The 71,183-nt window shown below is 45.3% G+C and overlaps 3 protein-coding genes across 7 annotated transcripts in view; 2 read left to right on the top strand and 1 right to left on the bottom strand.

Annotated features, from left to right (window-relative positions):
- Window positions 1–20,203: 20,203 nt before the first annotated feature.
- On the bottom strand, window positions 20,204–31,007 carry trhr2 (thyrotropin releasing hormone receptor 2). The gene is made up of 5 exons (XM_062461165.1): window positions 30,808–31,007; window positions 28,111–28,257; window positions 27,543–27,953; window positions 26,675–27,089; window positions 20,204–22,695 (listed from the first exon to the last, which is right to left on the bottom strand). The coding sequence occupies exons 3-5, from the start codon at window positions 27,926–27,928 to the stop codon at window positions 21,697–21,699; spliced, it is 1,800 nt and encodes a 599-aa protein (XP_062317149.1). The 5' UTR covers window positions 27,929–27,953; window positions 28,111–28,257; window positions 30,808–31,007; the 3' UTR covers window positions 20,204–21,696.
- A 386-nt stretch (window positions 31,008–31,393) lies between these two features.
- Window positions 31,394–60,135, top strand: zc3h18 (zinc finger CCCH-type containing 18). Of its 5 annotated transcripts, XM_062461154.1 has the most exons (21): window positions 31,394–31,565; window positions 32,337–33,295; window positions 33,943–34,027; window positions 34,386–34,537; window positions 34,641–34,736; window positions 36,099–36,250; window positions 36,801–36,830; window positions 36,955–37,075; window positions 37,167–37,450; window positions 49,552–49,734; window positions 50,414–50,533; window positions 51,132–51,218; window positions 51,670–51,927; window positions 53,515–53,637; window positions 53,831–53,839; window positions 53,922–54,136; window positions 54,309–54,553; window positions 57,308–57,401; window positions 57,760–57,835; window positions 57,872–57,952; window positions 58,807–60,135. In XM_062461154.1, the coding sequence occupies exons 2-21, from the start codon at window positions 32,351–32,353 to the stop codon at window positions 59,051–59,053; spliced, it is 3,603 nt and encodes a 1,200-aa protein (XP_062317138.1). In that variant the 5' UTR covers window positions 31,394–31,565; window positions 32,337–32,350; the 3' UTR covers window positions 59,054–60,135. The 5 variants fall into 5 exon arrangements, with proteins under 5 accessions (XP_062317138.1, XP_062317137.1, XP_062317139.1 ...); XM_062461153.1 differs by having other exon boundaries at window positions 49,555–49,734; window positions 57,760–57,952; XM_062461155.1 differs by having other exon boundaries at window positions 51,709–51,927; window positions 57,760–57,952.
- A 5,989-nt stretch (window positions 60,136–66,124) lies between these two features.
- tango6 (transport and golgi organization 6 homolog (Drosophila)) overlaps window positions 66,125–71,183 on the top strand; it is an 11,260-nt gene continuing 6,201 nt past the window's right edge. Inside the window, exons 1-12 of the mRNA XM_062461159.1 lie at window positions 66,125–66,297; window positions 66,650–67,305; window positions 67,476–67,592; window positions 67,703–67,877; window positions 68,062–68,168; window positions 68,299–68,461; window positions 68,650–68,717; window positions 68,806–68,918; window positions 69,204–69,392; window positions 69,577–69,703; window positions 69,837–70,034; window positions 70,561–70,698. Coding sequence (XP_062317143.1) covers window positions 66,246–66,297; window positions 66,650–67,305; window positions 67,476–67,592; window positions 67,703–67,877; window positions 68,062–68,168; window positions 68,299–68,461; window positions 68,650–68,717; window positions 68,806–68,918; window positions 69,204–69,392; window positions 69,577–69,703; window positions 69,837–70,034; window positions 70,561–70,698 — 2,103 coding nt within the window. The 5' untranslated portion in view covers window positions 66,125–66,245. The remainder of the gene's footprint in view (window positions 66,298–66,649; window positions 67,306–67,475; window positions 67,593–67,702; window positions 67,878–68,061; window positions 68,169–68,298; window positions 68,462–68,649; window positions 68,718–68,805; window positions 68,919–69,203; window positions 69,393–69,576; window positions 69,704–69,836; window positions 70,035–70,560; window positions 70,699–71,183) is intronic.

The following is a 71,183-nucleotide window of genomic DNA, read 5'->3' as shown; positions in this document are numbered from 1 at the left end:
ACACATGGAAAGATCATGCCTCTACAGTTTGTGTGATATCAAGAAGAATGCATTATTTTAGCATACAAGAGGATTTGTAATGGATGCATAGTCATTTTGTTAATACTTCATATGTGGGACAAGTATTATGAGAAAAGGAATTTAAACACGATAAGCTTCACAGTTAAGGTTAGAGAAACCATTTGGGTATTGATAGATGGATTTTGTAGAGTTCAATTTTTGGAGAAGTGATACTGTTTAATGATTGTTGATGGGAAGAAGTTTTAGACTTCTCAGGGGCTCAGTGATCAAGCTTTTGTTAATTTAGATTATTCTTCGATGGGATTTTTCTTTGAGGTTATGTAATGATAATGGGTCACACTTGTTTATGGAAGTTATTTTGGTGTTGATAGGATTCAACATTGTGTTAATCACTTCAGTTGAATGAGAGAACAGAACTTTGAAGACTAAGTCAGACGACAAGAAGTCAGTTACCTTTAACTGACCTCTGTGAGAATGTGCTTGTTTATCACTGTGCAACCTTTTTGGAGTCTATTTTGTGTGAGATTCACAGGCAGGTGAAGGAGGCTATTCCTATGACTGGACCGCTGCATGATTTGATACCAGATGACTGGATCGTGGTGAAGGACCTGAAACGCCTGGTAAAACCCAAGGTGGACGGGGCCATACCAGATTCTCCTGACGACTAATCCGGCGGTTAAGAACGGAGAGGAGAGCAACGTGGATACACGCTAACCATTGCAAGCGTGCACCTTGTCTGGAGACGGAAGCATTGGATACGCGTTCTGCGTAGTACCAAGGAAATTTCCGAGCTGTGCGCAAAGTGCAGTGTCGTTGAAAGTTGCCCTGAGCAATTTGATCGTCGTTTGCAATCGATTCGACTAGACTAAACCGCCTGACAGAAGTTTGCCTACAATCAACTGAAGATGGCCACTACGGATGCACGACCATGGCATCAGTTCCGACAACCTGGACTTTGTGGTATACGGGGTGCAGTGGGTTTTGTCTTGGGAATGGCATTTCTTATTGCTCTTAATGTATTTTCGCTTTTGTATTTTAATAAAAGTATGCATAATTCTGATGATACTATGACAATAGATCCAATGACTTCAACTGTTTCACCTGCAATGTTCCAGATGTTGAAAAGTGATGAGAGAGAGGTTGTAGATGAAATGGAATCGGAGATGGAGTTTAATTCTTGGTATAAGTTAGCAACATATTCAGTAAAACAAGTTTTAGGCGAAGAACACCCACCATGTGTGTATTGCCAGCCACTTAAGGATGTTTCACTGATTATGCCAGCACCATTTAATTCAACTAGTTGTTATGATTTTAATTACCATCGAATTATTTCAGGTGACATTGATAAAACGAGATGTGTGGACAGTAGTCATCTGGTTTTGTTCAGGAATTGTCCAGTCTGTCCCACTAACTGCTATCATTACCAGAGTTCTAGTGCTTGGTATTTAAATTCCAATCTAGGATGTGCAGCAGTACGTCCTATGCTTACTGGACCAATTGAGAACGAGGGAACGGAAGATGTTCTGATTGATTTTGTTATAGTTCCAGGGCAAAAGTTTGAGTGTTTCGAGAAAAGTTCCGATATTGTTAAAACAGTATTCGTGGGTAACTTTAGTGAAGGGAAAGTAAAGATTGGAACTTGTGGACATACTTGGGTGGTAAATACATACTGTGAGGCGATGCAGTTTAGAGATGTTAATGGGACTTTACACCCTTGTTACAAGTATAGAAGCTCTGTTCGTGTGGATAGTGAGGGAAAACATCATACTCCACCACCTTCTGGCCCATTGGTATATCCAGGACGCGATATAGCTGATATATTTTGGTATTGTGGGGGTAGAATTAGATCACGTTTACCAGAAGGATGGGTGGGAGTGTGTGCTAAGGTGATGTTAGTTAGTAAGACGTTGATTAAGCCTTTAGGAAATGTGACGGTTGATTCAGGCAGACAGAGACGAGCTGCTCCTGTTGGATCTTTTGATAGTGGAATTTACATAGATGATATTGGAGTACCAAGAGGGGTGCCTACTGAGTTTAAAGCTAGAAATCAGGTAGCTGCAGGACTAGAATCATTCTTTTGCGTACATTGTACGGTTAACAAAAATGTGGATTGGATTAATTATATATATTATAATCAGCAATGTTTTATTAATTACACTGTTGATGCGATTTCTGGATTATCAGAACAATTGGCTAAGACTTCAGAGATGGCATGGCAAAACAGGATTGCTCTAGACATGTTGTTGGCTGAAAAAGGGGGTGTTTGTGTACTTTTCAATAATACATGTTGTACGTACATTCCCAATAATACAGCGAGTGATGGGTCAGTCACTAAAGCATTATCAAGCATGCGTACTTTGAGATTAGAATTGTCTGAACATTCTGGATTTGATGATTCAAAAGGAGTTTGGTCATGGATTGACGGTTCTTGGGAAATGTTTGGTAAATGGAAGGCAGTTCTTCTGTCTGTTTTGTGTGGAATAGGTGTCATTTTGTTGATACTATTGTTTTTGGCTTGTTGTCTGTTTCCCTGTGTAAGGAAGATTGTGGAAAAGACAATGGCTAAATCATTTGCTGTTCAAATGATGAACTATAGTCCCTTAGAGGATTCTGACTGGGTTCCACCATTTAAGGATGAAGAGGCTACTGTGAGTGATGTGTAATTCTCTTGTTATTTTTGGGGTTATGTTTTGATTAAAGGGGGTTACTTTATTTTCTTGCCTCCATATCTGTATGGATGTTTTATATTTTTGTATGCTTATGCTTTTGTATGCCTTTGTTGTTTAAAAAGAAAAAGTAAGGAATGTGATGGCATTTTTTGATATAGTTACTAAGAATGTATTTTTAATAGACTGAGGTTGTGTTTAAACAAATGGATGTTGCAGTTGGTCTTAAGGTATTTATGGTGTTGGGTTATGATGCCTGATTGAGAAGCTAGGGGCACGGAGGTTGGGGGATGTTTGAGTTCTGTGGCCTAAAGGGAGATGGATCAGTTGATCTAGCAGCCCTGACCTTTTGGCCGAGGAGATTGTGTCCTGTGTCCTGTTTGTGTTTCATTGAGGGTATCTTTACTGTCCTCATTTAGAGAAAGAGCCGTGACATCAAAAGACTTTGGTCACTTGACCTGGGGGGTTATATTGTCTTAACTGTCACTGAGCAGTGCTGACCAATCACAGAGTTCAGAAAAACCATTTGATCTAAAGTTTATATAAGGCAGGGTTTTAGGGTTGTTCTGGATCACTCTGGCGAACGACCTGTGGCTAGCACCTCCTTCGTTATGACTGATCACAAAGTACTTTGTTAAATCATGATCTGTATAAGCAAAATAAATTGTAATAAACCCACATCTCTTGACTACTCAGATCTACACAGTGCCGCTTGAATTTCTACCATTACACCTCCCACATGTATAACACAGGTTATAAAAGGCAGACTGCAAGGTGGCTGCTGTGACACCAGTCTCCTGATGGCTTCCGTTTCCATGACGAAGAGAAACATGGCCACTCACAGGAACCTGTGATGGCGTCCTCCTCCTCTTTCCTGTGTGTCTGTAGACCACCTACACTCACCTACACTCACACACACATTTAGTCATTTAGCAGACACTCTTATCCAGAGCGACTTACAGTAAGTACAGGGACATTCCCCCCGAGGCAAATAGGGTGAAGTGCCACACAACGTCATTTTGCAGAGCCGGGGATCGAACCAGCAACCTTCTGATTACTAGCCCGCTTCCCTAACCGCTCAGCCACCTGACACACCACTCAAATACACACACACACACACACACGCACACACCATACATCATCCAGCTTTGACTCAACCGCTGAAAACAATGTAATGAATTAATCATGTCAGAGACGGCAGCGCCTCTGTTCCCACATATCCCATAATTAGCATGTTAGTCTCCCGGCAACATGCGCATGTGGACCGGCAAGCTGTGAGTAACTCATACAGTTAGATAATGTCCCCACCGATACAATCATCTGGAGGCCGAAGGCCCACACTGTTCTGCCAGCAGAGTGTGTGTGTGTGTGTGTGTGTGTGTGTGTGTGTGTGTGTGTGTGTGTGTGTGTGTGTGTGTGAGAGTGTGTGTGTGTGTTTAAATGTGTGCGTTTGTTGTGCGTGTCTGTGATCACATTGTTGAGTTGGTGTCCGTGCCATGTGACAAGGGTTTTCATGTGTGTGACGGTGGGCGGCTTTGAAATGAATTCTCGGTGTTGGAGCCACTTAGGATCTGTTTTAGAATGCACCGAATACACCCGATATTGGTTTTGTCAACAAAGGTCAAGAGAGGTGAATGTGTTAGTAGTCTGCCCTTGTGATTCTTTTTTACATGGACCACATGTACATGAAGACTGCCACTGTCTGTGTTTAGGACCCAGGGAAAGGTGCAGGTTCCGGGTGCTTCTATTTGTCTGTGTGTGTCTGTGTCTCCGCCTCACAGGCAGCATGGCATTGTGGAAGAGATGATTTTATCTGTACCCATGAGTGTCTGTAACATTTTTTAAATTTCGGAACATTTGAATTCTGCACACATATAATGTCCCTTTTGAATTCAAAGAAAGCATCTGAAATGTGCGTGTGTGTGTGTGCTTGTGTCTGCCACCATATCTCCGCTCCCCCGCAGCAGACACTGATGTATGCACACTTACCCAGAGCCAACGCTGTAACACTAACCCATCCTGTCTCCCTGAAATGTTAATGAGAGGAAGAGAGGAGAGAGACAGGTGTTTCCTGTCCAGCCCAGCCTCTAGTGTTTGTGTGCGTTAGGGGTTAGGGTCTAGGGTCTAGGATCTAGGGTTAGGGTCTAGGGTCTAGGGTTAGGGTCTAGGGTCTAGGGTCTAGGGTTAGGGTCTAGGGTTAGGGTCTAGGGTCTAGGGTCTAGGGTCTAGGGTCTAGGGTCTAGGGTTAGGGTTAGGGTCTAGGGTTAAGGTCTAGGGTCTAGGGTCTAGGGTCTAGGGTTAGGGTCTAGGGTTAGGGTCTAGGGTTGGGGTTAGGAACTAGGGTTAGGGTTGGGTCTAGGGTTAAGGTTAGGGTTGTGTGCGGGGGTCTTCCGCATTATTAATACTGTTTATATTCCTGTTCACAATTTGTATAATTACCTTTGCTCCTAACTCTAACCCTCAAATCTATGCATTTGATTCTTGATAATGAATTAGCCTTGCTGTCAACACTTTGCCAAAGCAAATGTGTCATTACATTGACCATGCTGATAAAGCACCCTCAATTAAATAGAGACGAGAATGTGATTGGGGCAGGCTGAAGTGCTCTTAAACAGCTATTAACCTTGAATCAGCGTGAACTCCTCCTCATTGCCCAGCGCTAGCCTTGATAGACCACTGTGAAGCAACATAGACTAGCTCACCCCACACAGCCAGGGTAATTACATCCTGCTATGCTTCTACACTCTCTCACATCCAGCCTTGTGCCTTTCTACCTTCTTCAGATTCCCCCTTCTCTCTCTCTCTCTCTCTCTCTCTCTCTCTCTCTCTCTCTCTCTCTCTCTCTCTCTCTCTCTCTCTCTCTCTCTCTCTCTCTCTCAATCCTCTGTTCCTCGACATATCACAGTAGCCACAGAACACACAGACCACCCAATCGAAAGCCTTTTCTTTGAATCACTTAGCAATGCAGAATGATTGACAGCCAAACAGGCGTCGCTGTCAGGGCTTTTCTAGACACCGAGGGCTAGTGTCTAGGAGATGGCTGAAGCCCTCCTGGTAAGGTGGTTACATGCTTCTAAAGACTGAAACATCTGCTGAGAGCAGATATCACAGGGCTGGAACATCAGAGTGCTGAGGAACATTCTGTGAAATGAAGCTGTTCTGTGGGTGAGGGCTTCTTTATGGACATGAAACTCTGCATCAAACTCTGCATTGTGGGAAACACCAGTACTAAATAATGTTGTCTACTGTGTCTAAGTGTTTGTCTGCATTTGTCTATGCACATTTGTATTATGTGTGTAAGCATTTATTGTTTTACGGTCTGAACTTGGCTTCGCTCATATGTGTGAGCCTGCTTCTATATGTAAATATATTCACCATTTGTGCAAATATAATATTTGTATTTCCTCTTGTGCATGTATTGCCCCCCCATTGGGTGTGTGTACATGTGTGTGTGTGTGTGTGTGTTTGTGTGTATATGTGGGTCTGTGTGTGTGTGTGGTCATTGTGCGGTTGCACCCATACATATAATGTCCTCCATTTACAGTTGATTTGTATGAATAGGTGTTTGTGTGTTTGTGTATGTGCAAACAGGTCTCTGTGTGTACCCATCTGAATGCTTGTGTTAGTAAAGTGGCTGTCTGAGAGGGGAGGACAACATGAGCAGCCCTCCATCTCATCCAGAACCTCTGTTCTCAGGGGCCCTTAGGGGCCCTCTGGGGCCGTCAGGGACCCTCTGGAGCTTTTGATCCACCCACAGCTGGCCCTCGCAGCTACATGACTGCCACGGCAGAAAACAATCTCTTCAAAGCAATGAACACGGTTGGGAACAATGGATGATGATGTAAATGTGGAGATGCAATAACTAAACAAGTGTGTGACTGAATGAGTCAGGGTTGTGTCAGGGTTAAAAGCATGATCTATGGTTCAAGAGCGGAGCCGGACCAATGAGAGTCCTGTCCTGCCCTTTAGACCCCTGCCAAGCTCATGGTACTGTACACTATGACATGGTGAGCCCTTTTAGGAGCAAAGTGGCATGTTTTCAACAGAACTCTTTCTGCAGCAGTCTTCTGCAATTCTGTTCAAATGAACAGTGTAGAAGTGTATCGTGACTGTGAGGCTTGAAAATCGAGCCTGTGCATGTTCTTACAAGCCCAGCTGCATCTGAGTGAGAAGCTGGACTCAAACATCCGTCTGGAAGAGCTGAAGTTGGATTATGTATTTGGTTTTAGGTACAGTCTGTTTCAACTGTAATTCTCTGGTAAACAGACACATACTGTATATACACACCCACACACTCTCTCTCTCACACACACACACACACACACACACACACACACACACACACACACACACACACACACACACACACACACACACACAGGTAAACAGGGTCCTACAGGCTGCTGGTGTGATTGAAACTGCACCAGGCTGGAACACTCTCTCCCCAGGGGTCCTGCAGAGAGAGGAAATGTCAAAGCAAGCTGTGACATTTGCATCTGTGTCAATGTACCCCTAAAACACACACAAACGTACACACAGACAAAATGAATTACCGCCACATTTTGCTGTAGGGGTATTTCATAATAGCTTATTAAATGTGTGATTCTCAGTAGCCCCCCCCCCTCTCAAAACCCCCTGTGAGGACCCTTCTAAATGAGTCTCATGAGCCCCCCCACCACCACCATGCAACTCCCCTCCTCCTCTCCCTGGCCCCCCTCAGAGGCCTGACCGGCCGAGATGATCCCCTCCAGCACAGTCCTGATTCTGCCTCCTCCGTTGTAGCAAAGCTTCCAGCCCTGATTTCTACAGTGCTGCTTATGAATTATCAACGACTTAGACAGCTATTTATAGAGGTCCACTGGTGACTTCACTTCCTGTCTCCATGTCTTCCTGCTCTACATCCTGTGGAATGTTTAATATTGCAAGGAAGGAAGGGATAATGGAATTAAGGAATGAAGGAAGGAAGGAAGGAAGGAAGGAAGGAATGAAGGAAGGAAGGTAGGTAGGTAGGTAGGTAGTGTGATGGCATTTTTTGATATAGTTACTAAGAATGTATTTTTAATAGACTGAGGTTGTGTTTAAACAAATGGATGTTGCAGTTGGTCTTAAGGTATTTATGGTGTTGGGTTATGATGCCTGATTGAGAAGCTAGGGGCACGGAGGTTGGGGGATGTTTGAGTTCTGTGGCCTAAAGGGAGATGGGTCAGTTGATCTAGCAGCCCTGACCTTTTGGCCGAGGAGATTGTGTCCTGTGTCCTGTTTGTGTTTCATTAAGGGTATCTTTACTGTCCTCATTTAGAGAAAGAGTCGTGACATCAAAAGACTTTGGTCACTTGACCTGGGGGGTTATATTGTCTTAACTGTCACTGAGCAGTGCTGACCAATCACAGAGTTCAGAAAAACCATTTGATCTAAAGTTTATATAAGGCAGGGTTTTAGGGTTGTTCTGGGTCACTCTGGCGAACGACCTGTGGCTAGCACCTCCTTCGTTATGACTGATCACAAAGTACTTTGTTAAATCATGATCTGTATAAGCAAAATACATTTATTGTAACCGCCATCTCTTGACTATTCAAATCTACACAGTGCCGCTTGAATTTCTACCATTACACTTGGTGGCCAGTAGGGGGATCCTCATTGGTCTACGGCGTTCAGCAGGCGGCTCCCCTTGGCGAATTGATCTTCCGGCAAAAAGCCGCCTTTCCTTCCGCCATGCGTGAGACAGCAGGGCCAGGGGGGGCGCCCGTTGGACGTTTTGTGGCTGACGCGGGGTCTTCAAAAGAACCGGTGAGATATTCTTTTGGTTACTGTGTGATATTGAGTTGTCTAAATGTGTGTTTTTTAGGCTATTGTCAATAATTCGGTTAAGTAAGTAATTGGGCAGAGGTAAAACTGTCCTGTACGTGTAAAGTCGTACGAATTAATAAGGTAAGGTTGTTGAACCTACCTTTTACGTGAAAGTCGTAAAAAAAATGTCTGCAGAAGTGTGTCGACGGACACACACAGAGGTAGTGTTGTTGACGAACAAACACATAGAGGGAGATAAATTCACATGTTATATCGTGTTATGTGTCTTTTTGAGACCCTAAGGATTAGAATATGTTGGGTTAGTGATAGTTTGAGAAATTGTATTGGCATTGGTGCAGTTCTTATTTATTAACGACCTAAACGTGATTCTAAGTCCCGAGAGAAAAGTATACTTGTGAGGAAATCAGCTGTGTGAGTGAGTGTTTAGAAAGGGTTTGAGTCCCTGAAGGTGGAGAACAAAAGTTAGGGAGTATAGGCCTGTGAAATTTCAAAGTAGAGGTTTTGAGTTTTTTACACACGTGTTCATTTTTGTTTTATATGTTTTTTGAGGTTAAAAGAAGTATGAGTAACTAATGGTGTCTATTATTCAAGCTATATACAAATTACAAAAATCAAAATTTTAATTACTTTTCGAAATTTTAATTATTTTTTCGGTTTGAATATTTGTAATTTATGATTGTGCAGTTATTTTCATTGAAAGTTGGGAAGTCGGAATTTAATTGTTTTTAGAAACGAAAAGGAATAATTGTGTCTTTATTTTCCGTCGTTGGTTATCGTTTATGGATTGTAATTCTGAAAATGAATGGTCTGGAGGCAGAATTGACCTGTCCAAACATCGATTACATGAAGCAAAAGTATGGTAACGATAGTTTATTGCAAATGCAAATATGGATTGATAAATGTGGATTTTCTAGTGTGGAGTCGTTTTGTTTTAAGGACCTTATTGTATTGCGAAATGGGTTCGTGGAGAGAAATAGATACACGATTTTTTTTGAAGTGGAGAAAAGAATAGATTTTAGCCTGATTGGAGAGCTTTTTTTCTGATTGGATGGAGATAGGTAGAGGGATAAAGAAATATTAGGACAGAATAGTGTGGGGAATTTTTCATCTATTTCCCCACAGATTCACGATTGAGATTTTCTGGCTGTTCCGCAAACAAATTTCGCCTCATCCGCAGCCAGGGGTGTTGCGGCAGGATGCGCGGGCGCATGAGGGTTTGCGGGAATGCGAGAACAGAATACGAAGAGGTCAGACATTTGCCATTTCTTCTGACAGCCGGTTATATCTAGGAAAAGTCAAGAAAGTAGGATCCTGGAATGTTTTTTATAGATTTGCTTTGGATTCCCGCAAAGATTGAAGCTTGTGCCTTGACTTGCAATTTCCATTGTGTTTCCAAGAAGGAAAGGTTAAAGTCCTCTCTGGAACAAAGGGTTTGAGTCCCTGTTGTGTTTGGAATAAGCGTGTTGTGGGCTATGGTCAAAGCTGATGCAGAGCGTGTTGACATGCTGTTGAAAAAACATGTAGGCCAACACGAATTGCTAGGTATGGTCAATCCAAAATGCGTGCTTTAACTGTGGGAATTTGAGAAAAATGTACGTGAATGTCCGGAGATGTGTCATAAAGTTTTTTTTTTGGAAATTGTGAGCGAACTCTCAAATCAGAGGGGTTCGTGACCAGAAGTTGAGTTCCGAACTGGTGACGTACAATGTTTATCGGTTGACACTGTTGGTAGAGGAGAGACGATTGTTTTACAACTCTGTGTTAACCGTTATATGTTTGATGTTAGACTTTACATCGGTCTGATTACCGCCAGAAGGCATTTGTTTTTGAAGACGGAGACATTCTGTTTTGAAAATGCTAATGTTAATTCTTTGACTGAATTCTCCACTTGAAAAGAGGCGCATGCGCTTGAGCCTAGCGGAAGTTGATTCTTTCAGTGAAGTTCATTCTGCGTGCAGTGCCCACACATGAGTGCAAAAAAAAAAAAAAACACTAATTTTATTGAGAATTTGACGTTGAATTGAGAAGTATATTGGTTGGGAAAACAGATGTGTGTTTCTGTTTCTTTGTCGAACTTAAGAAATTATTGTGAGTTGCCATACTCTTGATTTGGAAATTATGTACAGACCGATTTTCTATATTATGAGCTTGATTCGTTATTGAATAACGCGCTGGAAATTTAGTGTTTGGGTAGGATAATTGGTAAAAGGCCAGTTTTGGCAATAAAAGCGGTATTCATTTGAAGAATTACAATCCCGGGGTTATTGAAACTTTTATAGAAAGGTATGTGTTCAAACGGAAATGTTATGTTGTTTAAGGAATATTTTTGTTTATGTCTGGAAATGTTCGATGGTTTTATTTTTAATTTTGTGGAAGTTCACAGATGTTACTGTTGTTTAAAGAAATATGTAAAGGGTTATGAAGAAGTGATTAGAAAGATTGAGCCAGTCCGAGGGACTTAAGTGTATACAAGGGGAACTAGTTAGAGAGACTGAATTGCGATTGTTGTCAAGAGCAAAGGTACTACATATGTGTGTTTATTGCTGCTGAGATGATTTGTTGAAATGTGTTGGGTTTGGTGGTATTCATATTTACCTATTTAAATGGACTTGAAGTTGAAGCTTTGTCCAACCAGAATGCTAATACATGGGTAAACTGTCATTCTCTGGCGAGTGATATTAGGTGCATATGTAGATTTCGGAGCCAAATTTTTATGTTGAAAATAAAATAGTACTAATGGTTGATAGAATTGTAAAGGTTGTAATTGTAAAGAAAATCTAGGCTGTGACTGTTGGTTAATGGCTAATGGTGAAAACGTGGAGGAAGTGCATTTTTTTCTGTCCTGAGACAAAGGAGAGTCCAGGAAGTTGAATTTGCAACTATGGCAACGACATTGGCTAACAAACTAGCACACCGACAGGCGGGTACAGGCTAGTAAAGGAATTGCAGCTTGATATTTGAGATCCAGGATGAGTAACCGCATGACGCATGCGCAGATGGAAATTGAGAAATTGACCAAGACGAAAATTTAGAGAAATAGATAAATTTGAAGCGAATTTACATATTAATTTGGTTATTTTTGAAATATGTTGGGTGATGAGTATTTTGAGACATTTGCTAACATGGTTTTTGTTTGTTTGAGGACATTTTAAATGAGTTTCAGAAATTCCGAGGAAAGGTGGGGGCTACAAAAAAAAAAAAAGTCCCGTTACGATGAGTTTTACAAAGGTGATCCCAGAGGGTGTAATTCTGCATACTTATGTGAGTATTAATGGTGAAAGATGTGTCCGTTTAGATGAATTCGAAGTTTGGTGGTTTACGAATGTATGATTTAACATTTGTTCTAAATCCTAGCCAAACAGGGAGGTAGAATCCTTTCAGACCAGGACTTGTATTTACGAGCGGAAAATCTGTGGTGTGTGATGGTATCCATAAAAATGCAGAAATTAGACCCTGGTTCATAAATTAGTTCTAATTGGATTGGAAAAGTTATACTTTAGCTAAATTAAGTGAATAGATGGTAAACGCCAACCATCTGTGTTGTTTAAAAGAGAAAAAAGGTTGAGAGTTTTTTGCTTTGTTCCAGAGGGCGCTGTTTGTTTGATTCGAGTTTTGAAATGCGCGATGGTTTATTTGAGTTGATACACTAACAAAGAGTAATTGAGATAGCTGGTAAATATAGGAATATTCAAAGATGTATACATTACATGCTTTGATAAAACTTTTGAGGAGTTAAAGAATAAGGTTTTGTTTTACGGGTTTATGTTAAATTGTGAATTTAAAGGTTTAAAAGAAAAAGGGAGAGTTTATATTTTCTTTTTGTCTTAAGGGCATGGTACAATGTTTTGGGATAAACAGTTAGGCTGTGATGAGGTTGTATCATTATGGTATTGGTTCATAAAGAGGGTTATGATAATTTGGTTTTGAAATAATTTGGGAAGACTCATTAAGTCTGATAAATTGTGGTGTGATGGTTGTGCTAAGTAGCTTGTTCTGGACTGCAGCCAAAGCATGTTATGAAGTTCTACCTATCTAACCTATATAGAAATATAGATGGGGTATAAGTTTGGCTAATGGTTACATTAAGAACATTTTATGGTCTATGTTTTATTTTGGAATCATACAGGTTAAATTCTGGTTTAGGGTAGTGATGCTAGTTTTCTACAATGTCTTGGAAAAAGAGAGATTTGATTTGGTGAATTTAAATACAAAAAATTAAAAGGGAATCTGAAATATAAAGGTATTCATTTGAACTGTTCCTAAAGGTTTTTTGAAGAAAAGATAATAAGAGACTAAAAGTTGAGGTTATTCGTAATTTGGATGTTTTCTAAAATAGTTTTATTTTATACAAATTGGTTCAAAAGTTGGTTGCTTCAGTGTAAGCTTGTTAATTCATAAAAGGGAAAAGAGTTAAAATATTTTTACTGATAGTTAAATACATCATTGGTGTTACATATGATTTTGGGAAAGGTATGGAAACAGGAAGTTTCTTAGTTTGATCTGGGACACAACTTGCTGTATGCAAATGTGGAATTCACTCTAACAATTATGATTATTCCACAGGGAAAATGCTAGTGCTGATACTAGCTGGAGCAGTTTCTAGATTGCCTGAATGCATTGATGAACTAACTAGAATATGTTTTTGATGTTGATATGTTTACAGGAAGTGATGAGATGATGTTGCTATGTCCGGATGAGCCTAACTTGACAAATTTGGGCTTACAGGACTCTTTTGAGGAAAATTGTTGTGTGACCTTGATACAACATTTGTTATGGATTCTTTAAGGGAAGCGCAGGCTTCTTAGAGAGGAAGAGATGACGTTTAGGAATTTATGACTGACTGATGACTGACTGATCTAAACAGAGAGTGACTATGGGGGTTTTATGGTTTTATGAATTTAGCTTCAGTAGTTTGGATTTGTGATAGGATTGTGAGGGTTTGATATGATATTGCTGAGTTGAAAATATTGGACTGTGTTTAACCCAGAGTGAGAATTTTGTTTTGTTTGAGTACATTTGATAAGAATTACAGAATACAGCGGACAGATGGAGAAAGGAATGGTGGAATGGAGATTCGAACTTGGACAAATCCACAAGAAAATGCGTTTTGGAAAAAGGAAGGATATGAGAATAAAAAATGGAGGTTGTATGGTCTGCATAAAACATTTATCTTGAGATTTTGCTAAGTTAACACATGGAAAGATCATGCCTCTACAGTTTGTGTGATATCAAGAAGAATGCATTATTTTAGCATACAAGAGGATTTGTAATGGATGCATGGTCATTTTGTTAATACTTCATATGTGGGACAAGTATTATGAGAAAAGGAATTTAAACACGATAAGCTTCACAGTTAAGGTTAGAGAAACTATTTGGGTATTGATAGATGGATTTTGTAGAGTTCAATTTTTGGAGAAGTGATACTGTTTAATGATTGTTGATGGGAAGAAGTTTTAGACTTCTCAGGGGCTCAGTGATCAAGCTTTTGTTAATTTAGATTATTTTCGATGGGATTTTTCTTTGAGGTTATGTAATGATAATGGGTCACACTTGTTTAAGTAAGTTATTTTGGTGTTGATAGGATTCAACATTGTGTTAAACACTTCAGTTGAATGAGAGAACAGAACTTTGAAGACTAAGTCAGACGACAAGAAGTCAGTTACCTTTAACTGACCTCTGTGAGAATGTGCTTGTTTATCACTGTGCAACCTTTTTGGAGTCTATTTTGTGTGAGATTCACAGGCAGGTGAAGGAGGCTATTCCTATGACTGGACCGCTGCATGATTTGATACCAGATGACTGGATCGTGGTGAAGGACCTGAAACGCCTGGAGGAACCCAAGGTGGACGGGGCCATACCAGATTCTCCTGACGACTAATCCGGTGGTTAAGATCGGAGAGGAGAGCAACGTGGATACACGCTAACCATTGCAAGCGTGCACCTTGTCTGGAGACGGAAGCAGAGGATACGCGTTCTGCGTAGTACCAAGGAAATTTCCGAGCTGTACGCGAAGTGCAGTGTCGTTGAAAGTTGCCCTGAGCAATTTGATCGTCGTTTGCAATCGATTCGACTAGACTACACCGCCTGACAGAAGTTTGCCTACATTCAACTGAAGATGGCCACTACGGATGCACGACCATGGCATCAGTTCCGACAACCTGGACTTTGTGGTATACGGGGTGCAGTGGGTTTTGTCTTGGGAATGGCATTTCTTATTGCTCTTAACGTATTTTCGCTTTTGTATTTTAATAACAGTATGCTTTTGTATGCCTTTGTTGTTTAAAAAGAAAAAGTAAGGAATGTGATGGCATTTTTTGATATAGTTACTAAGAATGTATTTTTAATAGACTGAGGTTGTGTTTAAACAAATGGATGTTGCAGTTGGTCTTAAGGTATTTATGGTGTTGGGTTATGATGCCTGATTGAGAAGCTAGGGGCACGGAGGTTGGGGGATGTTTGAGTTCTGTGGCCTAAAGGGAGATGGGTCAGTTGATCTAGCAGCCCTGACCTTTTGGCCGAGGAGATTGTGTCCTGTGTCCTGTTTGTGTTTCATTAAGGGTATCTTTACTGTCCTCATTTAGAGAAAGAGTCGTGACATCAAAAGACTTTGGTCACTTGACCTGGGGGGTTATATTGTCTTAACTGTCACTGAGCAGTGCTGACCAATCACAGAGTTCAGAAAAACCATTTGATCTAAAGTTTATATAAGGCAGGGTTTTAGGGTTGTTCTGGATCACTCTGGCGAACGACCTGTGGCTAGCACCTCCTTCGTTATGACTGATCACAAAGTACTTTGTTAAATCATGATCTGTATAAGCAAAATACATTTATTGTAACCGCCATCTCTTGACTATTCAAATCTACACAGTGCCGCTTGAATTTCTACCATTACAGTAGGTAGGTAGGTAGGTAGGTAGGAAGGAAGGAAGGAAGGTAGGTAGGAAGGAAGGAAGGAAGGTAGGAAGGAAGGAAGGAAGGTAGGTAGGTAGGTAGGAAGGTAGGTAGGTAGGTAGGTAGGTAGGTAGGTAGGTAGGTAGGTAGGTAGGTAGGTAGGTAGGTAGGTAGGAAGGAAGGAAGGAAGGAAGGAATGAAGGAAGGACAGAGGAAAAGCAAGAGGGAAGGATCGAAGGCTCCAACAGTCAGCAGCTCCCACGTTTACAGACACTGTGTCGGCAGGTTGGTATAATCTGATGGAACGGAGACCTGCACAGATTCACTACCGACGACCTCTATCGGAGAAAGAGAGAGAGGGAGTAAAAAGACTTGGATTCCGTTAACTCTGAAACTTTTCTCATTGAGATTTGGGGTTAGTTTGTCTTATCTCTCCCCTACCCCCACCCCCAGTCTTCCCCCCCCCCTTTCTTTGTTTTAAGAAACCATCACATCCTGGTCTGAACCAGGACCGAGGAGAGAGCCCTCTGGGAAGACTCCCACCATCATCATGAGCTTCATTAGGGAACGGAGCTATGGAACGTGTTGCTGTCGTTGTTTTGCAAATGATTTGCACAACAGCTTAGTTGTTCATACTTTTGACCAATGAGTTTGTGGATTGTCACATTGTGGTGCCACACATGAATCTAGTATATTAAAACAGCTGTGTGTGTGTGTGTGTTTCTGCCCCCCTTTCTGAAGTCTAAAGATAACGCAGAACATCAGGACGTCCATGCTGAATAATTCAGGACAGACAGACAGCTTTATGAAGAGCACCTGTCTGGTGGCTTTGGCAGGACAGACAGACAGCTCACTGTTACCTTGGCATTCAGTCATTCAGCCAATGCTTTTATCCAGAACGACTTGCTTACATTTCCATATATTAAGTGCAGCATATGAAGGACTAGAAGTGCCCAATTCTAACAGTATTACAGTGGTTTGTTAGTTTAAGGCTGGGTGTCAACCTTGATGGCTCTCACAACCCATTGTGTAACTTACTGTGCATTGCTAGTCATATGTTGATAAGTAAGGGTCAAGATTTGGTCTGATTGGTTGTTTTTATGTATAAAGGGAATGGTGAAGCATTGTTCTGTGGATTCTTCATCTCCTGAGACCGTCTCCTCATCTCTGGCTTGTCCTTGTACTCATTCTCCTTCTTCACATCTTGCTGTCTCTCTGATTTACAATAATCATGGTAGTGTAGGTAAGAGTTAACCTTCATTTTGTAACATGTATGCCTTGTAATTGATTTGATTCATTTGTAATGTTATTAAATGTTTATTTCATTTAACCGTACTTTGACCATTCTTGCTCTGATTTAACCCATAGAGTCCAATAACTGTAATCCCATTAGTATTGGCATTATTTGGTTCATTGTAATACACTGTTCAGTTTTCCATCTTCCTTTAAACCATAGGGGAATTAGTTTGGGTTATTTGGACAATATTTAACCCCCTACATTAGTGCCAAGGAACTTTGTATTTTATATGACACAGTGCGTCAATGCAGACACAGTGCAATAACAAAATCTCCACGACAATATTGCAAAATTCTGCAGTTAAGACAACAATGTCATATCTTAAGTACGGCATAATCTAATTTTGGCGGCGTAGATTACAAGACAGTGCAACAACAACATTGACTCAAGTACCATGTTGTATAATTGTGCAGAGAAGTAACGTACAAATTACTGCTGTGTAATGTACCCTTGGTTCACTGTGGGGGTACATAGGATTTCATGCAGTAATGTATTCATTCAGCAAACCCTTTTATCCAAAGGGATGAAGTGGGGGATTTGAACATGTGACCGCTTGATGTGCAGTCAAATGCTCTACCACTAAGCTGTACACATCAGCATGTTGTGAAACGCTTCTGAACACCCAGCTGTTGAACGCCACAGCACCTGTCAGCATGGCTCCATCATTACACAGAGGAGGAGATGTGAAGCTTTATCTGAACACAGCTATCAAAGCGTAGTGCTGAAACAAAACAAAACTCTTCGAAAAGAGTTATTTGTTTCACAGGGCAGTGTTCATGGATTCCAAGACAGACAGGCCCATTTATCTTTCATTCTCTGGAGCTTTGCTAGTGTTGTGACAGCTCCCTCTTTCACTCAACTTTTCTCACTCCATCCCTACTTCTGTCTCTCCCACCCCCTATCTCCCACCCTCCCATCCCCCCCTCACTCTCTCTCTCTCTCTCCCTCCCTCTCTCTCTCTCTCTCTCTGCAGGGTCTCCTCTCCTGGCCAGCAGGTTTCAGGTCTCCTGCAGGTCTCCAGTGTAGGGGCAGCCTGTGTCTGTGAGCTGCCCAGGCAGGGTGAGTGGCAGGTGGGCTGGAGGCCGACTGAGCCTAGCCTCTGGAGCATATCTAATGGAATTGACATGGTGAGGAGCAGCAGGCTGGAACAGGTCGTTATTGTGTGCCACACAGAGCACAAAACAACCAGGGGCGCCCAGTAAGGCCCATAACCCCCATTCCACCCGCCATCACTCCTCTCCAACCCCCAAACTCAATATCAAAACCATATGAGGAGGAGAGGATAGACAGATTGAAGTGGAGTCTTTCACTTACACTTGACTTCCTTTTTTTCTCTCTCTCTCTCGCTCTTTCTCTCTCGCTCTTTCTCGCTCTCTCTCTCTCGCTCTCTCTATCTGTCTCTCTCTCGCTCTCTCGCTCTTTCTCTGTCGCTCTCTCTCTCTCGCTCTCTCTTTCTGTCTCTCTCTCGCTCTCTCCTTCTCTCTCTTCCCCACAATGCTTCTCTTTCCTTTTCCATTCATTCTGTATCGTCTGTAGAGAGAAAGCCATGATGAAATGACAAATTACAGTAATATAGTGTAAATAGAGCACCATTCATTAAATATGCATTGAAGTGCATATGCATATGCATATGCATATGAAGTATTACAGTAATGCATCAGGTTTTATCTATGTAAATATCCAAGGTTGTCTGCTTCCATTGTAGAGCACTTTAGAAAGATTTAAAATTTAGATTTGTATTGGTTGAATTGTTGATCCCGATTAGCATGTGGAGCCTATGAGCAGTTGAAGTGGACGCTTAGTGCTGCAGCTCAAAGTGTTTCTACCTTTCTTTGTTTTATAATGTCGGCGAGACTGTTGCCACAAAAACACACACACACAAACACACACACACATTAACACACAAACACACACACACTGTCTCTGATTACTGTAACACAACCATGCATTCAAAACAAACACACAAACATGCACACACAAAAACAAACGAATGCATGCATGCATACACAGGAAGAGAACAAACACACTCACCAGCACACAGCTGTTTTATTGAACAGCTCACACTGCTAATTAAAGCGGATCAAAATTGGTGTTTTATACAAATGTTACTTTTTTTATTGTGTATATACTGTATGTATGAATAAAATGATTATTGTGTTAATGTATGAACTATATTTATTGTGTTTATAAATGCATGAAATTGAAGAAATTTAAGGATTTAGCAGCTGTGGTACAGTAATCACAATCTGCAGTACAAGTTGTACTTAATCTTTTAACAATTGTTTTATTTTATTATTATTATATAAATTATAATTCTCCTTGTAATATGCTCTGTATTTCTCTGAATTCATTGACTTTGTTTGTTGAAGGAGAGTTGTGGGGGACACGCAGGGCCGGCCCCTCGGGTTTTGGGGGCCCTAAAAAAATATAATGTCAGGGCCAAGTGGGCAAATCAAAGTGCCCTTTGATTGGCAAAAAGTCTTTTTTTTTACTATTGTTGTTTTGGGGGGGATCCGAACCAATCACGGGGCCCTAAACAAATGTTTAGTTTGTTTATTGGGTCGGGCCGGCCCTGATGCTCAATACATTGTCTATCAGTAACAGTCCATCAGTGAGCCGTCAGAGCCTGGCACCTGGGGGTCAGGGCTATTTGAGGCCGGTGGCTAGAGAAGTGTTTCTGATTGGTCGAGGCTGACTGATACATGATAAATGTCTTGACTGTAACGGAGAGTTTGATTATTTTGTTAAACACTTATTGATTGTATTTTCTTCTGTTATTCTTCAGTTATCCTTGAATTCCCTTTGAAAAACCGTCCTCTGACCTCCCTTCGGTTGGATCTATGCTTTATTCTAGAGTTGTTTTTCTTGTCTAGTGTGGTTCTCTCACCACTCAGCTGATGTATGAAAGAGTATCCTCTCCAGACCTCCAGTAGCCACACCACCAGAGGAGACACATGATCTTTTCAAACTATCATTACTGTGTATAAGTGTATGAACTGTCATTATTGTATAAAAAGAATATAATGTGAACTATTATTATGGTTTGTTGACGCCGGTAAACAATGTTCGTCCCTGACAACAGCACTTACCCACGGTGTGCGTAGTGAGCACCCTCGATGTGAACTACAGAAAACATTTTGGGAAAACAAAACTGTAATAATTGAGATTGTGAAATCACGGCATAGAACATACAGCCAGATGGCTGTCCAATTTTCTGTCTTTGTCTCTCTATACTGCATACATGTAACAAAAAACTCGGTGAGCTTACGGTAGGTTCATCATAAAATTACTTGAGCTGAAATGGTCTTTAAAGAGTCAAGAACAATGCATTTATTTTGACTTATGAAATATGAAGAACCCCCTGAATCAACCAACAGAAAAACGAATTATTATTTGAATCACTGCTGGGAAGTCAATTTCACAACTAGTCCTGCCTAAGACTAGCTGATCAAAAAGTAATTTTTAAAACATCCAACATTCCAATCTTCACTTACGTTCCTCAAAAAATGTTAGTAAAAAAACATTACGTAGAAATAACAAATGGGATGAAAAGAGAATGTTTCTCAAAACTTTATTCCATGTTCACGTATAGTTAAAGCATAGCCATTATCGTATAACTGCTCGTATAACACCACACCACACACAGAGCTAGTTCACCATTACAATAAACAGCATAGATCTATCTGTAGAGCTCTTTGACATTCATTAAGATGTCAAGTCTCAAAGCCACAAAGCACACACTGATGACACAACATCAAAGCTCTCTAAGATTCAAAATGATACCAGCTAAATCACACCAGCCAAAAAAAAAAGGAACTGGCACACTTTCTTGTCTCCAAACCAGAGGAATATCAGATCCAAACACTTATAATTACAGATAGGAGTTCTTCTCATGTATTTTCAGCTTTTATCTAAGAAGGTTGTAATTACAGCTAGTGAAAGATGTTGTGCCCCTCTACACCCGCCATCAGGCCTTCTGGTGCTGCCGACTCCACGTGGCAACAGAAGCCTCTGCTTCTCCTACGCACACTCGCACCTCTGACAGCAAGAGCTCTGCTTTTGTTCGGAGTGTCTCCGAACCGAATGACAAGGTACGCCAAGACGAAAGGGAGAGGAAAGCGAGAGAATAAAAAGAAAAGTGGAATCTGACTGCCAGCCAAAATACGGCAGAAGACCAAGGGAGGATGTATTCACACCCTCCCAGATGAATAGACCAGTAGAGGGAAGGCGTGTGATATACAGCCAGGATTCAGACAGTCTTCAATGGGATGTTTCTAGAGAGGCCTTGATAGATAATTAAGCACAGACAATTAGCGCTCTGAGATGAAGGCTGAGCAGAAATACATTTACAGTATAATCTCCAAAAACACACACACAAACTCATGCACACACCATACACACGGCACACATTTACTACAGATACACAGATTTCAATTTATGCTTCAGGCCTAACAGACAGCAGTTTAAACATTAGAAAGCAGCGTTCGGAGCTAAAAACCAAAAAGGAAAACCCCATACAGCCTCTTCTCCCTTGGTTTGGCAACAGAATTGGAAATATAATACTGTATGTCATATTCAATAACATGAATATTAATTAATTAATTAATATATTAGTTAACAGGCAGCAACATGTTGTTGATAATGATGATAATGAGGATGATGGTGATGACAATGTTGGGAATGATTATGATGATGATAATGGGAATGGGGATGATGATGGGAATGATTAAGATGATGGGAATGGTAATGGAGATGATGATGGGAAGGATTAAGATGATGGTAATGAAAATGATGAGGGGGAAGGCATATTCTCAGCCAGTACAGGTTAGGGCAGTCACACAATGGCACTTCCTGGATAAATAAACGAAATAAACATGTGGATGATAAACAAACCACAGAAGATGTTGAAGGGGTGTGGTTAATAAGAGGGCTGTGTTTATCTATCCCAGACGGCCGTGTCATCCTTGACTGTGGTGGACAGCTGCATCATGAGACTCTGGATGGTAACAGGCCTTATATGACAGTGTGGCTCAGCTCCTCCCCACACCTCTTTGACTTCCTGGGAAGGGCTTTGGGCTCATCATGGAGACAGGTTTCACTGTCCTCTCCAGAATAAGTGTCCTCCCCCCTTGTTTTGGACTCTTGGTAGATGTCTTCAGGATTTAACTCTTCCTTGTCATTGGCTGAGGGGATGCTGTTGGGATCTATATTCCTTTTATCACTGGCTATGGAGATTTCTGTAGAAACAATACCCCTCATGTCATTGGTTAAGGAAGTTTCCAAAGCATCAATACCTCTTGTGTCATTGGCTAAGGAGGAGTCCATAGAAGCAATACCTCTTGATTGATTGGCAAATGAAGTTTCCATAGAAACAATACCTCCTGTTTCATTGGCTGAAGAGGTGTCCATGGAATTAATATCTCTAGTTTCATTGGCTAAACAGGTATCCATAGAATCAATACTTCTCGTATCATTGGCTAAGGAGGTGTCTATACAATCCAAACATTTTTCACTGGCTACTGAGTTTTCAGTAGACTCTAGATCTTTTTTACCATTGGCAGTTAATTTGTTGATTGGATCTCTGTCTTTCTTTTCATTAGGCGAGGAGGTCACAAGGTCACCTGAACAACTCTTTGTGCTACAGTCTTTGGGGGTAGTCGAATTCATGGTAACTCTGCGGGCATTCCCATTGGTTCCGTTGCTGGTGTTCTGGGGGGTCCTTGGGTCCCTGACAGTGCTGTAGCTGGTCAGCACCAAGGACATCCTCCGCTGGTGGCAGTCCTGCCTCTGGCACCTGTACAGCCCGCGGAAGGCGGAGCGGAACTTTTGGGACATGAGGTTGTAGACCACAGGGTTGATGGCGCTGTTGGCGTAGATGCAGGTCCTACAGAACAGCAGGAACCAGGCATCCAGGTAGGGTGTGGCCACGAAGGAATTGATCAGGACCAGCGTCCGGTAGGGCATCCAGAGGAGGGCAAAAAGGATCACAACCACCGCTAACATTTTAGTCACCTGGAGAAGGGGGGGGGGGGGGGGGGGGGGGCATTAGAGAAGAGGTTAGACTATGAACACTTGTCAGAAGACACTTTCCTTTTTTTTGGTCAACCTTGAAGCCAGAGAAGGCAGAGTGACATCATATCTGAATCTATTCACTGCACTTTAAAGACACTTCAATATTGCAACAGAAAACACATTAATATCATCTGATCTCTCCTTGACCTATCCCACTCCTATCCAGTGTGTGCGTGCATGTGAGCATGTGTGTGAGGCTCAGTAAAAAGGGCTGTTGATAGTCGTCTCTGCCCGGCAGGCTGTCTGTCCTAGGTGTAGGAAACCCAGGGGTGCTGGGGGGCCAGGGGCGACAGGAGTTGGGTGTAGTACAACAGAAACTGAGGGAAAGAGAGGGAATAGAAGACACGCAGGGATGGAGACGGAAAGAGAAAAAGAGCAGAGAGGGCGTGAGAGAGAAGAGCGAGAGGAAGAAGATGGAACGCTGTTGACAGAGAGAGAGAGAGAGAGAGAGAGAGAGAGAGAGAGAGAGAGAGAGAGAGAGAGAGAGAGAGAGAAAGGTGGTGAGACTGGGAGAGAACGAGAGAGGAGTGGAGAGAAGATTAGCCGAGGCAGAGAGAGAGAGAGAGAGAGAGAGAGAGAGAGAGAGAGAGAGAGACAGACAGACACAGAGAGAGAGAGAGAGAGAGAGAGAGAGAGAGAGAGAGAGAGAGAGAGAGAGAGAGAGAGAGAGAGAGAGAGAGAGAGAGAGAGAGAGAGAGAGAGAGAGAGAGAGAGAGAGACAGATAGAAAGACAGAGAGAGAGATAGAAAGACAGAGAGAGAGAGAGAGAGAGAGACAGAGAGAGAAAGACAGAAAAGACAGAGAGAGAGACAGACGGTGAGGCAGAATAGAGAGAGAGGTAAGGCAAGATAGCAGAGAGCAGCATCACTCAGCCCATGGCTTTGTGACCATGGCGACAGTCATACTCAGGCAGAGGTTCCTCAACCCTCCTGAGACAACTGGCCCAGTCCCACCCAGCTCAGCACTCCAGGCATTAGCCTTATCGCTTCCAGACAATACCACAGGCCTCCACTACACCCCACCCCCTCAACCACCTACCCACCCCCCCCCCCCCCCCCCCCCAGCTTCCCTTTCTCCCTGTAACTGTTTTCCCCTTAAACACTTCTCTCTCCTGCGTCAAAACAGTGTTGTTAAATCACACAGCCAACTTTTGCTCTCCATTCCCTCGGTATTTGATCAGAGCAGAACAAAGGTGCGAGGCGTTGGCATGACGATAACAGGGTTTAGTATCACCCGCGCCTCTTTAGCGATAAATGCTAAGTGAGATAAGCATCCCCGTGAGAACGCGCACGGTGGTGACAGCAGCCTTCTCAGGTGAAATAAAGGGATCCGCCACAGCGTAACTAAGCTCGTAATTGAACAGGAGAGAGGCGGAGAGTCGCGCTTCTAATTATCAACCGACGTGATAATGAGAGGCGCGCGGATCACAGCGACATTCTGAATTCAAATCTAATTACTGTCACTCCAGATGAGCGGGAAAACACAGCCCCGCGCGGCGCTGCCAGAGCAGGTCGCTGCACACGACAGATGCACCGATTAGAGCAACTGACACGGGTTCACTGTAGGTAGAAAACAGGTTAAACTGTCCTGACGGTTTCTGGTCTCCAAGTAAATATGCTGCTGTAACCAATCAGACACCTAAAGCACAAGGACCTCCTACAGTCAGATACAAGAGGTGCGTTTGATTGATTATCTACAAATCCCACCAAAGGACAAACTATAGCAAAGCCAGTGGTGGATATCAGACAATCCCCTCGAGTATTTTGTACCCATGTGCCCGTCAGGTCTGCTGCTTGGCAAGATGCTTGAGGAGATCACAGTCATAGACGTGTGGTTCTCAGAACAGAGGCTTATCGTGCTCTTTATCTGATCATATCAGTCTCGAGAACAGAGGAACCCGGCGAGCCTGTTGAGGAACTGAGGGAATGACATCATCTCCAGCATTAAGCACACTTCAGAGCAAATCCCAAATCACATTATGCAAATCTTCAGTTCAAATGAAACCCCCTTTGAACACTGCGATTAGGATCTTCACAGTCACACATTCCTAAACGTGTGTTCACGCACTGAACGTGCGCACAAAGCAAGCGCGCACATGCATTCCCACCCACATCCATATACATGAGCGCATGTTTACAATCACACACACATTGATACAGCAGCTGTGCACATATGGCAGAATGTTCTGAGTGGCTGTGTTCTGCAGAGCTGCCTGTTCTTCCCTGACTCCTTGGCTCAGGCATGAAACAGACACTAAAATCACACAGAAACACAAAAATATCTAGAAGGACACACACAATAATGGAGCCCTCCAGATAGAAGTAATTCACTACAATTGTATTCAGCTGTTAACGAGGTTGAGATGTAGACCTACTCTTCTCTTCTCCCTCTGCTAGCTCTGGCACAGTCAGTCTATTTATTAATTTGAGTCAGTCTATGTATATACTATGGTCCAGGCAGCCTATATTTATTGGTCCAGGCAGGCCCTACTTTATATTATGGTCCAGTCAGTGTACATATATTATGATCATTGCAGGCTATATATTAAGGTCCAGGCAGTCATTAATTATGGTCCAGGCACCCTACGGTAGTCCAGTCAGTTTATATATTATGGTTCAGAGAGCCTATTATGGTCCCGGTAGCCTATTTGTTCCTAATGTGTTCCTAGATGATCCTCCATTAGGTGGGCGGAGTACTGGATCTATAGATCAATGGTCTATCAGGCTGATGATCTGTTCTTCCAGGAGCTATGACCTTTGATCTTGGCTAAGACCTGAGCATTCAAGCGTCCCCTTACCTATTTACTTGGGGATATCCATCATTAGATTCTAATATTACATTCCAACTATAGCATACAATCAAAATAACTGGACACCAGTTAATTTCACCCTAATGTGTTATTTATTTCTGTAAGAAGCCTAGAGGAAGTGTATTTCCCCCTAAAACTTCCTTGTATAAAATAAGAAATAAAGTAAAAAGTGCAGGAAAACAACATTAGCTGTGTTATTTAATCTCTTTAGGAATAAATGTTTATTCTGGGAGGTATGAAGTGACACTTGGCACACAGCCCCCCTGGCAGGAGCCACCTCGCTCTAAAACATAACCTAATCCCAATAGATGGATTGAACATTAGATGGAAAAACATATTTTCAATTTAAAGTTGGTCATTCAAACCATTGGGAAACCGTCTAATAAAGCAGCATTCTGAGAACCATGAAATGTTTTGTTCTTATTGGATGGAATGTGCTCCAGCTGAACTGTGTCTTCTAGAGGCAGAATCTGACATCATAGACTGCCATTGACGATAATGACCCCAGCTTCACCATCACACCGATGAGTGGACACATGCAATTACGGGCTTTCCGATAACACATTGAGAGCTCAGTAAAACATCTCTTCTGGAAGGTCTTCCTGCTCCTTAGAGAGATCTGCCAAGCAGGGGCCAGGGGAAGAAGAAGAAGAAACCATTACAGTCTTAAAGGTTGGAGGTAAATTTATGCCATGTCACCAGGCTCTGGAAAGAGCTGACCACTTAGCAGAAGGGGGATAATCCCCCAGTCACTCTGGGGATGGAGGAGGAAAGAAGAAGGAGGAGACATGGGAGGAGGGCTGAGAGGGGGGGGGGTGAGGGGGTGAGGGGGTGAGAGGAGGGGGTGAGGGGAGGGGGTGAGGGGGTGAGAGGAGGGGGTGACGGGAGGGGGTGAGGGGGTGAGGGGAGGGGGTGAGGGGAGGGGGTGAGGGGGGAGGGGAGGGGGTGAGGGCAGGGGGTGAGGGGAGGAGGACTGAGAGGAGGCGGTGAGGGGAGGGGGTGAGGGGAGGGGTGAGGGGAGGGGGTGAGGGCAGGAGGGGAGGGGGTGAGGGGAGGGTGACAGGAGGGAAATGGAGACAAAGTGCGTGTCTGGGGCCTCCCGTAACACACCTGTTTCCTGGATGACAGTGCGCTCTTGGCCCGGCCCTGGCGACCCCCCTTCTCCGGGGGCTCGCGGCAGCTGCGGCGCAGCGTGGTGGCGTTAGCGGTCCCCCCGGCCTCGGGGCAGTTAGGCAGCGGGCTGAGGTACAGGATGTGGGCGATGAGGCCATACAGCACGATGGCGACGAGGAGGGGCACCACGTAGAAGACGGCGAAGTCGATGAGGTAGACGGGCAGGTAGAGGCTCCGTGAGACCTTGTAGCCACACTGCACTGTACCGTCACGCCCCACATGGATGTCCACCAGGAAGAACCACAGCATGCAGTACACGCAGGTGAACGACCACACTCCCGCGATGATGCGCTTGGCCCGAGACACCGTACACACCGTCTGAGCTCTCATTGGGTGGCATATGGCGATGTACCTGGAGACAAACAGATGATGTCAGAGGAAGCTAGGAACAACTAGCTTTGAGAATCCAATACACCCAAATGACTTTCCCATCGACCAATGTAACAGACCTGGGGTTGACCCAGGTGGCGAACATGTCCCTTTCTCCACAGTAAAGGCCGTATTGGAGGACATGCTGATGCCCAACGGCGTTGCAAATCAAAACGCGCCTAACCTGACCCCAGGTGTGACCGGGGTTTTCGAAACAGCAGTGTCTCTCAGGGAGTCAGGTGGCTGAGCGGTGAGGGAATCGGGCTAGTAATCCGAAGGTTGCCAGTTCGATTCCCGGTCATGCAAACTGACGTTGTGTCCTTGGGCAAGGCACTTCACCCTACTTGCCTCGGGGGAATGTCCCTGTAATTACTGTAAGTCGCTCTGGATAAGAGCGTCTGCTAAATGACTAAATGTAAATGTAAATGTCTCTCACCTCTCCACGGTGAAGGCAGTGATGGAGCAGGATGACACGTTGATGCCCAGGTACTGCAGGTAGGTGATGCTCAGGCAGCCCGCGTGTCCGAACACCCAGGTGCCTGTCAGGCTGTCGGAGACGTTGGGCAGTCCGGCTGCCACCAGCACCGTCAGGTCAGCCACCGCCAGGCTCACCAGGTAGCAGTTGGTGGGCGTGCGCATGTGGCGTGTTGTGAGGACGACCAAGACCACCATGATGTTGCCCACGATTCCCACACCACAGACCAGCAGCACCAGGAAGACGGACACCGTCTTATACTCCAGGGATTGGTAGACAGGGTCCCCGGGGCTGACCAATGAGATGTTGGTGGGCGTGTCCATTCTAGAGCTCCCATTTTCAGCCATGTTTGATGGTGACGTGAGGATTGAGCTGTTTGTGTGAATGGGATTAAAACTGGGATTCAATAGAGGTGCTGTCTCTTTCTGTCTGCACGTCTGTGAAAAGTGACTTGTAAATGAACACCCTGTTTAAACATGGCGAGTAGATGGTTGAACGGGTCTAATGTTCCTCTTGAAAGATGCTTTACCTTATTTGTTTCTCTTGGCCTTTTCAATAAGATGGCAGTTCATCTCCTCAGACACAGGTCTCACAGGGAGGTAATTTGATTTTCATCAAATCAACATGTCGATTTTCCCTGGGCTCGTCAGCACAGATGAGCTTTCAGTTGATCCAGCTGCAAATCAGAGAAAGAAGTGAACATAACTGGACATAAATGGACCATGGGGAGTGTTCACCCTGACATGCTGATAGTTATTATTGCACAGGCATGGTAAAACGAGCGCACGATTCTAGCTGAGTGGGAATGACAGATGAATTCAGCTGCTTGTCTAAACACCATGGTGGTAAGTAAGGGCCTTTTTAAGAGTGTTCTCTGATTTTCTGAAGTGTTCTGGTAGTTTACCTGCAGGCTGATGAACACATGGCCTTGACATCAGCACCATCCAGGCACCACATGCTCTACGGGCAATTATTCAAATGAGGCCTTTTAGCTCTGCTCATTTTTCAGTTTCAGCCAGTCAACCACTCAACCAGACGGTTAGCGAGCCAGCCAGCAAGCACAACCAACCAAAGCAGCCAGCCTGTTGGACAGCTAGGCAGTACAGCCAGTCACCCAGCCAGTCAGTTAGTGAGCCAGCACAGCCAGCCTGCATGTCAGTGAGACTTCTCCTTGTGATATAGATGTTGTCATGTTATTCCAATTATGAAATTATATAATGTAATGACCACTGTATCCTGGGAAAGAAAGACATGTAATAAACTGTGTTTTCTAGAGCATGTTAGACAAGGGATTGGGACTGAGCGGGTGAGTGACTGGGGGGGAATGAGTAAACGAGTGAGTGAGTAAGCGAGTAGGTGAATGAGCAACTATGTGAGTAAATGAGTATATGCATGAGCGAACGTATTGTGGTAGTGTGTGAGTAAGTAAGGGTGTGAATAAGTGAGGGTACCAGTGAGGCTACCAGTGGATGAGGGTGTGAGTGAGTGAGGGTACCAGTGGGTGAGGGTGTGAGTGAGTGAGGGTACCAGTGGATGAGGGTGTGAGTGAGTGAGGGTACCAGTGGGTGAGGGTGTGAGTGAGTGAGGGTACCAGTGGGTGAGGGTGTGAGTGAGGGTACCAGTGGATGAGGGTGTGAGTGAGTGAGGGTACCAGCGGGTGAGGGTGTGAGTGAGTGAGTGAGTGTACCAGTGGGTGAGGGTGTGAGTGAGGGTTCCAGTGGGTGAGGGTGTGAGTGAGTGAGTGTGAGTGACTGGGAGCATAAACAGGCCAGGCCTCTGCTGGTCGCTCCCCTGTTTCTCTGCTTTGTAAATGAGATTGGATCTCCCCTCCTGAGGGCTCTGTCTAATAAATTGAGGCGGACATGAAATGAAAAGTCATTTATATTTTCTTCCAACTGTCAGCCTGAGACCCCTCTCCTCTCACCATGTCTACCGCCCAGTAAAGTTTGTTTGAAATGAATATTCATTCACAACAGCTTTGCAGGGATAGTGACTGCTATTTCAAGCCCAGAATAAAAATCTATAAAACTTCCTACAATAATAACAAGTGTTTATACGATACAGAAAAACCAATACCAAACTTTGTCAATAATGTGTGTATACGCGTGTGTGGATGCATGTGTGCATGCAGGCGTGCGTGTGCAGTGTGTCTGTGTGTGTGGGCATGCACAATTTAGATTAAACCACGCTAAAGAAATTGCTCCTCACGGTGGTTCGACGAACAATCCTTCATGTTGCGTAGCTCCTCAACTCCAGCCCAAGCCCATTTATTTCCCCAGGGATTATAGAACACACTTCACTGAGCCTTGACTGAGACAACACTTCACACAACGCTGTGTACCTAGTTAATCAATGGGTTGAAATGTGGCATAATCTTAAAAATTGCCTATCAAAGCCACTGACTTTTCTGTGACTCTGTTCACTTGGTCTGCTCTTCACAAGAGGAGCACAGCTCTACTCCTCCACAGCCTGGTGTGCTGCTGCCGCTCTGGGTCATTCACCCCTGAGGCAGTTATAGTCTGGATTCTATACTGTCCTTGATGGCCCTGGATGACCCCCCCCCCCCCCCCCCGTGTCTCCTCCCTACCCCCACCCTGGAATTGGATTTTGATTCTCTTGGGTACTTAGCTCAGCCTGTCCCGAGGCTTCCACAGCTCTTATCCTACAGATTTATGTAGTCAGACTCTCACAAGCATCTGGACAGTTCATGACCACATATCATGACTAATAAATATTGATGATGTATGATTCCGATGAAAATGAATGACATGAATGTCATTCCATAAAGACAAGTCATGTGAAACAGGAATGAATAAAATATAGCTGCATTATTCATTTAACAAGCACCTAACTCCTACCACAACAACATACTGGTCATAGATAGTGCCATGTGATGGAGATGAGAAAAAGATAAGCAGGTATTTGCATCAATAGCAATAATCTGACTGGACCAAGAACATGGTGTATCATTAGGCTAGTTTAAAAAAAAGTGACATTCAGCAATCCTACTAAGAGTACTGTTACAGATGTAATTACTATGATTGCATGGTTGGTTCTATGCAAACAAGTGCTTAATACATTATTGTAATTAGGCTTTTATCAGTATATGTAGACTATGACAATGTTGCATAGGTTATGGTCTTCAGCAAATACAAAATTAATCACAACTTATTTACATATTACGCTTCAGCTGCCAGCGGTCAAGTCAAAACGCGAATAACCTTACCTCATAACCATTTTTGCTACCAAGTGTGACACGCTATCCCCTTCTATATCTTCTCCATCTGCAAATTCTGTCCGTCTTTTATGACACAAATATAGCCTAGTGGGGATCAGATTTGTCTTATTTATCCAAGTTAGCCAGTGGACAGTTCGGTGGACCAGAACACTAACATGGAGTTGTCTTCTATGCGCTCTGATCATACCTCTCCAACGCTCACTTGTGCGCTGATTCCTTGGTGCCAAGGAGTTGAGCGCTTCTTACTTTTCATGACTCATGTCCCCCCCCTAGCGCTCAGACGCTGCCATTTTCGTCTCAGGACGTGGTTTTCAAATAAGTCGTCAAACAAGCACTACTGTTATAACTTTTAGGTGCATTTGTTCTATGTTCTTGAAAAAAAATTGGCCGCGTTTGGATTGTACTGTTTCCTTCAACACTAATCCTATATCTGTTTGAACTACTCAAATTTTCCTTTCAATTGCAGGTTCTGGTTAGGCAATTTGATCTAAGATAGGGGAGGGGGTGTACGGGTGCACGGGTGCCGTGAGCGCGGCGATCTACACGGTCGTATCTTGATGACGTAAAGGTAATGGCCGCCATAGATGGCCGCTCTCTCTGTATCGTGTAGGTTTTTTTGTTTTCTTCAACATAGCGGATAAATCAGACATACACTTATTTACACTGGAGAGTAAAAAACTTAAATAAAAAATCTGGGTAGTTCCTAAGACGTCGACCCTGTCTTCAAAGAGGTTCAGGCTGAAAAGGTGACTGAATTCCTTCAAATATTAGCGGACATAAGCAACTTGGTTGGTGAGAAAGGGATGGCTGCATTGTAGAAAAGCATGCTTTCATAGCCGATCGTAGAGCAATTTTGTCCGTGTCAACTTGATTTTAGTGTGTGGATTTGGTCGGAACTTTGTTAAAACACGCTAGTTGTATAGTTTGGAGATATGTTTAATGTATCGTGTCTTTTTCACCGCGCTGTCAAATTTAGGGCCTACCTAGCCTAGCTGGCTAACTGTTGCTGGGTAGCCTATCAGTGATCCACATCGTCGCCAGACCGCAACTAGCATTAGTTAGCTAGTACCTAGAGCTAGCTTACTGACGAATGGACAGTTTCCAGATTTATACTTTATTTATTGAAAGCGGACTATCTAAATTAGTATCGAATAGTTTGCATTTTACCAATTAGGTTCGGGGATGATTGAACGATAGAACATTAGCTAGCCCATTCAACCATGTTTTGTTCCCCCGAAAATTGTGTGCCGCTAATCTGGTGTCTGGGTATTAGTGCACATCGTTAAATGACCTACCAAACACAGATTTAAACGTTTGATATTGAAAGGGGTGTATTAGATAATTATGTAATATACATACAATAATTTTAAGTAAAGGTCATAACATTTATGTTCCAACTAACGTTTGTGTTGTGAAACATATGTAGTCATGTGTACCAGTGTACGTTTTGGTTGTCAAATATACAATATTCTATTCACGTATTAACCATCTTTTGCATGGTATTTGTCTTTCTCCAGTGGCACGTTCTCCGATGGACACTCCTGAAAGCCCCACCCTGTCCCCCCAGTCACCTGAGGAAGAGAAGGGGCTGTCGGAAAACGAGCTGCTGGACTCTCCGGAGGAGGAGGAGGATGATGAGGAGGACAGACTGATTTCAGACAGCGAGCTCCTCAATGAGGATGACCAGGACAGGCTGGAGGACGGAGAGGGAGGAGGGGACTCAGAGCTGGAGGAAGAGGAGGAGAAGGTGGTCCAGGAGCTTGTCTCTGACCCTGAGGACGAGGAGCAGGCAGGGGGAAGATTGGAACACATGGGGATGGAGCAGCTGGAGGAGGAGGATGAGGAGGAGACTGTCGTTCTGTTGGATGGGGATGGTCCACAGGCCATCCAATCAGCTGAGGAGGATGACGAGGGCGAGGACAGAGTCATTGAGGACACGCCCCAGTCTCCTGATTCAGAACCGTACAGAGGAAGGCCCAGGTTCTCCCTGGCCGAAGAGGAGGAGGACGAAGGGCGAGGGAGGACTGGGAAGGAGGAAGAAGGGGACGACGGCGTGGGATCATCCGTGGGTGTCGAGCCCCAAGAGGGGGAGGACGAGGAGGAGGAGGACGAGGAGGACGAGAGGAACCAAAGGAGAGTGGTGGTGATGAGGGAGATGGAGGAGGCGTCCTCCGTGTCCAGAGAGCTGGACGAACATGAGCTGGACTATGACGAGGAGGTCCCCGAGGAGCCCAGCGCCCCCCAGCAGCAGCAGGAGGACGAGGAGGAGGGCGAGAGGGGTCCCGGGGAGGACGAGCAGGAGGACAGAGAGAACAAGAGCGTCAAGAAGAAGGAGAAGAAGCGCATCCTGCCCCCGTCGCCCAAAGAGGCGAAGAGGCCCGAGGACGGCAGGGCGATGGAGAGGGGGCGGAGGGACTCGTTCAGGGACAAAAAGAAGGACGAGGATGACGGAGAGATCGATGAGGGAGAGATCGATGTAAGTCTTCACAGGGTCCCGGTCGAATCCCTCCCATACGCTGGCTGTACAGTCTGAACAGGAGTTGTCTGAGGACGGGGATGATGCTGTGTATTCTTCTGTCACCTCTCAAACGTGGAGGGAATCCTCCACACGTCAGTGTGGTGTTATGTAGGACATGGGGGCGATACAGTGTGTGTTGTTTTGTAGGATGTAGGGAGCATGTGTGGTGTTTGTAGGATGTAGGGAGGATGTGTGGTGTTTTGTAGGATGTAGGGAGGATGTGTGGTGTTTTGTAAGATGTAGGGTGGATGTGGGGTGTTTTGTAGGATGGGAGGATATGTGGTGTTTTGTAGGATGTGTGGATGGTGTGGTGTTTTGTAGAATGTGGGGAGGATGTGTGTTTTTTTGTAGAATGTAGGGAGGATATGTGGTGTTTTGTAGGATGTGTGGATGGTGTGGTGTTTTGTAGAATGTGGGGAGGATGTGTGGTGTTTTGTAGGATGTAGGGAGGATGTGTGGTGTTTTGTAAGATGTAGGGAGGATGTGTGGTGTTTGGTAGGATGTAGGGAGGATGTGTGGTGTTTTGTAGGATGTAGGGATGATGCAGGAATGATGTGTGGTGCTCAGAATGAGTTAGGGATGATGTGTGGTGTGTTGCTCTCTAGGATGATGACCTGGAGGAGGGCGAGGTCAAAGACCCCATGGACCGCAAGATCAGACCTCGGCCAATCTGTCGGTTCTTTATTAAAGGTGAGTGGTCCAGACTCCAGAAGTGCACAAACACGCATATATACAGGTGCATACAAACATAACGATGAGAGGTGTTAATGATTCATTGATAGTTGATTCATCTAATTGTCATTAATGTGAATATAATTATCAATGAAGCTGATCAACTACCAGTCAGTTTGAGCAAACATATTCATTTGCAGTGTATTTGCCAATACTGAAACTTAACAGTAGAGGGAGCCATTGGGCTTTACATCAATGATGGAAGTTATTGTTGCATCACGAATTGGAGAGAAAAGGGTTTGAATACATTTCTTCTTCAAATCTTTAGAAGTCATTCTTAAGCTAATCCTCACCATCATCTGTCCCCCGTCCACAGGAAACTGCACCTGGGGCATGAGCTGCAGGTTCATCCACCCTGGAGTGAACGACAAGGGCAACTACTCACTCATCAGCAAGCCAGACCCCTTCTCCCCTAACGGAGCCCCGCCCGGGGGGGCACCACACGCACTCATGCCCAACAACCCCTGGGTATGCCATGTTCTAGTGTTCTGACTATGTTCTAATGTGTGTCTTTCTGAGTATGGTTGTGTGTTGTGGGTTTAACTGTGCCCCCCCTCCTCACCACCACCAGGGTGCCCCTGTGGTAGAGGAGCTGCCCCCGCCCCCCCCTCCAGTGGAGCCCCCAGTCGAGAGTGCCTGGGAGAGGGGCTTGAGGCATGCCAAAGAGGTACGACACCATCAAAGCCATGGACATTGTCACTAGGGCTGCAACAACGAATCGATTAAATCGATTAAAATCGATTATTAAAAGCGTTGGCAACTAATTTCATTATCGATTCGTTGTGTCGCGCGATTATTACGCCACTCCATATGTCGCAGAGATGTTTGAGTATTTAAAAAAAAAAGTTTAGTTGAGCGCGGAGCGGAGGTAGAGGAAAGGCCATCGGAGAGACGTTGTTGAGTAACGTTGTTCTGAAACACATGGCGGAGGCAGAGAAATCAGTACGACCCAAGTCATCCAAGGTGTCGGAGCATTTCACACTAAATACATCGAAACAGTGTGTTAATTGACCGAGGTGAAGTTCGTTTCATATTCGACATTCGTCTCACATTCGGAAGACGCTACTTTGCAGCATCACGTTAGGGACCGGGTGAAAACAACCCATACCATTTTGAAAAATGTAGACTTTTATAATATTTTTAGGAATATAAAACCTCAAACAGACACCAGAGTATCTTAACAATGTCTGGTATACTTCCACAGCCTTTACTTTTTCAATGAAGTTTCAAATAAAATGATAGAAAATAACTAATCTTTGAAAATAGCACTGTGAATTTGCACTGTCAGTTTTGTTTTTGAATAAAGGGTTGGAAATTAATGCTTTTTTGTTTTTGTTTTTTATCCGATTCATCGATTAATCGAAAAAATAATCGTCAGATTAATCGATTATTAAAATAATCGTTAGTTGCAGCCCTAATTGTCACACACACACCTGCCCTCATGCACACAGAGTAACACTTGTATGTTAAGGTTACCCCCCCCCCCCCCCCCCCAAGAGCTTTGTTGCGTCTTCTGTCTGTTTCTAATTACATTTAAGTTCCAGCTGATTGTCCATCTCCTGATATACAATTTTACTGGTTCTCTGGTAACCTGTCATACCATAACGTTTTTTTGCTAGGTAGCTTGCTATAGATGGTAGATAGCTACCTATCTATATTGGGGAAGATGCCCAAAATATTCTTTTTTTTGCCAAACCACAGTATCTTCCTTCTGTGAGGTTTTCCTGCGCTACAACGAAACCAACTGCTATTTTGCTCGATTGCGCCGCCTAGTGCAAAACAAATGCGATGGCCATCTACACAACAAGGCCGCACAACTATAAATGCTGAGCACGCCTCCGCAACACCCGCACATGACGTTAAGACCGCAGACCCGAATAAGCATAAAGCAGACTAGACTACTCCTCAGTTCCTCTTCACAGCCCCAGCACTGCTAAGACCGTTGAGGTTCCCCCTTGTTACATTCACGGCGTGTGTTAATGTGTGTGTGCTTGCTCATCTATGTGACCTCCTCACTGGGGCCCTGCAGGTGTTGAAGAAGGCTACGATACGCAAAGAGCAGGAACCGGACTTTGAGGAGAAACGCTTCAACGTGACGATCGGGGAGGACGAACGAGACTTCGACAAAGAGAATGACTTCTTCAGGGAGCGCAGCTACCGTATCACGCGCGACATCAGAGAGTAAGACCAACAGGAAGTCTGGATGAACGCCAAACCCAGACAGCCTGTATCTGCGCTTGACGGATCTGGCCTGTATCTGTGCTTGACGGATCTGGCCTGTGTCTGTGCTTGACGGATCGGGGCCTGTATCTGTGCTTGACGGATCTGGCCTGTATCTGTGCTTGACGGATCTGGCCTGTATCTGTGCTTGACTGATTTTGCCTGATGCCGTACAGACCCAGAAAAAAGTCCCATTGATAAAGCCCAGGACTTTAAAGTCCAGACAACACCAGTGGAAAGCACTAGGGACACATTTGTCATGAGGGTTGATGTCTGTTGCCAGGATGGAAGGCCTTCAACCCAGATCTGAAATACAGTCTGTCTACTGTCAGTGGACAGCGGACTGTCTGTGCTACTGTCTGCAATGACCAAGCATCAGTAGTCGTGTGTGTGTGTGTGTGTGTGTGTGTGTGTGTGTGTATGTGTATAGAGTGAGACTGCATCGTGTTGCGTTTGTGTCGCTAGCCACTGTTTCACCAGCAGTCTTCTGTTTCCTGTTCTCCCCCCTCAGTGAGATTGACTTCAGAGAGCCTCTCTACGGGTGAGTGAGCACCTGATCCAGACAAACCTTCTCATGCCTCCCCTTGCTCTTCAAATGCTTTATTGGCCCACGTCACTAGCCATAGACAGCACAAGAGAAACTGTGTGTGTGTGTGTGTCTGCAGTGGGGAACCATACCCAGACCCATACTATGACTATGAGATGGAAGCCTTGTGGAGAGGAGGCCAGTATGAGAACTTCAGAGTCCAGTACACAGAGCCCCCCCCTCTACCCTATCATTATACTGTGAGTACCCCCACCACCGCTGCACTGGGAGTACACACCGGGCCACAGCTTGGTGTGTGTGTGTGACTTATCTAATCATTCACTCACGCAGGAGCGCGAGCGCGACCCCAGAGAGCGTCATCGGGACCGCGAGAGGGAGCGAGACCACCGCGAGAGAGAGCGCCGGCAGAGAGAGCGGGAGAGGGAGCGAGAGAGGGAGCGAGAGAAGGAAAGGATGCGCAGGAAGGAGGAGTGGGAGAGAGACCGCTTGAAGAGAGACGAGAAGGAGAGACCGAGGGAAAGGCCGTTACGGGAGCCCAAGGAGCCCAAGGAGAAGAAGGAGAAGGAGGAGAAACCTCTGAAAGTGCCTCGCTCTCCAACAGACATGCCCCCCAGGTCAGTACTGCTGTGTAACAGACATGCCCCCCAGGTCAGTACTGCTCTCCAACAGACATGCCCCCCAGGTCAGTACTGCTGTGTAACAGACATGCCCCCCAGGTCAGTACTGCTCTCCAACAGACATGCCCCCCAGGTCAGTACTGTTGTGTAACAGACACGCCCCCAAGGTCAGTACTGCTGTGTAACAGACACGCCCCCCAGGTCAGTACTGCTCTCCAACAGACATGCCCCCCAGGTCAGTACTGCTGTGTAACAGACACGTCCCCCAGGTCAGTACTGCTCTCCAACAGACATGCCCCCCAGGTCAGTACTGCTGTGCAACAGACATGCCCCCCAGGTCAGTACTGCTGTGTAACAGACACGTCCCCCAGGTCAGTACTGCTCTCCAACAGACATGCCCCCCAGGTCAGTACTGCTGTGCAACAGACATGCCCCCCAGGTCAGTACTTCTGTGTAACAGACATGCCCCCAGGTCAGTACTTCTGTGTAACAGACATGTCCCCCAGGTCAGTACTGCTGTGTAACAGACATGCCCCCCCAGGTCAGTACTTCTGTTTAACAGACATGCCCCCCAGGTCAGTACTTCTGTTTAACAGACATGCCCCCCAGGTCAGTACTGCTGTGTAACAGACATGCCCTCAGGTCAGTGCTGCTGTGTAACAGGACTTATTGGGGATGGACCGTGGCTAGTGATATGGAAAAATTCTTAGTGGCACTGTGTAGATTTGAATAGTCAAGAGATGGCGGTTATAATAAATTTATTTTGCTTATACAGATCATGATTTAACAAAGTACTTTGTGATCAGTCATAACGAAGGAGGTGCTAGCCACAGGTCGTTCGCCAGAGTGATACAGAACAACCCCAAAACCCTGCCTTATATAAACTTTAGATCAAATGGTTATTCTGAACTCTGTGATTGGTCAGCACTGCTCAGTGACAGTGACTTCATATCAAGTTCCCACGGTTCTTCATTGTGGCCTCTCTCCCCAAACCAGTAGATAGTAAAACCACAGGGGTTCACCAGTCAAATGGTCAACTGTCCTTTGTGTGGGCCACTTCAAACAAGTCTACAGGAAGGGTCAGAGCAGCAGATCACAATAACAATACAGTTGAATCCACATTTGTCTCCGGACCAACTGTCTCTTCCCCCCAGGTGACAGAACTCTCTCAGGTCACCCAGACTTCCCGTCTCCTAGTTATAAAACTGCAAATGGCATCTCTACCAAATGTAGTTGACTCTTAATCAACTTTATACTTCCGTTAAAACACATTCCTCATATATGAAACACACACATTATAACTGTATTCCAAAATTTCCATGACAATTCCAAAATATATATTTTTTTTTTTTTACAATTCCATAAACCCAAACAGTTAATTAAGAAAAATAATTCAAACATTAACATAAGAAATGCTAGTCTCAAGACAAAACCCATTGTACCCCGTACACCACAAAGTCCAGGTTGTCGGAACGGATGCCATCTTCAGTTGGATGTAGGCAAACTTCTGTCAGGCGGTGTAGTCTAGTCGAATCGATTGCAAACGACGATCAAATTGCTCAGGGCAACTTTCAACAACACTGCACTTTGCGCACAGCTCGGAAATTCCTTGGTACTACGCAGAACGCGTATCCAATGCTTCCGTCTCCAGACAAGGTGCACGCAATGGTTAGCGTGTATCCACGTTGCTCTCCCCTCGATCTTAACCGCCGAATTGGTCGTCAGGAGAATCTGGTATGGCCCCGTCCACCTTGGATTCCTCCAGGCGTTTCAGGTCCTTCACCACGATCCAGTCATCTGGTATCAAATCATGCAGCGGTCCAGTCATAGGAATAGTCCCCTTCACCTGCCTGTGAATCTCACACAAAATAGACTCCAAAAAGGTTGCACAGTGATAAACAAGCACATTCTCACAGAGGTCAGTTAAAGGTAACTGACTTCTTGTCGTCTGACTTAGTCTTCAAAGTTCTGTTCTCTCATTCAACTGAAGTGATTAACACAATGTTGAATCCTTTCAACACCAAAATAACTTCCTTAAACAAGTGTGTACATAACTTCAAAGAAAAATCCCATCGAAAATAATCTAAATTAACAAAAGCTTGATCACTGAGCCCCTGAGAAGTCTAAAACTTCTTCCCATCAACAATCATTAAACAGTATCACTTCTCAAAAATTGAACTCTACAAAATCCATCTATCAATACCCAAATAGTTTCTCTAACCTTAACTGTGAAGCTTATCGTGTTTTAAATTCCTTTTCTCATAATACTTGTCCCACATATGAAGTATTAACAAAATGACTATGCATCCATTACAAATCCTCTTGTATGCTAAAATAATGCATTCTTCTTGATATCACACAAACTGTAGAGGCATGATCTTTCCATGTGTTAACTTAGCAAAATCTCAAGATAAATGTTTTATGCAGACCATACAACCTCCATTTTTTATTCTCATATCCTTCCTTTTTCCAAAACGCATTTTCTTGTGGATTAGTCCAAGTTCGAATCTCCATTCCACCATTCCTTTCTCCATCTGTCCGCTGTATTCTGTAATTCTTATCAAATATACTCAAACAAAACAAAATTCTCACTCTGGGTTAAATACAGTCCAATATTTTCAACTCAGCAATATCATATCAAACCCTCACAATCCTATCACAAATCCAAACTACTGAAGCTAAATTCATAAAACCATAAAACCCCCATAGTCACTCTCTGTTTGGATCAGTCAGTCATCAGTCAGTCATAAATTCCTAAACGTCATCTCTTCCTCTCTAAGAAGCCTGCGCTTCCCTTAAAGAATCTATAACAAATGTTGTATCAAGGTCACACAACAATTTTCCTCAAAAGAGTCCTGTAAGCCCAAATTTGTCAAGTTAGGCTCATCCGGACATAGCAACATCATCTCATCACTTCCTGTAAACATATCAACATCAAAAACATATTCTAGTTAGTTCATCAATGCATTCAGGCAATCTAGAAACTGCTCCAGCTAGTATCAGCACTAGCATTTTCCCTGTGGAATAATCATAATTGTTAGAGTGAATTCCACATTTGCATACAGCAAGTTGTTCTATAAGTGAAAATAAGAAACTTCCTGTTTCCATACCTTTCCCAAAATCATATGTAACACCAATGATGTATTTAACTATCAGTAAATATTTTAACTCTTTTCCCTTTTATGAATTAACAAGCTTACACTGAAGCAACCAACTTTTGAACCAATTTGTATGAAATAAAACTATTTTAGAAAACAGCCAAATTACGAATAACCTCAACTTTTAGTCTCTTATTATCTTTTCTTCAAAAAACCTTTAGGAACAGTTCAAATGAATACCTTTACATTTTAGATTCCCTTTTAATTTTTTGTATTTAAATTCACCAAATCAAATCTCTCTTTTTCCAAGACATTGTAGAAAACTAGCATCACTACCCTAAACCAGAATTTAATCTGTATGATTCCAAAATAAAACATAGACCATAAAATGTTCTTAATGTAACCATTAACCAAACTTATACCCCATCTATATTTCTATATAGGTTAGATAGGTAGAACTTCATAACTTGCTTTGGCTGCAGTCCAGAACAAGCTACTTAGCACAACCATCACACCACAATTTATCAGACTTAATGAGTCTTCCCAAATTATTTCAAAACCAAATTATCATAACCCTCTTTATGAACCAATACCATAATGATACAACCTCATCACAGCCTAACTGTTTATCCCAAAACATTGTACCATGCCCTTAAGACAAAAGAAAATATAAACTCTCCCTTTTTCTTTTAAACCTTTAAATTCACAATTTAACATAAACCCGTAAAACAAAACCTTATTCTTTAACACCTCAAAAGTTTTATCAAAGCATGTAATGTATACACCTTTGAATATTCCTATATTTACCAGCTATCTCAATTACTCTTTGTTAGTGTATCAACTCAAATAAACCATCGCGCATTTCAAAACTCGCATCAAACAGCGCGCTCTGGAACAAAGCAAAAACTCTCAACCTTTTTTATTTCTTTTAAACAACACAGATGGTTGGCGTTTACCAGCTATTCACTTAATTTTGCTAAAGTATAACTTTTCCAATCCAATTAGAACTAATTTATGAACCAGGGTCTAATTTCTGCATTTTTATGGAGACCATCACACACCGCAGATTTTCCGCTCGTAAATACAAGTTCTGGTCTGAAAGGCTTCTACCTCCCTGTTTGGCTAGGATTTAGAACGAATGTTAAATCATACATTCGTAAACCACCAAACTTCGAATTCATCTAAACGGACACATCTTTCACCATTAATACTCACATAAGTATGCAGAATTACACCCTCTGGGATCACCTTTGTAAAACTCATCGTAACGGGACTTTTTTTTTGTAGCCCCACCTTTCCTCGGAATTTCTGAAACTCATTTAAAATGTCCTCAAACAAACAAAAACCTTGTTAGCAAATGTCTCAAAATACTCATCACGTAACATATTTCAAAAGTAACCAAATTAATATGTAAAATTCGCTCCAAATGTATCTATTTCTCTAAATTTGCGTCTTTGTAAATTTCTCAACTTCCATCTGCGCATGCGTCATGCGATTACTCATCCTGGATCTCAAATATCAAGCTGCAATTCCTTTACTAGCCTGTACCCGCCTGTCGGTCTGTTAGTTTGTTAGCCAATGTCGTTGCCATAGTTGCAAATTCAACTTCCTGGACTCTCCTTTGTCTCAGGACAGAACAAAATGCACTTCCTCCACGTTTTCACCATTAGCCATTAACCAACAGTCACAGCCTGGATTATCTTTTCAAGTCTATCAACCATTAGTACCATTTTAATTTCAACAAACGCAATTCGGTCACTCGAACTAATTCCCCTTGTATACACTTCAGTCCCTCGGACTGGCTCAATCTTTCTAATCACTTCTTCATAACCCTTTACATATTTCTTTAAACAACAGTAACATCTGTGAACTCCCACAAAATTAAAAATAAAACCATCGAACATTTCCAGACATAAACAAAAATATTCCTTAAACAACATAACATTTCCGTTTGAACACATAACTTTCTATAAAAGTTTCAATAACCCCGTGATTGTAATTCCTAAAATGAATACCGCTTTCATTGCCAAAACTGGCCTTTTACCAATTATCCTACCCAAACACTAAATTTCCAGCGCGTTATTCAACAACGAATCAAGCTCATAATATAGAAAATCGGTCTGTACATAATTTCCAAATCAAGAGTATGGCAACTCACAATATTTTCTTAAGTTCGACAAAGAAACAGAAACACACATCTGTTTTCCCAACCAATATACTTCTCAATTCAACGTCAAATTCTCAATAAAATGAGTGTTTTTTTTTGTGTTTTTTTTCACTCATGTGTGGGCACTGCACGCAGAATGAGCTTCACTGAAAGAATCAACTTCCGCTAGGCTCAAGCGCATGCGCCTCTTTTCAAGTGGAGAATTCAGTCAAAGAATTAACATTAGCATTTTCTAAACAGAATGTCTCCGTCTTCAAAAACAAATGCCTTCTGGCGGTAATCAGACCGATGTAAAGTCTAACATCAAACATATAACGGTTAACACAGAGTTGTAAAACAATCGTCTCTCCTCTACCAACAGTGTCAACCGATAAACATTGTACGCCACCATTTCGAAACTCAACTTCCGGTCACGAACCCCTCTGATTTTGCGAGTTCGCTCACAATTTCCAAAAAAAAAAAAACTTTCAACAGTGATGACACATCTCCGGACATTCACGTACATTTTGCTCAAATTCCCACAATTAAAGCACGCATTTTGGTTTGACCTAGCAATTCGTGTTGGCCTACATGTTTTTCAACAGCATGTCAACACGCTCTGTATCAGCTTCGACCATAGCCCACAACACCACTTATTCCAAACACAACAGGGACTCAAACCCTTTGTTCCGGAGAGGACTTTAACCTTTCCTTCTTTGAAACACAATGGCAATTGCAAGTCAAGGCACAAGCTTCAATCTTTGCGGGAATCCAAAGCAAATCTATAAAAAACATTCCAGGATCCTACTTTCTTGACTTTTCCTAGATATAACCGGCTGTCAGAAGAAATGGCAAATGTCTGACCTCTTCGTATTCTGTTCTCGCATTCCCGCAAAACCCTCATGCGCCCGCGCATCCTGCCGCAACACCCCTGGCTGCGGATGAGGCGAAATTTGTTTGCGGAACAGAATCTGTGGGGAAATAGATGAAAAATTCCCCACACTATTCTGTCCTAATATTTCTTTATCCCTCTACCTATCTCCATCCAATCAGAAAAAAAGCTCTCCAATCAGGCTAAAATCTATTCTTTTCTCCACTTCAAAAAAAAATCGTGTATCTATTTCTCTCCACGAACCCATTTCGCAATACAATAAGGTCCTTAAAACAAAACGACTCCACACTCGAAAATCCACATTTATCAATCCATATTTGCATTTGCAATAAACTATCGTTACCATACTTTTGCTTCATGTAATCGATGTTTGGACAGGTCAATTCTGTCTCCAGACCATTCATTTTCAGAATTACAATCCATAAACGATAACCAACGACGGAAAATAAAGACACAATTACTCCTTTTCGTTTCTAAAAACAATTAAATTCCGACTTCCCAACTTTCAATGAAAATAACTGCACAATCTTAAATTACAAATATTCAAACCGAAAAAATAATTAAAATTTCGAAAAGTAATTAAAATTTTGATTTTTGTAATTTCTATATAGCTTGAATAATAGACACCATTAGTTACTCATACTTCTTTTAACCTCAAAAAACATAACTTGCAATTAAAACAAAAAATGAACACGCACGCGTTACTAACTTTGAAATTTCATAATTCAGGCCTTTCTTCACTTTTTTTTCTTTCTTTGTTCTCCACCTTCAGGGACTCAAACCCTTTGTAAACACTCTCACTCACACAGCTGACTAGTATACTTTTCTCTCGGGACTTAGAATCACGTTTTGGCCGTAAATAAATAAGAACTGTTATGACCACCAAAGCCAATACAATTTCTCAAACTATCACTAACCCAACATATTCTAATCCTAGGGTCTCAAAAGACACATAACACGATATAACATGTGAATTTATCACCCTTTTGTGCGCTCGTCAGCACACTTTCCCTGCATGCTTTTTTTACGACTTTCACGTAAAGGATAAGTTCTCCGGCCTTACCCGATTAATTTGTACGACTTCCACGTACAGGACGAAAGATCTACTCCGATCACCGCCCTATTAATTTCGTACGACTTTCACGTACAGGACAAAGCTCTACTCCAGTCTCCGCCCTATTACTAACTAAACCGAATTATTGACCATAGTCTAAACAACACACATTTAGACAACTCAAATTACACAGAAGCCACAAAAGAATATTTACCGGTTCTTTCAGGATCCCGCGTCAGTCAAAGCGCAACCAGTCAAGCACCCCCTCGAATCGGCCCCGCTTTCTCTGAAAATTTTGGATAGAGGTAAAGGCGGCAATGCCGGATTGATCAGATCACCTTTTCTAAGGGAGTCCTTGTCCGTGATACGCCGAGCAGGCGAGGATCCCCGTACTGGCCACCAAGTGATATGGAAAAATTCTTAGTGGCACTGTGTAGATTTGAATAGTCAAGAGATGGCGGTTATAATAAATTTATTTTGCTTATACAGATCATGATTTAACAAAGTACTTTGTGATCAGTCATAACGAAGGAGGTGCTAGCCACAGGTCGTTCGCCAGAGTGATACAGAACAACCCCAAAACCCTGCCTTATATAAACTTTAGATCAAATGGTTATTCTGAACTCTGTGATTGGTCAGCACTGCTCAGTGACAGTGACTTCATATCAAGTTCCCACGGTTCTTCATTGTGGCCTCTCTCCCCAAACCAGTAGATAGTAAAACCACAGGGGTTCACCAGTCAAATGGTCAACTGTCCTTTGTGTGGGCCACTTCAAACAAGTCTACAGGAAGGGTCAGAGCAGCAGATCACAATAACAATACAGTTGAATCCACATTTGTCTCCGGACCAACTGTCTCTTCCCCCCAGGTGACAGAACTCTCTCAGGTCACCCAGACTTCCCGTCTCCTAGTTATAAAACTGCAAATGGCATCTCTACCAAATGTAGTTGACTCTTAATCAACTTTAGACTTCCGTTAAAACACATTCCTCATATATGAAACACACACATTATAACTGTATTCCAAAATTTCCATGACACTAGCTAGGTTCCACGTGGGAAGTTTTCTGTTTCTCTTTATCTGGCGAGTGTTGAGGTGTGGCGATTTTAAGGAAGTTGTGATTGTATGTTGTCATGATTGTGACTAACTGAGAACTTTAGCAGTGCGTATGTGTGGACTGAGGTTGGTTTAACCTTTCAGATTTGACAAACATGCGTGTGTATCCAGGGTGCTGTTTCTCCAGTCCGTGTCACTGCTGTCACGGACTCCATCATTGCCTAATAGCACCCGCAAGGTGTCTTGTAAGATGCCTGCGTAATGTCGAGATTCTTTCCATAGGTGTGCCTCTCCTCGCAGATCTCCATCATACAGCTGCTCCATGCTGCCAGGTTTTAGGTTGCATGTCCGGTTGGGGTGGTGATGCATGTTGGGAGAGTGGAGAGTGGCTGAGACAGACGGGTAGGGAGAGTGGCTGAGACAGACGGGTAGGGAGAGTGGCTGAGACAGATGGGTAGGGAGAGTGGCTGAGACAGATGGGTAGGGAGAGTGGCTGAGACAGATGGGTAGGGAGAGTGGCTGAGACAGATGGGTAGGGAGAGTGGCTGAGACAGATGGGTAGGGAGAGTGGCTGAGACAGACGGGTAGGGAGAGTGGCTGAGACAGATGGGTAGGGAGAGTGGCTGAGACAGATGGGTAGGGAGAGTGGCTGAGACAGATGGGTAGGGAGAGTGGCTGAGACAGACGGGTAGGGAGAGTGGCTGAGACAGACGGGTAGGGAGAGTGGCTGAGACAGACAGGTAGGGAGAGTGGCTGAGACAGACAGACAGACAGGCAGAGTGAGACAGGCAGGCAGGCAGAGTGACGCAGGCAGGCAGAGTGACGCAGCCAGGCAGGAGGGCAGGTTAGATGACTTACAGACTGAAACCTGTCACAGTGCCACCAGAGTCCATCCTTGCTCAATGCCACCTGTAGGAGAGACGGGAGTGGAGCGGTCTCCTGTACGACGTCATCATGATGCCAGGAAGGAAGACAGCCAGGCTGCCTCACAGGGACAGAGAGAGACGGGTGGGGAGGAACGCACCATTAGCCTCGAGTTGGAGGACTGGGTACACGGTCTTGGAATCAACAGTGGAAACTCGAGGGCGAGCCCCTAGCATGGAGTTGGTTTACTGTTTACATCTACCTCACCAGCCGGCCAAGAGTCTTGCCTCATAGATTCCTCATTTCGCATTGTGTTTATTCCAGAAGGTTAAACGCTGCTCGTGTTTTGTCCCCACCCCCCACTTAAGATTGCTTTGTCTAACTGGTGAATCGGGTTTCCACCCCCCCCCCCCCCCCCCCCCCCCCCCGGTGTGTGTACAGACCTGTGTACCTCTTGCACCGCTAGCAGGCTCTTTGGTGCGGTGGCTAGAATGTCCTGGATATAGATAGCTGTCTATTTTTAGCTCTTTGTGTATTTAACATATCTTATTGGCCCTCTTGCTCCTTGTCATTGTGGAAGGAAAGTACAGGTGTGTGTGTGTACATGTCGTCACACCTTGGCTGACCCACTTCTACTTTACAGGTTCATTCCATAGATGGTTAACTGCCGCTTTAGAAAGTCCACGTTCTAGCCATGCTTACCAGTCCCCAACCACGCCCGCCCCCCCCGCCCCCCGCGTCGGGGGAGACAGAAATGCCATGCCGTCGTGTAAATAAGATAAATAACATAAGGCCATTTAGTTTGTTTAATAAAAGAGCAAGCTATAGACCTGTTTTATAGGAAAGGTAACCTTAAATGACTTATTTTGTGATCTGGCGCTATGTAAAAAAAAAAATATATATATATATATTAACTTAAAAACTTTTTTTTTTTTACAAAACTAACTTGACCTTCCAGGGGGGGCGGGGGGGGGGGGGGCGTTGGGGGGGCGGGGCGCCCCCCTAATATAATGGTAGGGGAAACACTGCACTCTATCAAACTTGAACTTAGATCTGTTATACGTATGCTAGAAAAACTGTTAGGAAAACTGTTATTGCAGAGTCGATGACGTCAAGGACGTTTTATTTGCTTGCGCATGTAGCAAGGAGACAACATATGGTGGTACAAAGTTGTCTGAAGAACTCCTTTTCGTCCAGAAGTTCTCGCGCCTGTGTGCGTGCGTTTTGGAGTGGACACTTTACAGCAGGGGTGGTCAATCCTGGTCCTCAGGTACCGCTGAGGACCAGGATTGACCACCCCTGTTTTACAGGGCGAAGATTTGACCCTGCTAGGCTTACCAGATGGCATACTGAGTGAAGGTAACTGTCAGCAGTGTTTCCCCTACCATTATATTAGGGGGGCGCCCCGCACCCCCCGCCCCCCCTGGAAGGTCAAGTTAATACAAAATAAAAATGTTTTTTTCAACATAATGGTCGGAATGTTTAGGCCATGCTTGGTGTTCAAGTGGGGCTTTCTTATTTCTGCAGACAAGGAAAGGCTGAACAACAGGATTCTTTTATGCAGTATAAAAGGTTACATCCTTAATTTCTCTTAACAAAAACCTTCGTTAATTCATCTTTGTTCTTTGTTGCTGTCACCATTGACGGACGGATTATGGCAAAAAAAAAATGGAGATATTGCATTTGAGCTTTTAGGGAAATTGCATCATTACAACAGTGTAGAAAAATCAATTATACACAAGTTACACTCATACGCAAGTTATACACCACTCTGAAATAATGATACACAAATGATGCCCGGAGGGACGGTTCACTTAGAAAAACCAATAAATGAACCTGTGATGTGGAATAGATGAGTACAAGTATGCGTGATTGAAAAGAGCGACTGTAACACCACCAAGAGTGAATGTACCCAAGTATAGCAGTGTGATGTTTGTCAAACGGTGTCAACAGTTCTAACTGGCTCTACAGGCACTAATGCATTAATCACCTAGCTTCCTAGCACTTCCTGTGCCCACACACACGCACACACACAAATTGTCCTTCCTTTCTGGGAATTTCCAGTCTCTTTCCTCAATTTCTTCCTATCAATATTTTAACGACACCAGAGGAGATTAATGATGAATTTCATGTTAGTTGAAACCAGCCTGAACGTGCTGTGACGTAGTGAAAGTAAACACTGTGCTTGATGTTGGAGTCATGATCGTTCTGATGAACTTTTGTTTTCTTTTCACTTATACAAACATACAGGAGGGTACAGGAAATTTCTTACATTGCCGATAAGTCACTGGTTATCTGTTCAGGTACAGGAGAGACATTTACATTTTGCAGACGCTCTTATCCAGAGCTAGACTGTAAAACAATGGATGAAAAATCTGTTCCAAGAAAATTCAGATAGATCGACCTTACTCTAAAAGTGATCTGTTGTGGTGTGTAGAATATGTTTAAGATATTACAAAGGAGCCAGCTCAAATACAACTTTACACCTACCTGTATTGTTATTATTGAGGTGAATGTGGAAGTTCATTTGAACCTCCCATCCAGACAGCAGACTGACCTCCATGCCTTAAGGACTGTTGATTGTTGTCGGATTCGCACAAATAATGATCTTATGTTATTAAAAAACAAAATGTCCGGCCAAATAGAGGAAGTATTCTTCACCCATTCAGATATGTACCTCAAGTGAGCACACAGCGGGTATACTTTTGGTATTTGGCATATCTCCCATAGACTATTGCAGAACTGCCATTCTCAGTGTAGGTTGACCAGGCAGGCTTGTTGGCCTGTTGTTGAGCTCGTCATTGTGTTATTGCCTTGTTACTAATGAAAGGCACAACATTAGTAGCTTAATTAGCACTGAACGCAACCTGCGGTCTTAAACGTATAAACTTATTTACTGGTAAATATCTTACTCCTCCCTCTCTCCTCCTCATCCCTCCTCCTCTTCCCTCTCCTCCTCCTCACTCCCCCATTCTCCCTCTCTACCAGCAGGCCCATGGAGCCCCCTCAGAAGAAGGAGATGGTTACCATGGTGAAGCGGCCAGATGAGTGGAAGGACCCCTGGCGGAGGTCCAAATCACCACGGAGACGATCCGGAATGGGCTCCCCACCACATGGGCGGAGGAGACACCGGCCCTCTGGCTCCTCTGTCTCTCTGTCCATTTCCTCCAGGTAGCTGCGCTCTCTCTCTCTTTGTGTCTCTCTCTCTCTTTGTCTCTGTCTCTCTCCTTCTCTCTCTCTGTCTCTCTCTGTCTCTCTCCCTGTCTGTCTCTCTCTGTCTCCTTTTCTCTCTCTCTCTCCTTCTCTTTCCTTGTCTCTCTCCCTGTCTGTCTTTCTCTCTCCTTCTCTCTCTCTGTCTCTCTCCCTGCCTCTCCATCTGTCTCTCTCTCCCTGTCTCTCTCCTTCTCTCTCTCTGTCTCTCTCCTTCTCTCTCTCTGTCTCTCTCTCTCTCCTTCTCTCTCCCTGCCTCTCTCCATCTGTCTCTATCCCTGTCTCTCTCTGTCTCTCTCCTTCTCTCTCTCTCTCTGTCTCTCTCCCTGTCTGTCTCTCTCTGTCTCTCTCGATCACTGTCTCTCTCTCTGTCTCTCTCCTTCTCTCTCTCTGTCTTTCTCTCTGTCTCTCTCCTTCTCACTCTCTGTCTCTCTCTGTCTCTCTGTCTGTCTCTCTGTCTGTCTCTCGATCTCTGTCTCTCTCTCTCTCTCTCTCTCTCTCTCTGTCTCTCTCCCTGTCTGTCTCTCTCTGTCTCTCTCCCTGTCTGTCTCGATCTCTGTCTCTCTCCTTCTCTCTCCGTCTGTCTCTGTGTCTCTCTCTCTGTGTGTGCTGTGTCCTCATGCCTGTGTCGTCCCCCCAGGTCGTCGTCCCGCTCGTCCTCCTTCACAGGGTCGGGGTCGTCAGGGTCCCGCTCGTCCTCCTTCAGCTCCTACTCCAGCCACTCGTCCCAGCACAGCTCCTTCAGTGGCAGCCGCTCCAGGTCCCCTACACACACACACACTCGAGATATACACACACACACACACACACTCTAGATATACACACACACACACACACACTCTAGATACACACACACACACTCGAGATACATACACACACACTCTAGATATACACACACACACTCGAGATACACACACACACACACTCGAGATACACACACACACACTCGAGATACACACACACACACTCGAGATACACACACACACTCTAGATACACACACACTCTAGATACACACACCCACTCGAGATACACACACACACACACACGCACACACACTCTAGATACACACACCAGTGTTTCCTTTAGGATTTCTTTTTTTTTGCAGTGGGGGCAGGTCTGTCCGAAACACAACATCCCCCCCCCCCCCAGCCCCGCCACCAAATGTTTTACGTATGAAACGGAACTGTATGCTTAATTAGATTTGCCGCCACGGCAAAATCAACATAGAGGAAACACTGAACACACCAACACACTAATAATACCTTGACACCCATGCACTTGCCCTCATAGACACACATTTTAATACATGCAAGCACACACACAGTAACTCTGTGTCTCTCTCTGTCTATTTGTCCAGGTCCAGGTCCTTCTCCTCCTCTCCCTCGCCTTCAGGCCGGAAAATCCCCCAAAACAAACCAGAAGTCCTGCCGGTACCGGCTAAAGGGTAGATACACTCATCTCATCTTTTAACTACATTCATCCAGCCATAGACAGATAGCCTGTATCTTCACTGTACATTCACCCAGTCAGACAGCTAGCCTGTACCTTTACTGTACATTCACCCAGTCATAGACAGCTAGCCTGTACCTTTACTGTACATTCACCCAGCCATAGACAGCTAGCCTGTACCTTTACTGTACATTCACCCAGCCATAGACAGCTAGCCTGTACCTTTACTGTACATTCACCCAGTCATAGACAGCTAGCCTGTACCTTTACTGTACATCACATCAATTCCTTTATCATGTATGTACAATCTTTCATATTCACGAGAGCCTGCATGGTGATGTTGTACGCCTGCATTCACCATCATGTCTCCTGCTGCTGTGATGTCGATGGGGCCGTTAATGTGTGTGCTTGCCTGCATGCCAAACACTGACTTCTTCTCTCCCAAGACCCCCCCTGAAGCCTGACGCCCTGCCACCCCCTCGTAGGGAGAAGCCCCCCCCCCAGAAGCTCCCCAGCCCGCCTGCTCCTGGCATGCCTGGGAAGCCCCCCAAGCCCGGGCCTGGGGAGGGGCCGGGGCCGGGGGCCAAGCCTGCCAACCCCCGGCCAGGGGCGCGCCCGCCTCAACCTCCCCGGGAGCCCGGCAAACCTGGCAACCCGAGGGAGGGCCGCAGGAAGGAGAGACTCCCGCAAGACCCACCCCGCAGGTAAGACTACTGTACCCTGAGGTTACTACCAATACTGTTCCAGGTATAGTTCAACTCATCTAACCTGGTTTTAACCCGTGGTTATATAAAAAGAAACTTAAGACTTAATAAATGTTACAACTTAAGTCTTACTATCCAGTCCAAGTCTAAAATGAGCGGCACAGCAAGGTAAACGTAAACATAAAAAATGATCAGTAAGTGTCTTTGCGTGTTGTTAATTATGAGAGGGACCGACACTGAACCTGCAAATGCTGACCCCAGTAATGCTAAAGCCCCCACTCATCAGACGCCTTGTGCCGGTGGCGATGAACTGTACTTGACCAGTCAGCATGGCCACGCCAAAACCTTTTGCACCACAGACAAGTGACAGCATCCAGAATGCTTCTTGTACCTGAGAAACGAAGCGCACACCCTCATCTATGCTGTGGTTTCACAAACATGGAGGACATCTGAGTATCAGTCAGGTGGTGAAGGACTACTGTCTAAGTAAGCCCCCTGTACTAGTTTGTATGAACTATGTGTTCTCCAAGTGTAAATACATTTGCATGGAATATGAAGCTAGTTGGTTATTTACTTTCTGGCCTACCCGCTCCTAACAGTATACCAGTAGACGTGTAATGCTGGTGGCTTCCACCAAACGTGATCAGTAGCACAGTGGCAGGCTTTCGAATCCGTCTGGCTGCTAAATTTCCATACGAGATGGAACACAGGCTCTTTGTGTGTGTGTGTGGGAGTTCCGTGTGTGTGTGTGTGTGTGGTCAGTCATGAGGAAGATAAGCAAAGGTCAGGACAGGACCCAAGTAGTGGGTGGGTGGGTGGGCTGGTCTACCATGTGGGCTCTCCAGGGAAACTCCTGGAAAACCCTGTCCCATCCACCAAAAGCACTGTCCCACACACTAGCCCCCCCCACACACACACACTTTTAGGTTTGTTTATGGTCGATTGCATGACAGGGATGATTCATGTTTCGTGGTTAGAAGGTGAAAGTCGGTTTGGCCCCTTTCTTCTTTGGCAGGTAAGGAGCTTGGCAGTTGGCAGTTGATTCGTGTTGAAATCCATTTGGATTTCCTGAACACGTACACACGCCCACCTCTGACACTTATCCCTGACCTCGTATTGCTCGTTGCTTGGTTTGCTCTCAGTCTAGTTACTGCCAATTGAGCTGAGTTGTTACTCATGTTGACACGCGCTCGGCATCCTTTCAATGTTGGAGGAGAGAGGCTCGGGTCACTCCAGCAGGACCCAGGGGGGTTGTCCTGCAAGAAGAACAGAGAGCATTATGTTGTTCCTTTTGGGAACTCTTGGGGTTTCTCAACTTTTTGTTCCGAACAATACCTGTTGTTCCAGCCTCTGCAGCAAGGGACTATAACTGGAATCGAGATCGAGTCCAGGAAAGGAAACAGGACCGGTGACTTTCTTACCCTCTTACGACACACATCTTAAATGTGGAGAGCACGCCCAGATAATCTAGTGTGCCCGACAGACACGCCTACATCCGTCTCTTCTTTCAATTTCCCCCCCCCCCCTTCTGCCTCTCCATCCCTGCTCCCTCTCGCTCTCGCTCCCCCCTCTCTGTCTCTCCGCCAGGCGGACAGTGGGCGGCGGCGCGAGTGGGAGTGGCAGCAGCTTCTCAGGCTCCTCCTCCCGCTCCAGGTCTCGCTCCTCCTCCAACTCCCTCTCTCGTTCGCCCTCTGACTCGCGGAAGTCCAGGTACACGCGCTGGGCGATCACAGGATCCCAGCTCTAACACTATAATACTGGTCGCTTGGAAAGAAAAATACATTTGTCAATTATCCAAGTAGCATGTGTATTGATCCCCCCCCCCCTGTCTCGCTCCCCCCCCTCCTCTCTTTTTCTCACTGTCGCCCCTACGTGCCGTGTGCCCACTGTTCAACCACCACAGAAAATCAAGGTACCGTGTCAACTTAGTTGTCCGACCTAGCCGTGGCCGCAGGTGTGTGTGTTGCCTCCCTAACCCCCCCCTCCCCCCGCAGGTCTCTCAGCGTGAGCAGCGTGTCGTCGGTGTCGTCTGTGTCGTCCAGCAGCAGCTCGGTGAGGAGCGCCGACTCGGAGGACATGTACGCCGACCTGGCCAGCCCCGTGTCCTCCGCCAGCTCCCGCTCCCCCCCTCCAGGACACCCCCACCCGCCGCCGCACCCCCGCAAGGAGCGCGGCCCGCCCCGCGAAAGAGGGCCCAACAGGGACAAAGGTACGGCTGTTGCTGCCACCCCCCCCCCCCACACACACACCAGGGATTCCCCCTGTGTTGAGCAGGAAGTGGTTGTGCGCCGCCTGAACCTGCGACGTATTCCTGTACCCTGTTCTGTGTCTCCCCCTTTTTCTTCTCCCTCTCTAACTCCCCTCTCCAACGACTCGTCCAGGGAAGCCCATTAAGAAGGAGGGCCCGTTCAGAGAGGACCGCAGGAAGATGGACCCGTTGTCCGGCATGCCCCCACGTGGTGCCAACCCCATGCCCAGGTCTGGGCCGGGCGCCAGGGGCCACCCTCACCCCCATCCCCACCAACACCCTCACCCCCACCCTCACCCCCACCCCATGCAGCCCAACATGGGGCCCGCGGGACCTTATGGCTCCCATAAGGATATCAAGCTCACCCTCCTCAACAAGGTAATTATGGGATGGCAGGACTGTTAACCATGGGAGTGACTAAAGCACTGGAGCTGAGTGCACCAGCTGGGCGTAAAAAAGTTGGTCTTAACTCTGACGTCGGTCTTAACTACGTTCGACTTTGTGATTTGAATTTACACCAAGTGCACCGAGTTTGACAGACCACGGTCCTGAAAATGCGAAAGCGTCGATCGTTGCCAAGCAACACATTCAAGAGCCTATCCAAAGCGCACTCTATAGCTAGCCTATCAAAACAAGCCATGGGTAAAGAAAAACAAAAGAAAAGGAAAATACATTTTACTGATGGAGAAATTAGAAAACGCCCACTTTTTCCTCTTTTTGCACTTCCGGGAGTAATGGCACTTCCGGTTTACCGGGGATGTCATTCAATTCAAAGGAGAACTGCCGGGAAGCCCTGCTGCTTAACCCTTGTGTTATCTTCGGGTCATTCTGACCCATCAGTCATTGTGACCCACCGTCGTATTGTGACAAATTTACCTCATACAAAAACAAAGTGAAGCATTTTCTTTTAACTGTCGGGCTGTCTCAGACCCCCCACATTGGAATGGTTAAAAGAAAATTATTTGTATTTGTTTTTGTATGGGGTAAAATTGGGTAAACACAACGATGGTTCGTTATGAACCTTTGGGTCATGTGACCCGAAGGCAGCACGAGGGTTAAACAGGGCTGCCAACTTTTCCAAAAACCATGGAGTGAGATTTGGTATTTGGTGGGGCCAACCACAATTTTCCTGCAAAGCACCCCCCACACACAGGCGAGCTTTCACGAAATGCGCGTGCCTCAAGACCAATATGTGAGAGTCGGCAGCCCTGCTTAAATATTAAATAAGGTAGCTGGATTTGTGCCAGATGTGCTATGTTCGTGTGCTACAACAAGTCAACAATACACCCTTTCACTGGATGGCTTGAAAAGGACTTTTGAGTGTTTACATGATTCGTTTGCCGGTCAGATCGCTGCCCTGCGCTCTGATGTGCTGCGATAAGCAGGCATTACATTAGCCACTAACATAAGTTGTTCTAGCGATTTCACTGCAGGGCTTATGCATTTGCTATACCTTGTTTGAAAGCTTAGGTCCTCTACAGTTCAGTCGTGTGATTAATTTTACAGTCAGTACTAGGGCTGGGCGGTATGGCCTAAAATGTTTATCACGGTATAATTCGTAAGCACTGACGGTATCGGTATATATCACGATATATTTGTTATTCTTAAACCGCAGCAGCTAATCTACCGCACTCGGACGGATTTGGATTGGGTGACTCCAGTGTGTCACAAGTTGAATTTTCAAAATTTTGCAGTGTTTTAATTGTCACAGAAGAGCGACTTCTCAGTAGCCTACGTTTATGGGATCTCAAGAAAACTGTTAAATATTTTTAGTGATAGCTCGAGCTATTAACTACTTACTAACCGAGAGTGAGGTCATGCAGGGAAATATCAAACTGAGGCTTTAACGTATCGACCGAGCGATACCGAGGTTTATTTCCCGGCATGACTTCACTCTCGGTTAGAAAGTAGCTTTTATTACATGGCTGAATACTCGATTCTGTTGGCCTACAATAAACATTTCACAATTCTAACCAACCTGGCATTGGATTTGTCAAATGCATTCTGGTAGATTCATTTTCGCACACATGCATGGCTTTCAGGTGGTGAAAAAGATTGCTAGTGTTTCCACCTTTGGCTAGCACAATTCGACAACACAACTTACAGAGTAGGCTACTGTTTGTTGGTCGATGTTGGATAACTTGAAACCAAACCATTTCCAAACGACAGAAGAGGCCCCATTTTTTGGTAATCTTCCCTCCTATCTAATGGCAATTAGAAAGACGCATCTATTAAATAATTGTATTGCTGCGTTGTTTCAAAAGCTTTACATTACATTTAGATGCACTGCTCTAGTTGTTTCGCTCACAGCCATGTCCATACATTTAGTGATACGAGCAGACAAAAGGAAACTTTGGTGTGGTTTTTTTGATTCAGTGCCTTCAGGGACGCAGATCCTCAACTTTGGTTGGAGGTCGGTGCAAAGCATGTCGGCCCACAACACTCGGACCTCTTCTTTCCATGCTCAAAACAATGATAAGACAAACAGATTATGTTTTCTCCAGCTGTTAGGGCAGCCACGAACTGCACAGTTGACGCTGGCCATCTCTATTAGCCTTAAATTAGTACCGTTAGAAACCAGGAAGTAACTAAACCGGAAATGAGATTACGCGGATGGCCGCGCCCATCGTGACTTCCGGAAGAATAGAAGCGTGCTCACGGGGAAATGTAATAATATCAACACAAACAAACAGAAACAATCAGCTTGGAAATCGATCACCAATAAAATTAACAGTGGATTTGTGTGATCACGGACGACTCTAGCCTTAATGCCCTTTCCATATGTTGCCTATAACAAGACGCGCTGCATGTGCGATCAAACTGTTGTTCATTATAATTACCATGGATATTAGTCCGATTTTCCAACTTGCGCCTGCTCCACACTAGGCGTAAAATGTACACCCAGGTGCAACAGATAAAGGGCTTAAGTCTAACTGGTGCATAAGTTGAAGTTGGTCGTAACTTTCAGTTACGGCCATCGGTGAATGGTGAACCCGTGCTACAGAAATGATTAACACGTACCTGAGGGTCGGGTCCCTCGGGTACTTTCAGGCTGTAAGTACCTTCTCGGTGTCCAACACTCACTCTGTTTCTCTATTCCCTTTGATTTCCACTCCACGCTCCTCTCTGCAGCAGCAGGCGGACCGTGGTAACAGGAAGAGGCATGTGCCTTCAGAAAGGCTCCCCTCCCCCCCCACCAAGCGCATGGCCATGTCCCCTGACAGAGGCGAGTATTTGCACACACTTTACACACCCAAAATGACATCGTTCCGAAAACGGTGACAGCTCCCTCAGTGGCTGTGTGTATTCTGCACATGCGTGCGCGCGCCGAAACCACCCCTGACTCACTAACTCCCACTAACTCCCTGACTCCCTCACTAACCTTAACTTCGACCTGTCGTCCCATTCTAAAAATGTAAATATGTGGTTGGTGCAATCCCCCTTTGACAAGCTTACACTTATGTCCATTATCAGTTTCTGTTGCTTGATATCACACAGAGGAACTGTCCACTTCCCTTTTACCACACGTCCCATTGTCGTCAAATAATAAATACATACATGTGTGGTGTGGTTGTGTGGTGCAGGTCGGGACAGGAGGATGCTGGGGAGACCCCCGCTCTCGCCCAGAATGGATCGGCCCAGGGGAGGCCCAGGCCAGCGGCCCATGGGGGGCCCCAGGCCCATGGGGGGCCCCAGGCCCATGGGGGGGCCCAGGCCCATGGGGGGCCCAAGGCCCATGGGGGGCCCAAGGCCTATGGGGGGCCCTCAGGGAGACAGGTGGGTACCTTCCAAGCACCATGATGAAATGACTGTCGCCTATTTGGTCTGGTACAGAAATGCATAAATATCCAGCTTCATAGGGTTGTTATAAGGGTAGGAGTCTCCCTTTGGCTTTGCAAAGTTTCTGAATATCCAGACTCTGCAAGGTTATTTATTGACATTTCTATTAGGGATTTTCAGTACATTCCGCTATCACACATATTTAGGTGCTGAGAGAGCTCCAGTTAATTATTAATCTTAACAAGGACGGCACTCTCCGTCCGAGTTTTCACTAACCTTAACTTCGACCTGTCGTCCCATTCTAACCCGATTTCATTCACATCGCCCAATTGTCATAGAGCTATAGAGGAACTGCACATGTCAATAGCAGGTTTGTTAACACTTGCCGCAGATATTGATCTTCGCTGCATGTCATATGCTGGTGACCTTCTGAAAACAATGTCTGGAGAGAAGGGACTGGCCACAGTGTGTTCAGAGAAACCCCTAGCTCGCCCTGCTCCGACCCAGCAGCAGTCAGGTCATAGCAGGCTGAGGCGAGCGAGCCCTGACCTCAGCTTCCAGACAGGCTCCTCTGTGTGAGACAGGACAGGGAGAAGTCTTACTTCTGCTCTGGAGGTCAACATGATGTCACTCAGACCTTACGCACCTACACTTGATCTATGGTCGCATTCACACACACAACACATACACGGACACACACACACACAACACATACACGCACACTTCTCTGTACCTTTCATAGTAATGTCATTGAAGTGACCAATTACTTCCTGATAGGATTCCAGTACGTGATTGATTGCGAGGTGTCAACTCAACAGGGCCGCCCTGTCGTGTCCTCTCTCTCTCCGCAGGAAACGCCCCATGTCTCCACCCACCAAGTCTTCTGGGAAGGGCCCGGGTCCAGCAGCAGGCAAGCCCCCAGGCCCGGGCTCTGCTCCTGGCTCCGCTCCTGGGCCCATGCCCGGGTCCGGCTCTGGATCCGGGCCTGGGTCAGGCAAGTCGAGCAGCACCCTGTCTCGTCGCGAGGAGTTGCTGAAACAACTGAAGGCTGTGGAGGACGCCATCGCTCGCAAGAGAGCAAAGATCCCTGGGAAATAAACACCCCCCCCCCATCTCCGCGTGGCTTGGCGGCGGCCGTGTGTGCGTTGTCCGTGGCAACGGCGAGTACCAAGGGACAAAAACGGTCACCTCCCCTACTCTTGGCCCCCACCCTCCCCCAGCACGGTCGCCTAGCGACTGATCGGGACTTGTATAAAGATGGAGTCTGTCACAGTATAAATGGCCGCTCTTTAATTGTTCCTAAAACAAGATGGCTACAACCAGACTCTTTTCTGCTTGTTTGCCACCAGAGAGAGGTTGTGTGGGTTTGACGTTGCTGAGACATGTTAGCAGCTGGGGGGTTGATGTGCCCCCCCCCCCCCTTGCTGCTCTCCCAGTCCAGTCAGGGCATCAGAACCATCTTCCTGTTCTGTATGGATGGATGAGTGACCACACATGATGCACAGTCCTAGTTCTGCAGTTTCTCGGCTGTCTGTGCCATCTCAATCTCTCTGTCTCTTATGTCTTATTTTCTGTTTGATTTTTATTCTCTAAAAAGACGGAAGGGGGGAGGGGAGGGAGGGGGGTGTATTTAGACTGTCCTGCTCCACAGATCCTAGACTGCCTGTGGGTCTGTGACTTGGGGTGCACTTGATTTACTCTACCCACTAGGAGGAAATGAGTTGAGCAGTCTATAAGGTGCAAACTTTGATGTAAATCAAATGCACCTCCATTACTTAATGTACATGTCCTATCCTAGTTACACAAGCATCTGTATACAGACTGGGATGGAGGTCATAAGGTCACCAACACAGGACTGTGTGTCTGTGTCTGACTATGTTGGCTGTCACACCATGTACAATAATAAAACCAGATGTTGAAACCAGACTTTTCTTTAAGTGTATGATGATTATAGAGAACAATTTGACTGATGTGTAGTACCGATTTTTTTTTTTTTTAATCTTCTGCATTTTTGTTTTACTTAACTCTTCTTCTCAAGCGTTTAAACTGATGTGTTTTATGTGTTGTGCATTTTTATTTGACTGACTGAGCGATGTGAAGGGGACATCTGAGGTTGAGAAGTGTCTGTATTGCTTTTGTGACACGAGGCTTCTGAATAAACTATTTTGATAAAGAGAGAACGCGTGCTGTTGTATTTCCAACCGCCGCACCACCGTTCAACATCCTCGCGCCGTGGATCGTCGTCGAGCACCCCCTCAGGTGAGGTGTTAGGGTTCCTTTGAAGCGACAGGATCAGCTTGAAAGTCAGCGTTCCTATTCCATAGGCCTTCGGGGTGCTTTACATATTCGGTGTTACGCTGCAGGAAAGCCCTCTCGCCGCATGCTTTGTGATACAGGCATGCAGTCATGGTGAGACTCACCTTTTAGAAACCAAAATGGGTCACCTACGTGATTTGTGCAGATCCGATGAGAAAAACAAGAGCAGACTGCAGCGTATCATCCGCACTGCTGAGAAGGTGATTGGCTGCAATCTGCCTACCCTCGAGGACCTGCACACCTCGAGGACCCTGAGGCGAGCGAGGAAGATTGTGGCCGACTCCTCCCACCCTGGACGCTCCCTGTTTCAGTCACTCCCCTCCGGCAGAAGGCTGCGGTCCATCAGGACCAATACCTCACGCCACAAAAACAGTTTCTTCCCTTCCGCTGTTGGCCTCTTCAACAAGGCCAAGGGACCACACTGACTCTAATGACTTCCTGCTTAAAACACACTGCTTTTTGCACTGCATTACATAATTGTATCTTGTACATTTGTATTTTTTGTAATTTTTGTATTTTTATATTGTAATTTACGGCAACTTATATTTTATTTTATTGTATATTTAATTATATTCTAATCCCACTTAGTACTGCTAGTTTATTAGTATAGATAGTCCACATATTTAAATTTTAGGTCCCTATATGTTTATTGTATGCACCTTCCTGCCAAAGCAAATTCCTTGTCTGTGCAAATTTTCATGGCGAATAAATCCCATTCTGATTCTGATTCTACATACATGGATTATTGTGCTGATGGTCTCGTATTCATAATGCATACAGTTTACTGTCATTTATAACCAAATTCAGAGTGGGTTTAACCCTTGTGTTATCTTCGGGTCATTCTGACCCGTCAGTCATTGTGACCCACCGTCGTATTGCGACAAATTTACCTCATACAAAAACAAAGTGAAGCATTTTCTTTTAACTGTCGGGCTGTCTCAGACCCCCCACATTGCAATGGTTAAAAGAAAATTATTTTTATTTGTTTTTGTATTGGGTGAAATTGGGTAAACACAACGATGGTTCGTTGTGAACCTTTGGGTCATGTGACCCGAAGGCAGCACGAGGGTTAATATACTGTCAGGAATTTATTTCTATCAAGCATTGCACAGTCAGTCGGTGAACAAGTTTAACCCTCGTGCTGCCTTCGGGTCACATGACCCAAAGGTTCATAACGAACCATCGTTGTGTTTACCCAATTTTACCCAATACAAAAACAAATTAAAATAATTTTCTTTTAACCTTTGCAATGTGGGGGGTCTGAGACAGCCCAACGGTTAAAAGAAAATGCTTCACTTTGTCTTTGTATGCGGTAAATCTGTCGCAATACGACGGTGGGTCACAATGACTGATGGGTCAGAATGACCCGAAGATAACACAAGGGTTAAGAAAGCTTTATTGCTTGCGGCCGGCCCACAAGGAGACAAAACAAAGGCATGCAAATGTCCCATGGCTCTTCTTAATTGGCTCCCTTGCTCCATTGCATACCCTGCCGCGCGTGTGCATGCGTGTTTACGTGTGTGCGTGTTTACGACATCAACCCTGATTGAAACACAACAACAGGATCACCTGATGTCGTAAAAGCTCCTTCACATAAGTGTCAACAAATGGTCACCAGACCTTGCGTCTCCACCTATAGTCCTTGTCACACAGTATCTTAAAACAACCACAACTCCCTCTTCTTAGTCCTCAGCCCCAAGATAAGGGTCTTGTATGTTTACCCAGAGTTCAGATTTGGGGGTAGGCCTCTTTGCACCCAAGGAATGCTGAACACAGAATCATTCTTATACAGGATAAATGTGTTACATCTTCAATTTTTCCAACATATACAATAACTTATTAGTCACAACATCTCATCCATTTTATAACATGGTGAGACTATGTAGATCATAGATAATTAGTTGTTCCCCTAAATAGTGTTCTCCTACTATATCCTTCATCATCGTTTGAACCTGGTGAGGACACCTGCCTGCTGACCTAGTGGGCCCTGGAATACCCCTGCTAGGCATCCTCCGTTGTGTATGTAGGAGAGTCAGATGGCTGAGTGGTTAGGGAATCGTGCTATTAATCACAAGGTTGCTGGTTCGATTCCCGGCCGTGCCAAATGACGTTGTGTCCTTGGGCAAGGCACTTCACCCTAATTGCCTTGGGGCAATGTCCCTGTACTTACTGTAAGTCGCTCTGGATAAGACTGTCTGCTAAATGACTAAATGTAAATGTAACAACCTGACAGTCTCCACTGACACAGATCCACCTACTCACAGTGCCTGACCAGGGATTAGATGCAGGTGGGTCTGCGTGGATGAACGAACGGAAACAAACAATCCTGAAGGATCTATTCAGACATGAAAAATGGGGTGAGGCTTGAATGGCATCTTTCACCTGCTTTGAACTTTTGGCTACAGAGATCTTATCCTGTTTCATTGTTTGTATGTAATTATGTTTGAAGATGTCTCATGTAGCTTTACTATCTCCTGATCTAGAGAGAAATGTGACACCAAAGGACTTTGGGAGCACAAATACTGTGTTTTTGAGCTTCATGTAATATTGTTTTGATGTTTTAGTCAAAATAAGATGATCGGTAGGCCTATCATTTAAAAACTTTCTCTAGTTTTGTTATGTTTTCTTAGCCTACCTCAACTGTGACTTGTGTGCCGAGTCCGACACCTGGACTTCTGTGTGCGTGCTGCAGTGGCTATTTGGCAAGCTCAGAAGAGTGAGCTAACATGGAATTCTGCGTTTCAAAATGTGTGTTTTCGGTTAAACTGCTTTAATTTTACAAGCGTTGATCGGGATACTGAGTTTTTTTCCCCGGGATTATCAATCTAAATTAATGCACGGACGTAAATTGTTAAAACTCAAACTTTAGATTTTACTGGGGCACGGCAGATTTATACTGGGGCACGTGCCCCAGTAAAAAGGGTCTAACGACGCCCCTGATCCTGAGACTGTTGTCTTAGCTGTCACTGTATTGTGTACATTGTATTCTTTAACCCTCGTGCTGCCTTCGGGTCACATGACCCAAAGGTTCACAACGAACCATCGTTGTGTTTACCCAATTTCACCCAATACAAAAACAAATAAAAATAATTTTCTTTTAACCATTGCAATGTGGGGGGTCTGAGACAGCCCGACAGTTAAAAGAAAATGCTTCACTTTGTTTTTGTATGAGGTAAATTTGTCGCAATACGACAGTGGGTCACAATGACTGATGGGTCAGAATGACCCGAAGATAACACAAGGGTTAAGGGAGTGAGCCAATCACAGAGACAGCTACATTGATTGATTGACCATACAGAATGACCATATATTATATATAAGGCAGTGTGTATGTAATGTTCTTCACCACTCTCTCAAACGACTCTATTTTAGTTGTCCTTCGTTAGGACATGCATGGTTACAGAGCGCTATGTTTGCTAATGTATTGTACAAACTAAATAAATTGTATAAAGCCGCCATATTGACTATTCAGCACTTTACAGGCTCTCTTGAGGAACCTGATGTTTAAGTTTATGTCTCGACTTGATGAGTCACAAAACTGTATTATAATGATGCACACAAGTCCCAGGGGCAGCTCGGTCAGATATCAATCATATCTGTGGAAACATTGGTATGGGTGCCTTTTAAGACTCTCATGAATAAGAGTATGTTTGTATGTGTTTATGTATGTGTTTTCTTTTTTTTGTTTATGGTATATGTCTTGCTATTGGGTCTAGAGCCTGTATTAAAGTTTATCTATTCAAACTACACAGTACCGTCAGAATTTTCCTTCACATCCCCCGCACCATCTTCCCCCGCTGTTGCAAATGTTGCAGTCATTAACAAAATACAATGAATCCTCATCCCCAGCTCAGCTGTCTATAAGGTCCCTGACCCTGAAGTAGTTTATATTATGATACAGAATTACGAATGTCAGTCATCTAGGCGATGCATTTTTTAGTCTCGCCATGGTTTTGATTCATAGTCGTTCATAAAATCTAAGTTCACACAGTCGTTCATCCTCACAATGTTTTTATGTTGTCGAAAAGTCAGTTTTGATATATATCTAAGTTCTCCAGTCTCACGCACTCGCCGTGAGACCCACGCATTCCTCACGCTGAGATATAATTTATCCCGCTATATACAATTAATGGACGCGGCGCAGGCATACTGAGATGATAGTTGTCTGGAGTTACAGAGTTAAATTCCCATCAGAAAACATCACCAGCACTACGCCAATATATATATATATATATATTGTGACAGCTCGGCTAATGTATGCATTTTATGCATGCATGTTAAGAGCACAAAGGAGATTACCTCAACACCGTGACGCAATCTCGCTGTCCTATATCGTTCAGGAGACCTCATTTAGAAGAGGAAGAAACTCAATAGGCTACAGGGATTTCCATTTCCTGCATGCGGATTTCCCCACAAACTATGTTGGCTGCAAGTATAAATATTAGTCCATAACACTATGGCACATCGCAAATTAAAGACACTGGTCTTAAATACTACTGAGAGGAATTTATCATCCCAACACATTTCAACTACACAAAAATATGCAGGTAAACTTTCCGGAGTTTCTTTGGGGGGGAGGCCAAAATATACCTAATATCTTGGCATATTTGATGATGACTGATTGTATTCTTTTTTTTTAATCATTGTTCTATCATTATATTCCAGGTTTTTCTTGTACTCACTATAATCCTCAACCTGACACTGACTTTAAAGGCCCACCTGTCTTCGTGCTTTCCTGAGGAGGAGCTACACGACCAACTCCAAAGGGTAAAGCGTCAAATTAGAAGAGGACTAATTCACATGGAAGACCAGGCAGGCCCACCACTCAACCTTGCAAAGACCAAGACAACTTGCCCCATCGGACTCTATTCCACTTCGACAGAGATTCGTAATCGCTCCATCTCCCCCTGGAGGTTAAGGTAAATAAACATTTATTTAAATGATTATACCATCATCTATAAATATAGACAACAGGGATTGTGTACATTTGTTGTAGCCTAGGCCTATCTAGATTGGAATATTTATTTGTCGTTGTTTTGCAGAGAGGATGTGGACGAGACACGCTGGCCGCGGAAGATTACTGTCGCTGAATGCCTATGCAAGGGGTGTATCATCAACAAGTCTGAAAATGCGGGATACGTATCGGTACCTGTCCCCCAAAGTAAGATGGTGTTAAAGTGGATACCCTGTAGTCCTGGTGATGGAGGCTCTCGGAATGGATACTATCTTAAAACAGAATATGTCGACGTGCCTATTGCCTGCACCTGCGCGGTGCCAAAGATGAGTAATATGACATATTGATTGCCTTAATTCCTCTCGTAGAGGATTTGTAAAAGACTAAATGTAGTGACATGTTTCACATTATGTTGTGTTTGTTATAAAATGCATTTAAAGTTATTTTTTTTTAAATAACAGTAAACATGCTTATGTCTAATAAGCTATTTAAAAAACATACATAATGTATACATATTTAAATATGAAAACATATTTATTTCTAATGCTCAGAATTTGTTTTGTATGATATATATTTATAGGGGGATGTTTCAATATTTATTTGCTATTTTTCTTCTTTATCAGGCATAGCCTGCTATTGTTTCTTATTTATTGGTAATAATGTGATAAAAATCGTTTCTTATTTATTGGTAATGATGTGATAAAATTGTTTCTTTCTTAACCATGACTAACATTTTTGGTTGTTGAAATGTAAAAAAAAGTTCTGCTAATATTGCACAACTAAGTTTACTTAAATAAAGAAAACACATTTCAAATGTTGTTTGTTTCCGCTCTTATTTTGCAATAAAGTAAGTTATGTAAAAAAAGATGACTTACCATGACGTAGAATGACCGCGACGTATTTACATGTTGCAGCATGGCTCAAAAAGAAGCTAGCTAGTTATCTGTGTCGTCTGCCTTCCCATATTTCCTTTGAAAATATAAAAACAAGCATGATTCATTGGGTAACCTAAGTCTAAAGATGACTACCGCCATACTTTCTGCACTTAATATTCTCATTAAACCACTCGGGGGTAAGTCAACAGTACTAGATAAGCTGGCTTTGAGTTCGTAGGTACTGCTAGCTCGCTCAACCAACACTTCCTGGTGCTGTATGGTTGAACGTTAACTTGCTCCTGAACAATGTAGTTAGCTAAACAAGCAAACATTTAATTATGCGTCTTCATGGATAGCTTCTTTTCAATGTTGTTATTGCAGGCTAGAATAGCTCTGTTTTGTGATCTGTTTATATCGAAGAGAATGTAATATTTTCTCTGTGTGGGGCACCCAGCAGAAGCCATCAGTGTTTCCTGTAGCTTCATCTATCGGGACAGTGCTCCGCAAACATCGCGTTGATTCGTTTTCGTCCATATCCATCCCCTTCAGAGGCAGCAGGGCGAAATACAAATCTCACACAGCAGGAAGCGCTCGTGGCTGCGCTGCAGACCAACCTAAATCTGTTGGAGGAGCGTCTCCATGGAGAGAGGGAGCTTGAGGAGTTGCGCGGGCTGAGGGAGGAGGTGCAGGCTAAGGCTACCTGGGTGTGTAGGAACAGCCATGACCCCACGTGGAGCTTTGTTCAGGAGGCTCTCCTGTTGCTGCTCAGCCTGTCTCGCCACCTCGCCCTGCAGCTGCAGCTGTTCAACCAAGCCCCGCCTCCAGCCGCCAGACTGCCCACCCCTGAGATGGCCCCTCCCCTCCCTCCGGACGTGCTGAGCGTGAGCCAGCAGAAGACGCTGGGCGCCGCGCTGCAGTTCGTGGTGTCACTGGGCCTCTGCCCCTACCTGGCGCCCGGGGTGGGGGTGCCCCTGGGGCGTCGCACGGCGCTGGGCTCTGTGGCGGAGGGGCTGGTGCGCGCCCACGCCGCACCTGCTCCCCAACGCCGCCTCCTCACCACCACTAGGGTCCTGCTGGAGCTGGCGGAGCTCTCCTCCCTCGCCACCCTGGTCTTCACCCGTCACCTCGGCGACGTGATGGCGGCGCTGTGCCAGCTGGGGTACCGACCCAAGCGCCACGAGGGGGCCGGGGCCAGAGAGGAAAAGGTATTACAGTTCTAATCACATGCACTGCTGGATAGTTTGTTTGATCCACCGTGTTCTACACCACTGGTATTACCAGTGTGTACCATGGAATGCAGCTGAAACTGCATAGGCTGGTCCACACAGTCTCCCTGTCGTCATGGTTACCGTGTGGCCCTCGTTGTGGTACGTAGGAACTCAGCACAGAGGAACGCCAGTCCTGTCGACAGGCCCTGCAAAGCCTTCTGGGTAAAGTCTACCAGCCAATTGTCATCAAGGAGCTGCTAATCCTCCAAGGGGGTCCCAAACAGGTAGGTTCCAGATGTGTGTGTGTGTGTGTGTGTGTGTCTGTGTGTGTGTCTCCTGAATCTAGACTGATCCCCTGTCTTCACTCTCTCGTTCCGGCTCGTCTCTCCCTCAGGCCCCTCCAGGCAGAGCGCCCGGGGGCCCCCCAGGGACGGGTGCAGGTGGTGGGGCCGTCCTGGGCCAGGCCCCCCCGTGGCTGAGGCGACTGTGTGGCCAGCTGCTGTCTGAGCGTCTGATGCAGCCTGGTGGGGTCCAGGCTGTGGTGAGGGCCGTCCTGGAGGGCAGCGCAGGTGAGAATCAGTGAGAGCAGAGCCGGCCACGGAATATTTCCTTTGATTTTCCTTCTTAGCAATCAGCAACCGTTTACATCTGTTCTCACTGTGGAAGGGGTATGTGAACCGTAAGCAGAGCGCAGGGTAGGCTTTCTCTGTAGTGAGCCCATCTGAGTGCTGCTGTCCCTGTTCTGGCCACCAGGGGGAGACTCAGACTGGAGGACGTGTGATGGGGTGGCCAGGATCCTGGCAGCCTGTCCCCAGCAGAGCCTCTCTGCAGACAGCTACTACAGGCTGGTGTGCCCCCAGGTCTGGCCCACTCTCTTCGTCACACCAGCCCAACCATGCTGTCCCACCTGGAACTGGCGCTAAATTCAAATCCCACCGGAGTTGAATTGAGAAGCGACGTCATGGCAGCTGTGTCTCGGTCTCGTCTCAGGTCGTGGAGCTGCTCCACATCAGGGACAAGATAACGGCCCAGCAGTTCCAGCGCGTGGCCACCAGGGCGGCGCTCACCATGGTCGAGGACAGGCCAGAGTTTGCCCAGCGGTACCTCCTGGACCCCCTGCTGAGCCCCCTCCAGCGGTGCAGCGGGGTCAAGGGTCAGTACCTGGTGTTGCTACTGTCTGGGTCAGGGAAATGGACTAAGCCACAAGCAAAGACAAAATGTAGACTGATAGAGATACACTGATAAACAAGGACCGATCTAGACTGTCAGAGATGGATTGGTTAAAACTTTAACTGACGGCTCTGTTCATTAAGTGTGTGTGTGTGTGTGTGTGTGTGTTAGGGGAGTGTAAAGATCAAGGCCCGGTGGAGGAGAGGGACTTGACGCGCTGTGTTGAGGATGTTTTCAAGGTGAGAGGAACACAGTCACGACCCCCCAAACTGAGCCCAGTCTGAACGGTGAACACTGATCCAGAGTGTGACATGCCCCCCCCCCCAGGTGTGCGTTGTGGGGAACCGCCCGTCCCCGGTCCTGCTGGAGGCCCTGGGAGGCCTGGTTCCTGTCCTCTTCGCCCTGTTCTGTTTCACCAAGCAGAATGTCTCCCACCTCCGGTCAGTTCTCTCTCTCTTCCTCCCTCTCATCCTCCTGCTCTCTCCATCCTCCCCCTCCTGCTCTATCCTTCCTCCCTCTCCATCCTCCCCCCCCTGCTCTCTCCATCCTCCCCCTCCTGCTCTCTCCATCCTCCTCCTCCTGCTCTCACCTCTGCTCCAGGGGGTTTCTGGACTCAACCTTTCTTTGATTCCGTCATCAGGCTACTTGCTGGTGTTTACTTCTGTGTTGAAGGTCCTGGGTCATGTTGCGAGTCTAATGTTTGTGTTTGCATACTTGCTCCTTAGTGCCCCCTGCCAGGAGATTCTGCTGTGGTACCTGACCCACTGTGACCCCCCCGCGGCCCTGGCTGTGCTGAGGAAGCTGTCTGGTCTGGGAGGGGCGGCGGGCGGGGGGGCCGGGGGCGTGGCCCCACGGTTCACCTTCTGCCCTGGCAGCGAGGGAGGGGCCAAGGTCACCGCCCAGGAAAACAGCAGGTGACCATAACACGTCTCAAACCGAAACCCAGTGTCACTAGAACCCAGCAGTACCAGAACCCACAGTCAGTAGAACGTATAATCCCTAGAACTACACTTCCTTGCGCCCACTTTAAGTAGAACAAATAACAACTGGATCTGGATCTAAAACCAGCATTGTTATGTTTCCCCCTCCCTGTGTCAGTGACGAGGACGAGGCCCTGTACGAGAGGCTGTCTGGGGAGCAGTGGAGGCTGGAGTGTCTGGTCCAGCTGCTGGGACAGCTGAAGGACAGCATCCTGCCGGGGGAGCTCTTCCTGGGGCTTCTGCAGGTATTGGAGCCCCCACCCTCCATGGAGCCCCTACTGTGCCTGGATTAAGGGCGTCTTAAGTGGCTATGGCCCCCTTGGCATCCAGAGCCGGGGGAAGGTTCTGGATCTCTGACCTGGGTTCCCTGCGTCTTAGGAGCTGACTTCCTGGGCCGCGGAGGAAGAGGCAGAGGAGGAGCAGGAAGTGGACGTGTCGGCCATGACTCTGCTGGAGGCGGAGCAGCATCGTGAGGGGCGTGTGGAGGGGCGGGGTCACAGGCTGGCGCTGCTGCAGCTGCTGGCTGTTCTGTCGGAGGGCCTACCACACACACTGTTGCTCCGCGAGCCCACCCAGGTGACACACGTACACACACACACACACACCTCTCACCAGCGTAGACTGGACCCCCAGTACTGTGGAGCAGTGTCGGAGTGAACAGCAGCAGAACTCCAGTACCAGTACACAGCCTGGAGGAAACCAGGCCACGCTGAGTCATGCTTGACCTAATAATAGTCTATTTTATCTGGGATGAGGAGGAGAAGTAGGTAGAGGAGGAGGGGAGACCTAACATGGTGCGGTGTTTTGTGTGGTGTGTGTGTGTGTGTGTTGCGGTGTGTCACCGGTCTGACAGGAAGCAGTACCTCCCAGATTAGGGGTCACCATGTCTCCTGGCCTTAGTGATAAGCTCTTATATTTAGACATCTTATCTCTGCAGAGTGCAGCCAGACACTTTTGTTGCCAAGAATTTCCTTTGCGCTCGAACAAAGTGGAGAAAGTGTCAGTGGTGCGCCTGTCAACCTATTTTTACTTGTCACTTAGGTGTCTGTCTGTCTGGCCGTCTGGTGTCTAGCTTTGGTTTCTTTCTGTCTGTCTGTCCCAGGTGGTGGTGTTCATGGAGTCCCTGCTCCAGCGAGCCTGTGTGGGTCTGGCTCAGGGTCCTGGTACCGAGGGCCCAGTGGAGAGCCAGACCCTCAGAATGGGGATAGGCCTGGTGGCTGCCATGCTGTCTGGACCTCAGGTACTGGACGCCCCCCTCTCTCTCCCTCTGTGTGTGGACAAACTCTCTCTGTCCTCCCTTTTTTTGCTTTTCTCTCACTCTTGATACATCATATGCCTCGTTCAAATGCCTCTCTCACCCTCCACCCCCTCTCCTTACCCCTCTCCTCCTCTCCTTACCCCTGTCCTCCTCTCCTCCTCTCCTTACCCCTCTCCTCCTCTCCTCCTCTCCTTACCCCTCTCCTCCTCTCCTTACCCCTGTCCTCCTCTCCTCCTCTCCTTACCCCTGTCCTCCTCTCCTCCTCTCCTTACCCCTGTCCTCCTCTCCTCCTCTCCTTACCCCTGTCCTCCTCTCCTCCTCTCCTTACCCCTGTCCTCCTCTCCTCCTCTCCTTACCCCTGTCCTCCTCTCCTCCTCTCCTTACCCCTGTCCTCCTCTCCTCCTCTCCTTACCCCTGTCCTCCTCTCCTCCTCTCCTTACCCCTGTCCTCCTCTCCTCCTCTCCTTA

This window comes from Osmerus eperlanus, chromosome 5 (assembly GCF_963692335.1).
Source record: "Osmerus eperlanus chromosome 5, fOsmEpe2.1, whole genome shotgun sequence".
Taxonomy (NCBI): domain Eukaryota; kingdom Metazoa; phylum Chordata; class Actinopteri; order Osmeriformes; family Osmeridae; genus Osmerus; species Osmerus eperlanus.
The sequence above is the reverse complement of the archived record's forward strand: the minus strand, read 5'-3'. Positions and strand labels throughout refer to the sequence as shown.

Excerpts from the sequence above, each read along its gene's own strand:
- trhr2 (XM_062461165.1), bottom strand. The coding sequence starts at position 27,928 with ATGGCTGAAAATGGGAGCTCTAGAATGGACACGCCCACCAACATCTCA. Across the intron at positions 27,090-27,542 it reads ACTGCCTTCACCGTGGAGAG|GTACATCGCCATATGCCACC; the intron begins GTGAGAGACATT and ends GTTTGTCTCCAG. Across the intron at positions 22,696-26,674 it reads CACTGTCATCCAGGAAACAG|GTGACTAAAATGTTAGCGGT; the intron begins GTGTGTTACGGG and ends CCCCTTCTCCAG.
- zc3h18 (XM_062461152.1), top strand. The coding sequence starts at position 32,351 with ATGGACACTCCTGAAAGCCCCACCCTGTCCCCCCAGTCACCTGAGGAA. Across the intron at positions 34,028-34,385 it reads CTGTCGGTTCTTTATTAAAG|GAAACTGCACCTGGGGCATG; the intron begins GTGAGTGGTCCA and ends CCCCGTCCACAG. Across the intron at positions 50,534-51,131 it reads TTCAGTGGCAGCCGCTCCAG|GTCCAGGTCCTTCTCCTCCT; the intron begins GTCCCCTACACA and ends CTATTTGTCCAG.